This window comes from Carassius auratus, chromosome 36, assembly GCF_003368295.1.
Source record: "Carassius auratus strain Wakin chromosome 36, ASM336829v1, whole genome shotgun sequence".
In the NCBI taxonomy this organism is placed as follows: domain Eukaryota; kingdom Metazoa; phylum Chordata; class Actinopteri; order Cypriniformes; family Cyprinidae; genus Carassius; species Carassius auratus.
This window is the reverse complement of record NC_039278.1, coordinates 7,628,776-7,700,864: the sequence shown is the minus strand read 5'-3', so window position 1 is coordinate 7,700,864 and position 72,089 is coordinate 7,628,776. Positions and strand designations below refer to the sequence as shown.

The 72,089-nt window shown below is 37.6% G+C and overlaps 1 protein-coding gene across 1 annotated transcript; it reads left to right on the top strand.

The window, feature by feature from the left end:
* Positions 1-46,556: 46,556 nt before the first annotated feature.
* LOC113055119 (protein FAM107B-like) lies at positions 46,557-57,510 on the top strand. The gene is made up of 4 exons (XM_026221118.1): positions 46,557-46,763; positions 51,371-51,602; positions 55,302-55,458; positions 55,732-57,510. Exons 1-4 carry the CDS (start codon positions 46,685-46,687, stop codon positions 55,846-55,848), a joined length of 585 nt encoding a protein of 194 aa, XP_026076903.1. The 5' UTR covers positions 46,557-46,684; the 3' UTR covers positions 55,849-57,510.
* Positions 57,511-72,089: the final 14,579 nt, after the last annotated feature.

Genomic DNA, 72,089 nt, shown 5'->3' with positions numbered 1-72,089 from the left:
GCAGCTATAGGACTCTCTGACCACTGCCTGGTTCATCTTGTTCCAACTTACAGGCAATACCTTAAATCTGCTAAACCTGTAATAAAGTCTATAAAAAATGGAACAACGCCTGTTTCGACTGCACTGAGTGGAGTGTTTTTGAAGCTGCCACCAATTATCTGGACAAGCTGACAGAATCTATAACATCATACATTAGTTTCTGTGAAGACACGTGCATCCCTACCAGGACTCATTTAAGATTCAACAATGCTAAGTCATGGTTTATATAAACACTTTGTCGTCTTCGACAGGTCAAAAATTATGCCTACACAAGGGGTGACAAAATCTTGTTCAATCATCTACGCACAGATCTTCAACAGATCAATGTAGCTGTGCAAAGTCCCTGCCACCTTCAAATGCTCCACTATCATCCCCATGCCAAAGAAAACCAAGATAACAGGACTTAATGACTACAGACCTATGGATCTAACGTGTGTGGTCATAAAGACATTTGAAAGGTTGATGATGGCTTATCTGAAGAACATCACTGGACACTTACTCAACCCCCTGCAGTTTGATTACTGACCAGACAGGTACATGGATGATGCCGTCAACATGGGATTGCACTTCATCCTGAAATATCTGGACAAAGCAGGGACTTATGTGAAGATCCTGTTTGTGGACTTTAGCTCCATTTTCAACACCATCATCCCAACACTACTCCAGACCAAACTGACCGAGCTCTCTGTTTCTAACTCTATCGGTCAATGGATCACCAGCTCTCTGACAGCTATATGAGGGGTTGCATACTCACCCCACTGTTCTTCTCCCTCTACACCAATCACTGTACCTCTACACCTCTAAAGACCCCTCTGTCAAGCTCCTGAAGTTTGCAGATGACACTACAGTCATCTGTCTCATCCAGGACAGAGATGAGTCTGCTTACAGAGAGGAGGTTAAATATACTTCCATGACCAACTGAGGAAACTCAACCTGCCACAGGAGATGCTAAGTTTTACTCTGTCGTCATCCTATGCACTTTAATAACTGTCTGGTTTGGTTCAGTTACAAAATCAGACATCAGAAGACTACAGAGACTGCAAAGGATTAATGGTGGTCCCCTGCTCACCCATCAAGAACTGTATACATCATACATACAAGTGAGGAAATGGGATCAGAAAATTACTCTGAATCCCTCACATCCAAGCCATCTCCTTTTTAATCTTGTTGGCATTACAGAGCACCGAATACCCGGACAGCCAGCCATAAAAACAGTTTCTTCCCAATTTACATTTCAGTACACTGTACTACAAATCAGTTGCTTCAGTTTGAGTAATTTCATCACTTTGACGGCATTACTATTATTCTGCAATGTGGAAAATATAATAATAAACAAGTAAGTGAGTGCAAACTTTAAACAGATACAAAAAATTCCATCCATAATGCAGATAATGCCTATGCCAGTTTGCCAACAGCAGGCCTCATCCCCGTGTGTGAACCCCAGTGTAGATGGTGCTGTGTGTGCGCGCAAATCTTCATAGATGAGAGCTGAGTATAAATGAGGCAGAGAAATAAGCAGATAGAATAGAGGAATGAAGAGCATCTTTGAATAATGAGTTCATCATAATGACCGGTTTCTCTCTGTGAAGCAGAGCTCCATACTGACCTAACAAACAGCACTGATACAGTAATTAACGTCAGATTGGGAGAGAAGCACTTGAAAAGGGGCTTTTAACGAGTCTTGCTGTGCAGGCGGCAAAAGGGTCCTTTTGACAAAGAGCAAAGCTGACAGTAATTAAGTGTGCATTGCTGGCAAAGACAGGGCCACCACTCTCTAAAAATTTGCATCTTAAAACAACAGCGAACTGTCCTGTAGTGTTAAAGATGTGTATGCGTGTGTTGGTTTAAAATGCTACCTGTTCCTAAGTGGCAGACTGTCTGTTTGTAATTCTTCAGCTATACAAACAGTAGATGACTTCATGTAGCATCAGACAATGTCTACGGGAAGGACACACAGGCGGTGCTGTGACTAAAACAAAGAAATGACTCTGTCATCCAGCCAGCTGTCCTCTACAATCAGTCATTCTTTACTTCTGAAAACATGTAATCCCCACCTGATTTTTCTCTTGTGGCACTAGAGCTCGATCAGCCACATGTAATTGGCTGCTGGGTCACTTCTACCTCCTTTGTTCATGATTACAGCAGCACTGTTTTTGAATGTCTAAAATATTAATCTGTACTGCACTTTTGTAGCTGTGGACACATTTTGGCACATCGGATGTGATTACATAGATTCTTGTTATCTGTTTATATGCACAAAAGGGTTTATACATTATGTAGCAACACTATGTCTTTTTTTAAGTCCTCTCCACTGATAATGCTTTGGAATTTCCCTACAGCAAATCCAGTGGGTCGATGTTGCCTTGACTGGCTATTATTTATTTATTTACATGTATTTTCCTGACGGAAGCATGAACAAAAGCAAGATTTATTTTCACTTATCTAAGCATGTAGTTATGAAAGAATGTTTTAATTATTAATGCACACATACAGTATAGTGGCCACTTTGTAATATAAATGGATATGAAATGAAAAACCAGACAAATACATTGATGTATCTGTGCAATGAAAAGCATGGATTTTTATGTACAATAATGTATGAATATGAAACCGTAATGAGACCATGCATTGCCATGGCATAAATGGCACAGAGTCCTTTTTTATTTATTTCTCTGTACATGCTAAAACATATTGCAGTTTAGTTAATTTGCTGTTTCCTGTGCAACTGCTAAGCAGATGCTACTGTTTTACCGCTAGTTCTTTGATGGCAGTTTGGTTTATTTGGACATTCAGAAAACTAAATATGGTGGATACTGTATTGTTGCTAGAGTGTTTGCTATGTGGTTTTTTAACTTGTTGTACTAGAGGTGGTTGCTTATTAGTTCAAGTCAAACTAGACCAACTTTATATTTATATGATTCCATGACAAGATTCTAAAACTCAAATGACTGAATTTTTAGTGCTTCCAGCTAAATTTTTAAGTGAATTTGGTAAATCTTTGCAAACTAGTTCTCCTGTCATAGTGCAATAGCTATACTGCACTGCACTGCATGTCACTATCAGAGCTGATGTCATAAAATGTGTGGTCAAATGTTATTGTTTACACTTATATGTAAAATAAATTATACTTACAATGAAATGAAGCATTAGAAGCAGTTAGGGTTAGAACTGGCACCTCATTTGGTCTTGTTTGTTGAGTACTGTTTTGTTGATTGATATGTCTTTTTTATTTTTATGCCAATTATTATTATTATTATTATTTATTTATTTATTTATTTATTTATTTATTTATTTATTTATTTTTGTCACATTGAGTATAGGTGCTATTTTTAATAAATTGAACATACTGGTTTCCTTTTAAATGAAATCGATTTTTTAATTTTTTTTTATGTGTGTGTTTTATCATCAACCAGTTGAAAAACATAAATCTGAGCACAATAAGTCACTGTTTTCTAGAATCAGATTTCCAATATGTAATTAAAAGAACAAAGGGTAACATTTTATGATAACTTTCATTAATAAAATATTAAGAAACATTATATAAATCATTAGTTAATATATATTCAAAGAGTTAGAGACATGAGATAATGTGCTTCTTACTGTTTGCTAATTAACGTATTAAGCATCAGATATGATCAAGCACTTATTAAAAAATTATCTACAATGATTTTAACAGACGTTATAAAGTGATTAAAAGCTTGTTAATGCACAACACTTTTGCTGCTGTTGAGCTGTGCATGGGTATGCTATGGGAAGATTTAAGGGTTGGTTAAAGGCTCAACAGTGTACAGGGTATTTTATAAAAAAAAAAAAAAAAAAAATATATATATATATATATATATATATATATATATATATATATATATATATATATATATATATATATATATATATATATTTATTTATTTATTTATTTATTTATTTATGTTTATTTATGTTTCAAGGGGTATCCTGTTTAATTACATACTAAGGAGTAATATACTGTGAGTGTTTAAGCAAATCAATTTTTATTTTTATTTTATTTATTTTATTAAATCAGTTGTTTTTTTTTGCCATTGATAGGTAAAAGTCCAATTCTCATAAATATACTAATGATTCTTAAACATTTATAAACATTTGCAAATGATGCGTAGTTTCCGCTTAAAATGGGTCCTGAATATACTGAACCAAACTCAGTCCCTCTCAGAACCACATGAAAATTTCCAGCAGGCAATCACTCTTGTAGTCTGTAGATTTACCTGCCAGCCGCCTCAGTAAAGTTATTAGAGACTGGGTGTGTTTTGGTTATTACTGTCATGTTCTGGGTCCCAGACCTCTATGGCTTTTAAACTGCATCAGGGCTTTTATGAGTGTCTCACTAAGGACAGTCAGAATCTCATCAGTCCTGACAAAGTTCCCGAGATGGAATCCGATAATAAGTTGTATAGCTCTTCCCTGAGGATATGGCCCCAGAAATCCGACAAGAGGACGGAGGATGCGAGTGCTGGGGTGACTTAAAATAGATCTCACCCTAAAATGATTCTGTGGCGCAACAAGACTATTTGGCAAATTGTGGGGTAGTTAACATATACAATGAGATAAATTCTACTTGCAGATTGAAAGAATAGCCCCAATGGGTTCATAATTTAGGCTCAGATTGTCATATTCTATTCCTTTTGAATTTGTTTTGGGAAATGGTGAATGGAGTATTCTGGCACTGACCACTTCTTTATCTGGCATTCGGTGCATCTGAATTGAAAACAAGGACAAAAAGTGCTATGGGCATAATAGAGTGGCTAAAGCGGGTCCTGGATTTGCCAGTTTGCATTCAGTGTTTTCTATTAAGCTCGCGTTTATGGAACTATTCAATGCCATTTAACCAGGCTTTTGTATTGAAACCAAATTAAAAAAAAAAAAAAAAAGTTGTGTTTACAGTCATGGTTGGAGCTCTTAAAACTTTAGATTTTTACCATAAGAGACAGCTATAAGCCTTTACTGTAATAGGCATGTTATATTTGTTGCTGTGCACTTTGTTGCTGTGGTAACTGTGATTGTTCCATCTCAGTAGCCTTATAATAAAACACAAGGACACCTCCACGTTATCATCCTTGTTTACTTTTTTTGTATAAATTGAAAATTTCAGTATGTCTTTGTACGTATGTTCAAGATTGTTGAATTGCTTGGTCTGTATGGGCAAAATAAATAAATAAATACGTACAACAATTCTGGAAATCCAGTCCTGCTGTCTAAGACATGACAACAGTGACACCACTGGATGAGTGATGGCTATTAATTTATAACATATAACATTGAAATATAATCCAAAGGGCTCTGTTTGTAAAATTAAATACATTATGTATGCCAATATAGTGTATTAATATCTCCTCAAATGACATGCAGCGCACATGAGTAATAAATATGATATTTAAATCCATAAATATAGGGATATATTAAGGCCGTTGAAAAGCATATGGACACTTGGCCCTTGATATTGACATGCACTTTCACCGTCGGTTGTATTGATTTCAAATGAGCGTATGTAGAAAGGACTGGGGCCATATTTTGTTACAGATCTACCAGCCATCCTTTGTTATTAGAAACATTTATAGCTGTCTAATGTACCACTACTAAAAAACAACCAGAAAGACACAATTTGTATACTGAATTTAACACAAAAAACAGAGTGCCACAGGCAGAGTCAGTCGCTGAAGGCAACTGATTTTGCACATATTAATATTACAGCATAGTTTCATTTGTATGAATTATCTGTTATGAATAATGATTGAAAAAAAGAACAAATACAATATGATTTTCAGTATATCTTTTCGGAGATCTGACAGCAACAGCACATTGCTATTTACATACAGGTTTTCTTGCACATAAAAGTGTGGGATTCAGTAATATTTCAACCATATTACTATGCCCATTGTAATATAATTTAGTTATTGCATTCTAATAATTTTTTAGCATGAAATAATTTATTTTATCTTTAACCAAGCTTCATTCCTACATGTGAAAATTATGATACATTTTACATTTGTTATTAAATAGCTATGAGGGACACATGAGCAGTAGGTAGATATTTGTTTTACAACAAGTTCTGTGTAAAATCCGTTTTAAACAAATCCCATTTTGTCAGTTACAGGGTTGAGAAAAAAATGAAGACAATTAAAGGTTGTTAATGTCTGAGGTGGGAAAATATGATTTTTGTGGAGGTTTGATATGTGCCTAATGATGTGGGGTATTTAGAAATTGAATCATATGTAGTTGAAAATACATGTGTACTGTATATTCCAAGTTTAAATAATACTGAATCAGGAATGACCCAGTTGCCAAAGCCTTTGTTACTCCACTCATATTCCCTCGTAACTTCGTGACCTTGAAAATTATTGTCATTTGCCAAATAAGTAATCTACAGATGGTTACATACATTTTCATCATATGTTATTATGTGAGCTTTATGGAACACTTCATACAACAAAGGAAATGTATATTATTTTTTATATTAATCAGCCAGTCCTCAAACTCATTCTGTCCAATGGCTTGAATATGCAGAGCATTTCATAGCTTATATGTACTGAAAGTCGTAGATGCATATATACACATCCATCTTCTCTGGATACCTTTTTGTCAATATAACAGACCTGGCAATAGCGGTTCTCCATTTGTTTGGTAAAATTTGTACCATTTTAATACAATTGACTTGTTTTAGAAGAGTGCAAATGCATGTCTGATAAAAGGGTCAACCGTCTGCAGTTACAACTGTCCACTCCTACTTGCTTTCAAATGGAAGATATATTTAATACCAGCCATGATTCCTAAAATCAGTTTTTAATTTTAGTTGGGGGCATACTGACACACTTTAACATGATGTTCTCTTTTTCCACCTTGGTAAACATCTGCAAGTCCTTCATCTGCAGATAGCTTTACGTTACCGTTGTCAACTCAAACTTATTTCCTGACAGTTTCCGAAATACACATCCAAATTCAAATACAAGTAAAATAAAAAATTAAAGTTAAATAGATAAATAAAATATTAAAGGACCCGTTTTTCGCACTTTTTGGAAGGTTTGATTGTGTTTACAGTGTGCAATATAACGTGTTCATGTTTCGCGTGTAAAAAAAAAAACAGTATTTTTCACACAATTCACCTATCTGTATACCGCTGTTTTCACTGTCACAAAAACGGGCTGATTACTTCCTTGTTCTATAAATTCCCTTCTTCAGAAATACGTGACGAGTTCTGATTGGGCCAGCGGTTCCTGTGTTGTGATTCGACACCAGCTTAGAGCAGGCTGACCTCCTGTAAATGCGATTGGACTAGAACGCACGTGCTGGAGATGTACTTATAATAACAGGAGCATTTTTACTGGTGAGATGTGCATGAACATCGCATTCGCTTTTTTGCACAGCCCTAACATCTAGTTAACAAAGCTAAACAGCGTTGCCCTTTGTGTAGTAAGTTACAGAAACTTACCGGTTGTGGTCCATAAACAACGCCTTCTCCAGACAAAGAGGGAACTGCTCCATCTTTCAAGAATAATCTTTGTGCGAATCCGGCATTAAACTGATTCAGATTGAGGAAGTTGTCCTCAGCAAGCTGTCCTCAGCAAAATGTGCTGCACATAGTTTTACATGTCGAATATAATTTTCGGGAACTGAGTTAAACATAAATTGTCCAAGTACATTGTCCCTGGGAAGCCCAAACAAAGAGGATTGGACTCCGAGATGAAAATAACAGCATTTCGACTACATGCCGAACACAAAGGCAGCTCTTCCTTCTTCTCCGTCGGAGCGCAACAAGACCACGCCCCACTTTTTGTGAATTCATGTGGGTGGAGGTTAGTCAAAAAAACTGTTTTAGTGACGTCATTACTGCAGGAACTAGAGGGCTGTAGTCCAAATGGGTCGTTTTTTGTTGGCGAATTCTGTTAAATAAAATATCTCGCTTGGCATTGAACTTTGATTTATTTATTTTGAATTATTTATACTCTAACAAGAACATTACACACTAACTAAAGTTTAAAACATGGGATCACGAAGAAGGGGACCTTTAAAAGTAAAATAATTTAAAGCACTGTCTCAGACAACTGCAAAAGGTAGATTAGGTTTGTTACTTGGCTAAAGTCTGCAAGCAATCATTCTCCTTTCCCTTTCTCTCACAGACAACTAATCAGCACCTTCAATTACCCAAATAAATGAATCTGCTCCAACTCCAGACGGCTTGAATTAAAATTTACCATCCCATCTTAGAGAAATAAAGAACACTCTAATTAGCTTCTGGACTTCATTTTAATTGTCAGAGCAGTTAAAGATTACATTTTCAAGATTCAAGATAAAGTTAAAGATTCAGGTCTATCTGTTTATCTGAATAGTATGATGAAGTAATCGTGTACTCTACGGTACCTTTCTCTAAGACCTCCACTGTTGGGAACGTTACTTTAAAAAAGTAATTAGTTATAGTTACTCACTACTTTTTCCAAAAAGTAACTGAGTTAGTAACTGAATTACTCTATAATAAAAGTAACTCGTTACCAGGGAAAGTAACTATTTGCATAACTGAAAAAAAAAAAAAAAAAAAAAAAAAAAAGTTGCTATAATGTCAAAGAATTTGTATTTTTTAGCAGATTTCACAAGTCAGTTGAAATGAGTAGAACAGACAGGTGTTCGTACATAACTTTCGATATTTATTGCACGTCAACAGACAGCAAGAGTTTTATCCTGTACTTCAAGTATCATCTTTGTAAGAAAATTGTTTTTGGACACTAGCTTTGCATATGCGTGTGTCACACATTACATATAGGCTACACATTACATGCACGTTCTTGCCTCTGACCACAATAAATTTGAATTAGTGCTTATATCTCCACCTTGAAAATGCAAATTTTTCATCGGATTGCTCCTGACTCGCCATCTCTTCTGCTGTTGCGAATCTCTGTTTAGCTGTTCCGTATGTGTGTGTGTGTGTGTGTGTGTTTGGCGCTGCTGGTGCGTGTGCCGGCATGTGTGTAAAAACACTGGCTCTGATTGGCTACCATGAAACACATGACTCTGCCTTAGCCAATCATAATCGTAATGCTTGTGAGCCAGCGGTGCGTTCGGATTACGTAGTTTATTAAATCAATGCATAGTAACGCACCGCATTTAACGTCCAGTAATGTTAACTTTGTTGTAACGATGGGAAAAGTAATTAGTTAGATTACCCCGTTACTGAAAAAATAACTTTGTTACATTATTCCAAACACTGAAGACCTCGAAACAAACATGTTGGCAAAGCAGTCTGAATTTATTCTAAAATTATTCTGAATTATTTGTTCAGTTCCCTGCACACAATTAATCGTCTGAACCAGTTTCTCATTTGCAATATGAACTTTAAGAAAAAGAGAACATAAAGAGTGTTGGATGAAGTGACCATGAACCTACAGTCAGTTGAAAAGAAAATCTGCCTGCAATGCAGATCTTTATTATTTTAACACTGTGTGTGCTGTCTGTGAACGATTCCACAGTAGGTATACATTCAATTTGATGCCATATAAGAATACTTTATAGTAGTGGTAAGCAAGATCTATTACGATTAAAGTGCAATGTGAAATGAATGAAAAGTGTTGATTGCGGTATTTCATTTATAGTAGATTTGCTTTATTATGTTGCATCAGATTTCTTTTTAAGTTGGGTGTGTAGCTTTGAGCATTATAACCAATCACAAATGTTTCAGTTGAGCTTGTGAGTGCAATGTCCAATCAGAGGTGTTTTGATACGACACCACAGAGAACTTTGTTCAGTGTGCGCGATCCTTGACTGAATTTAAAATCTTCACATTCACAAATTCTCTCTTGGGCATAATCAAAAAAACTGCAGGAAAGAGACTGATTTTGCAGTGTGGACAGCTATAGTGATTATAACTGGAGTTTTTATAAAAGTGAATAACTCACATAAGACTGAAGTCATGGACCGCTCCAGTGTTCATTGCTTTTATGTATATTGGTTATATGAAGACAAAATGGTGTTGTGTATGGTGAGCTAAGTCTAATGAAAATGTGTATAAATAGTATGCCAAATAAAATTAAAACACATGGTACTGATACACAAAAATGGAATTTGTCATGCATATGATACGCATGTGTTTGGCGTGCATACTATATGAAATTTGCTGCCGTGCATGTTATACCAAGGTTTCACGTACATATGATACGCATCTACCCCACATCCCTAAACCTACTCGTTGAATTGCATATCAATACCACAAGTTTTCATTTTTATTTAGTGTACCATATATAAGCATTTTCATGAGATTGGGTTAGTATGGCAGCCACAGTGTGGAGCTCTCCCATTATTTTCGTGGTTGCACTTTATTTTACAGTACGTGTACTAACATGTACTTATAGTGTACTTACAGTGTATTTATCTAAGAAAGTTCTGGTAATACAAGGTAACTACATGGGGTAGGGTTAGGTTTAGGGGTAGGTTCAGAGTTAGTACCTAGTTATTACATAGTTATTGTAATTACTATAATAAGTACATAGAAAGTACATGAAGGAACAGGACTGTAAAATAAAGTGATTGACAAAAAAAGATTGACAAAGGAGATCAGAGTAGATAAAAACTCTAAAACGCTGAAAAAACGGTTTTCAGACAACGACCTGGCGTCAGTATGAGGAACATCTCTAAGTACAAGACACCACCCCTACAGTCTGTGTAGAATCAACAACTAGCTGGCAATCAGAATGTGTTTTACTGGCGATTTAAAAAGCCCAGTCTCACACCCCCACCCTCTCTGATCTGCTCTTCGCATACACCTACCCCCTCTGCAACCCCCCTTCATGCTTCCCCCATCATTCAACCTGCACTTAAGGTCTGTGTAGAGGATGTGAACCAGGTCTTCAAATAAACATAATATTAAGAAAGCGTCAGGCCCAGATGGTGTTTCACCTGCCTGTTTAAAAGTCTTTGCTGACCATCTTGGCCCCCATCTTTACACAGATATTCAACAGATCACTGGAGCTGTGTGAAGTTCCCTGCTGCTTCAATCCTTCTTTCAAAAAATAAACAAATTAAAATCACTGGACTTAATGATTATAGACCTGTCACTCTCATGTCTGTGGTTATAAAGTCATTTGAATTGACTGGTCCTGGTTGGACATCCTTGGACCCTTGCTGGATCCTCTTCAGTTTGTGTACAGAGCAAACAGGTCTGTGGATGATCCAGTCAACAATTGACTTCATTGCATCCTGCAACACCTTGACTGACCTACAAATTATGCAATGATCTTATTTGTGGACGTCAGTTCGGCCTTCAATACCATCATGCTTGATCTTCTCTCAGACAAACTGATCCAGCTCTCCATACTGACCTGCATCTGTCAGTGGATCACCAGCTTCCTGACAGACAGGCAGCAGCTAGTGAGGTTGAGGAAACTCACATCCAGGACCCTCACTAACAGTACTGGCACCCCCCAGGGATGCATTCTCTCCCCACTTCTCTTTTTCCTCTACACAAATGACTGCAACTCTAAATACCCCCTCTCAAGCTACTTAAGTTTGTGGTTGACACTACAGTCATCTGCCTCATCAAGGCTGGAGATGAGTCTGCATACAGACAGGAGGTTAAAGAGCTTGCTGTCTGGTGCAGTCTTAACAACCTGGAGCTCAACATGCTCAGTGAAGATGATTGTGGACTTCAAGAGAATCCCCCCAGCACTCCCCCAACAGCATCATGAACAGCACTGTGGCAGCAGTAGAGTCATTCAGGTTCCATGCACATCAGTAACCTGACAATGCGAGTAAGCTGCGTTTACATGACTTCATTAATAAATCAGGTAATTTCCATGTAGTGACATCAAAATATGATCTTTTGTGTATCTTACTCAGAGTATTCCATACATTTGTCACTTGTAATGTTAAATTAAGCTTGCAACATGTCAACTGGCAACATGTCGGAGATTTTACAGCTCATATATTATCCTCTCATGTAGTTACAGTATAAATGCATCATTGGGACTAAACCACTTTTACTTCTGCTGAACGAGATGAGAGCAAATTTTTATCATTTTATGATTCATGGAAAAACTCTGATTTTGTGATTCATTTCCTTCTTTCTTTACTGCAAGATGTTTGCTTGGTTTAGATGCACTTAAATCTGCACTAATCTGTACTGCACAAAAATAGCAAAAACTTTATTCAGCATTGTCTTCTCTTCCGTGTCTGTTGTCAGAGAGAGTTCAAAACACCGCAGTTTGTGATATTTGGTTCACGAATGAATCATTCGATGTTACCGGATCTTTTTGAACCAGTTCACCAAATTGAACTGAATAGTTTTAAACGTTTTGCGTCTCCAAAACGCATTAATCCACAAATGACTTAAGCTGACACTCCCTCTGAGTTCAAACAAACCAATATCCTGGCGTAATTCATGTACTCAAATTGTACACTGACTGAACTGTTGTGAAGAGAGAACTGAAGATGAACACCGAGGCGAGCCAGATAATGACTCGTTCTCGAGTCAAGAACCGGTTTTATCGGTTTTCGGATCACCAGTAGTTCTTTCGGACAGTTCGATTCAATAAAACGGTTGAAGAAAACGGTTCACTGGTTCTTTTGTGCTCGATGTAATGACGTCAGTGGCGATGATTGTCCTTCATTCAAGCCTTCGGTTTACCCACGTTCATAACATTAGCACAGAATCAATCACCAAAAGAATCAGTTCGGTTCAGATGCTCTGTGTGTCAGTCTGCTTCACGCTGAATAACACATGCGCAGTATCATCAGCTCCTTGGTTTTCGAGTCGGAAGCGTCTGAGACAGAAACGGTTCTTGACTCGAGAACAAGTCAGTCTGTTGTTCGCTATCTGGCTCAGCTCGGTGTTCATCTTCAGTTCTCTCTTCACAGCAGAAGTTTACATGTAGCGCGTCGATTCAGCATGGTAAGACTCTCGCTCTCTCTCTGTGCATGTGTGAGAAACAGCAAGTCATGTGCCTTCACACAGAGTTTACAGTTCGGCAAATGCAGGTGTACTGTGAACACACACCCTGGCGTGTAAAATCTAAGAATTTATTAGCCAATGGCTAATGATAGACATAATTTAGTCGCCCAGAGTAAAATTTAGTCACATATGCGTGATTTACTCGCAATGTAGAGAGTTGTGACACCGCTTGCCTACTGAGTTCATCAAAAGTTGCTTTTCTCATTGCAGTCTTGCAAGACACCAAAAACCACAAAAATGCCTAAATTTGTGGTTTACGAGCTCCTTATGGTTTAATCAATAAAATCACTTGTTTGCTTTACTGTATACAACCTAGGAATAAATAATTCTGTTCTTTCAGCATCCTCTTCATCAGACTGACTCCCTAAACTCTCTAGATCATTGTCTGAAACATTTTCAGAGCATATTCTGAACCCATAGTGGACATCTGTGTAACTTTCTTTAGCTGCCTCACTTTCACCATCTACTTCATTATTCTCTATTCCTATTTGTTCTTTTTCTAATTGTTTCATCATCTTCATTTACTTTTGGCGTGGACTTTTCCCCAACTTTTCCCCATGCTCACAGTTCTCTGCGTCTCTATTAAAATTACTTTGCTCTGTAGGCACAGTTTCAACAACAGGTACATGTTAATTGTCTTGGCCAACATCTTGTTCGGTTATTTTCTAATGAGACGGCTTGTCTGTTTGTTTATTTGGGCACATTTGCCTAACGTGTCCCTGCTCTCCACAAAAAAAGCATTGCATTTGTTCCAAACTAATAGAGATTGTATTATCTTTGCCTTCATTTGTTCGTTACACAGTCAAACTAAGCAGATCCTATTGCTCATTCAATATCATGAACGTGTATCACCGAAAAGACATGACGTGCTTGATACCTGGCTTTTTCAAACCTAACAGAATCATCTTAATAGGCGCTTTTAATTTGCCATATCTTTCAAGCACTCCCTGAATAACTTCATTCTTAATGAAGGTGGAACATTCGATAACACTATTTTCTTTGATAGACTTGATAAAGGCAGTACTGGTAAGAATGTGTCATTAACTGTAATCCCACGTTCAATCAAATTATCCACCATCTGAACATCTGACTGCAATCAACACATCTTCCCCAGATAAGGAATCATCTGACGTGCATTTAAATCCATGTCTCAGAGCATGAAAAATCTCCACTTGACCCCATCTGTTCAAGTTCGCTGACCTCTGTTAGCACATAAAATAAATTAAATATTTTGAACTAAACCTTAGAAAGAAAAATAAATATATAATATATAAAGAAAGCCAAACAAACTTTCAAAAGCGAACTTTCAATCAAAAAGTAATTGATTGAATGATTGATTGATTTTATTTCCATAAAATGATGCAGTTATAAATAAGCATGTCATTGGTACTCATTTATTGGCAGTCTGGCACTGTGGGAATGTCAGTGAAATGGGAACAAGGCAGTACACCAAATTCAGGGACTGCATGGTGTAATCTCTCTCCCCTAATGTGAAAATCCTGCCACAACTGAGGATAAGCCAAGGCTAAGAGAAAATAATGATAATAATTACAATTATTGATCTTTTGTGCCATGTGTGCAAATTGAGTAAACAACAACAACAAAAAAAAGATGAAATCTTACTCAAAGAAAGGGAGAGGAGGGGGAAAAGTCAAGGCAAGTCAAGGCACCAGTATTGGTCACCTGTACATTTTAAACACTTTATGATGTAGAGATTGTCTCAAAACCGCTCAACCTTAATAAACAAACATTTATCAAACTAAACTAAAATAAAATAAAATAAAACAGGAATTGTCTGTAGCAAGACAATAACTGTATATTGACTTCTGGTATAACTACTGACTACTGGCATAAAGTATGGTCCACACTGTAATGAATTCTGGCAAAGATCGTCCCATTTAGACAGAAAGAGACATGCAAAGTGAACAACCTGAGTTACTTTTATAATAATGTGTAATTTAGGCTTTCTCTAAATTTGGATAGACACTGAAACAACAATATGGATGTGCTGACTGTATACATATTTACAGCTTTAGAAATATGTGTAATAGTGTTTTAATTTGTTTCCCAGAGGACTGATAAAACCCTGCACACCTGAACTCCTGTGTGTTGTACTATTTGGACCAAAACAATAAATTGATTAATAACAGCAGTGCGATATTTTGTCAAGCCACCATAACAATTGTTTTAAATTAACTTTAAACCACTGTGTGAAAAAGTGATCCAGTAACAACATCATTTCACAACCTGGAGTGATGAATGACTTTGGATGTTTCAAGCCTTGAAAGAGCTTCATATTGAAGGACATGTTCATTCAGTCAGTCATGAAGAAACTCTTTGACAGACAGCAACTGTATATCCTCCTCTGTATGTCTCTTTCTTTGTCACCAGCAGCACGAAGTTACTGAAATTTAAATGTCACAGTGCTACAAACTGAAAAATTGAGTCCTGTCTGTATAAGTCTCGTCTGGTTCAATAAAGAGAAACAAACAAGTGAATAAATGAATGGATGCAGGAATAGTTGAAATGTCATGAAAAAGAAACAAATGAGTGAATGAATGGATCAAATGATAAGTAAAAAATAAATAAATAAATAATAATAAAAATACAATTGGTTACAATTAAATAACAGTATATGTGCGTGTAATGCATTAAATAAAGAGAGCAAAAGTCCTACTAAATAAAAGTCCCACTCTTACGACAATTATCAGCCAAACAGAAAATTAAAAAAATATCAGCTGATATATCTGCCTTGGTAATGTATATTGTTTTTGAAATGGGTGGTATAAATAGATCTTTATACATACAAATATCTATGTTTATATTTTATTAATGTGTCATTTTGCTATATTTGAGGGTCATATGCATAAAATAAATACATAAAAAAAAATCTAAATTAAAACCCCTTAATCTGACCAAGTTTATAATGCGCTTGTCCCTTCTTTTGCCTTTTATTAATGTTGAGATATCATTCATGCACAAACATAGATCAGTGAAATATACAACTTGGTACTTAGGTTTAGAGGTTTGTTCAAATCTCTAACTCTCTGTATTAATGGAAAGAAATATATAAATATGCATATACATAAATCTATCTATCTATCTATCTATCTATATATATATATATATATATATATATATATATATATATATATATATATATATATATATATAATTATTTAATATGTTACGAAGAACTAATAAATGAAAGACAGACAGAATCAGGAGCATTTCTTTCACATCATGTTTTTCCTTGCTCAAATGAATGTGGTTGAGGAAATCCATGCCGTCCGAATGCATCTGACCTTCCTCTGATGAGCTCGCTGCGGTAGCCCACTGTTTTCCGCCGCTTCCGTGGAGGCAAGAGGAATGTACACTGATCCATAATTTAGAGAGCAGGCCAAAATCAGACGAGAGGGACTGCTTTGAAAACAAAAAGACAGACAAACAAGAGTTTTGCCCAGAGCTGCTCAGAGCTGGAGGCATTGCCTTGCTTTCACAACAACACCATGAGGTCACAGAGTATTGAAGCTTAAAGACAGTCACTCATATCTGGAGGACACTACTCTGAACCGCAGACCTCTTCACCCTGTCTGCCTTTATCTGTTTCAGATATGAAAAACTGTCGCTTGCCTTTGGTGTTGCAATGCTAGGCAAATGTTGCATCCCAAGTGACTTTGCTCATGATATCAAGAGGTATGGTGGTAAAATCGCTTGTTTGGATTCAACTCCACCCGAGCATACATTTACTCGGCGGGAGCTGATCTACTGCGTTCCGAGCATGCGATGCTTGGTTAAACCTGCATTTGCTTCAGGCTCTCAAGAACAGCAGCCCGAAGCCATTTAATTCCCAGGAGCATCTGAACACCTGATTACTTCACCTTCTCTATCCTATGCATCCGTTTCTGTCAAAGCAGCTCTGCTGAAGTCTTGATGAATAAACTGTAGCCAACAACCTTCCCCACATCATGGCTGATCTACTATGAGTGACCTGTACTTGATTGTAAATGTACTAGCCTTTTCTGAGTAAAAAAAACATCCAAGGTTTTTTCAAGTAAATCCTACTCCACATTTTTTACAGTGCAATGCATTCAAGAATAAATAGGAAAGTTGATAAAATTTCTGATTCCATACTTGCTGATGCATAATTCAGTCGAGGATTATTCATCCAAAATGAAAATGCCTTCATATTTACTCACCCTCATGTTGTTCTAAACCTAAATGACCTGCAATGGTTGCACTTCATTTTACAGTAAGTGCACTTACAGTGTACTTACCTAAGAAAGTACTGGGCAATATAAGGTACATGGACTAAGGTTAGGTTTAGCAGTAGTAATTATTAGTAATTAGTAATCATTCGCAGGTTAGGAGAAAGATTACAAAATACTGCATTGTGAAAAAAAAAAAAAAAAAAAAAAACCTTCTTTATGATGCAAACCTTGCTTTTTAAGAAATCTCAACATTGTATATATATACAACTAAACGAAAGATCATTAAAGAGAACATTGTGATATCTGGAAGGATCCAGTGACGTTTGGAATTGCAGCTGGTTAAATGGCATACTGCATCACTGTTAACTTGCCACAAGTTCCATTAAGTAGTTTCAATTCATTTTAAACTAGGCTAACAGACTGGCTGGCAGAGGAGCAGGATAACTGTTATCTGCAAGAAAAGAAAAAAAAAACATCCAAAGAGAGAACAGACAGATACAGAAAACAGAAATGGTGTAAAAGCTGTTATAGAAAACTTGTTTTATAGACAATCAAGTGGCTGTACAAATTCAATTAGGCCTTTAAAATAATATGCATTCACAGTTTTTATGCACAGTAAATATATTTGTCACTCTTAAGAGCGCTTAATTTTGTTCTGTACACACAAAGTTTGAATATTTAAAGCAGTGACACCCCCTTTAGATTATATCCACGTAGTTTGTAAAAACTACAGTAGTTTGTCCTTCTCCATTATAGTTGCTCCCCATCGGTCCTTTAGTTTAGAGCGTAAACAGCAGAAGCATGTCTATATACCAAAGTACATTACTATGTGTATATAGCGTGTGACGCAGACTTCCCCTCAAGGTTGTTTCACAGTCAGTAAAGAACTGGAGAGAAACTATGAAAAGCACTTTATATAACAGGATTATAAAAGCCTGCCACTCGTCTAAACAAGTACTATTTTTTTACTGGTGATAACTTCTAGAGAGAAATGGTGCAGACAATGATCAAGTGTGAAACTTCTTTGTGTTTTTTTTTTTTTTTTTAAACAGGATACAGGATGTTCTTATCTCTTCTCGATCACACTGCGGAAAATCAGGACAACTAATAAAATGTGCGCTTTTTGTTCACATACTCAGAACCGCTGCTATTACAAAAAACGTGTGTGCTATTACGTAGAACAGCATCTTTTGGTGTTCACTAACCAAGTATTTTGCTAAGCAACAGTGATTAGCAGACAAAGAATTCAGAACCTTCTCTCTTGACTTATTTTCAAATTTGTAGTGATTTAATTTTCTACATATATATTTTTTTATTTTAATTAGATTTTTTCCTGAATGAACCAGGATTACAAAATATGATAATTTTCCTTCAGCCAATTCATTACTGTAAGTAAATACTAAATACTGGATGTATTATTATTTTTTATTCACAGCTATTTAAAAATCTAAAAGTATTATAACTGAATACTTTACAAAGTGCTTGCTGAGTTTCTTTTTAAATTTTTTTCATCAGAGGTCTGCAGATCTGATACCTGCCTATTTCTTTGCTTCAGAAGAGGCTTCAGAGCTTGTAAGTACCGTATTTTTTGGACAATAAGTCGCACCTGAGTATGAGTCGCATCAGTCAAAAAATACGTCATGAGGGAAAAAAATATATGTCGCACTGGACTATAAGTCGCATTTATTTAGAACCAAGAACCAAGAGAAAACATTACCATCTCCAGCCGCGAGAGGGCGCTCTATGTTTTCAGTGTAGGCTACAGGAGAACTGAGCAGCATAGAGCGCCCTCTCGCGGCTGGAGACGGTAATGTTTTCTCTTGGTTCATTTCTCTCGTATCATGTCTAATAAATTTTGATAAATAAGTCACACCTGACTATAAGTCGCAGGACCAGCCAAAATCTGAAAAAAGTGTGACTTATAGTCCGGAAAATACGGTAATATAAATACACCATTTGCAGCTTTATGAGGAGCCTGTCTCAACCTGTGTCTACAAAGAAAGAAATTGTTCTCTTTCAGCATCTGGTGTTTTCAGTTTGCCATGAACCAGAATTTGAACCCTGCATAAGGGTTCAAATGTCACAAAAATGGCAGGAACTGTGATTTCTCCTCACAATGCCTAATGCTGAGAGAAACTTTCCTGTGGAGCCACCAAAGTGTGTTGATCTGACACCTGTTTTAATGTGTAAACTTCCACTTACTCCTACCTTGTCTGATAAACTTGCAAAGAGAACGGGCCTGAAAAAAAAAAAACACAAATGCTCTGAATTTGTTTCTCTTCTTTGCTATTATTTCTTCCTCTCTTCAGTCTATTATTGTTTAACATAGTGTTTGCGCATAGGAACAGCTGTGTGGGCGTCTTCGCAAGGGCCGTCGAGTTGTGAGAGCTCTCTTTGCATCTTAATGTCTTCGCTAAATGACCGGAGAGGGCAGTACAATGGTGCGATGGAAACAAAAAGCAACATTTTGTATTGTACAGAAGTATGTCCTTGTTTCAGCTGTGCATTGAAAATTATGGCTCATTGGCTCCCCCTGCTGAATGGAGAGAGATGTGCAGGCAGAGTAGTTGTTCTTTGTTGCAACTATCCAAAGCTAAATACATCTAGAGGATATTTTAGAAATGCTGAGGCATATCAAAAGTGCCAGCACTCTCTCAGTTTAATGCACGGAACCACACTAGTTGATCTGAAATTGCATTTTTTTTTTTTTTTTTTTTTTGTATTACTTCTCCAACACTACCTTCTCGACCCATTACATTACAGAGAGAGTTGAGAAATTAGATTCTATATTTATCTTATTGGTTTTATCTTTTAAATACACATTTGATCCCAATTGCAAGACTAATCTAAGTGATTTCCATTTGGATCATTCGAATCGTTGGACCATTTCCGCATGAGTTGTAAAGCCCACAGGCATGCACATATTCAACATGTTTTCTGATGTAGAATTCAGGGACTGAAATGCATACTGAGGAGATGGAGAAAGAACCTTCACATCCAAGCAAAGAGGATATTAGTCAAGCTTTCCACACAATTTGCTTTTGAAAACTAACTAAAGGTTGACTCTTTCCGTATTTATCTAAAGGTCTATCTAAAGATTCAGCTTAGGAAAGTGAGAGACTATGTCATGTCTTCTTCCTCGTTTTTATTCTTTTCTTTGAGCATCAGCCTGCAAGAACAGTCTTTCAGCGACAACAAAGGGCCATGATTCAACAAAACAGGGAAAGAAAGAGAGTTTTTTGCACAGCATATGTTTCCATTCTGCTTTGTTATTATTTAAAATGAATTTATTTCACTCTATAGTATATACTGCCCGGATTCATCAAGTAAAGGTAGGACTAAACTTCTCCAATGTAACAGATAAAACACTTTGATAAAGTCCAGGCCAGTTCTTTTAGGCATTAACTTAATTTGATACTTTTTTTGAAAACAATACTGAATGTTTAGATATGTGTACTGTTGAAGACAAAAATACTGTTAAAAGTAGTTTCAGCAAATTGATGAAAAGTGACAGTAAAGACACATAAAATGTTATTTAAGTATTAAGAAATGTTTCTTAAGCAGCCAACCATAATGAATTCTGAAGAGGCATGTGACACTGAAGACTGGAGCAATGATGCTGGAGCTTCAGTTATGCCATCAAAGGAATAAATAACTTTTTAAAAATATATTCGATTATTTTTAAAAACAGTTCAAATCTACATTTGAAAATGTATTAAATCATTTTTAAAACAGTTAAATGAACGCTTTTTTTATAGAGTCAGATATATCGTATTTTATACGTATAAATGCAGCATTGATATCGATATATCACGATTTATTTTTTTAAACATCTGAATAAGTTATTGGCAGTCCATAAAAAATTAAAATAAATTTTAAATGTTAGGTGTTCTGCATTCATGTCAAATCAAGTGAGAGTTCATCCGTTCTCAGTTGCATTTTTTTTTTCTTTCTGACAGTCTGACCTCAAAACATATGTCAACTCGCTAAAGAAGGAAGTGGGAAAGTGATGACCTTGGGAGCCTGCTGTCCTCATATCAGTTTCCTGTCACTTTAGGTTAATATCAAGACGCTTCTGAACTTTGCCTGTTGGTGGGGAGTATTGATTCAATGAGATTTGCACAGTAAAATTGAGGACTTGTCAAAATGTTCCTGTTCTAAGAATCTTAATGCACATTTAGCAAACAATGACAATTTTATTTTTGTTGTTTTTTTTTTTGTTGTTTTTTTTCTGTGTTGGGGATGAGAGCACTAGGGGAATGGTCTAATTTACACACACTGCCTCTGTGATGAGGGTCCATCCATTAAAGCAGCACACATGCGTGTATGAGTCCTAAGAGGATCTTCATGTAATTACTGTGGGTACGCTAGATTAAACTGGGCCCGAGTCCAGCTACTGATGGCCATTTTCAGGTCAAATTTCAGTCATTTCAAGCCTGCTGATAAGTCATTCAGCACACAATGTTTGGCGGGACAGGTTAGTATGGAAGAAAAATAATGCCATAAGTCTTTGAAACAAAAAAGCATGTTGAATAGCGCTAACTTAAAAAAAACAGTGCTTGCATTTTAATGCCATGTATTTCCAGGGCTTGCATTTTTTGGTTTTGGAATTTAACATAGTTCTTTATTTAAGTGATGCATGATCTCCATTTGCTGTCAGTCGCTCACCAGCAGGTGGCACAAACAGCTACAGCGCAAAGCAACAGGTGGATTAAGTCATTCATTCACAAAAACTGATCTGCAGAAATGGATCAAGCGCTAAGTAGAAGTTTTCATTATCGGGACCAGCATAAACATGTGGAAAAGCTGTTTGTGTGTATGTTTAATCCAATATCTTCACTGTGTCCTGCATCCTACATGTAAGCAGCTTTCTCCACAAAGGAGATTATAATGCTGTTTTACCCAATGCTGAATTACAGAACTAACATCACATTCGAGGAAGACATATATTGCTTCCAGTTGCTTAGTGTCCGTAACTTTGTATCATGGCTTGTGTGATTTTGTGCTGTAATACTGGGTTTATAATATTATACAACATTTTTTAAAAACCGATTTAATATTTTGGAAGGGAATTCTGGAAGGTGGGTATGAATTAATTATGCAAAATATTTTAAACTGAAATATTCACAGCTTAAATAAACAGACCTAAAAATGCAAGTCCTGGAAATACAAGGCATTAAAATGCAAGCACTGTTAATGCATTGCATTATTATTATTTTTTTTTTCAGTTAGTCCTATTCAACATGCTTTTTTGTTTCAAACACATATGGCATTATTTTCCTTCCGTAGGTTAGTGCCCTTAATTTATCCATTTACATTTCAATTGGATTTTACATTGAAACCCTAGTAACCCCCAACTGATCTATCCTTCCTTTTGAGTCTCAGTAATGCTACAAAAGGGATATTTGAGGGAAATGTGTGGAGATCACATTGTTCTGATATGCGTCATATCTGTCTTTCACACAAGCTGTGGAAAAGGGGCTGAATTACATATCACAGTGCTTATCCTTGCTTAACTTCCTCTCTAGATTGGATGATTTCCATTACATCTGTAGAGCACCCATTAAAACCTCCATGTTTGCCAGGCTATTTATGGCTTGTTGTACTCAAAAATTCCCCTAATCAAATTTTCCTGTCAATAATCCCAATTTTTCCCTTTTACTAATCCCTTTCCTTGCAAAAAGGATTATTTGTATTTGATGGGGGTGTGTTGAGGGTCGAGAGTCTGGGGTAGTACTGAGTAAAGGGAAAAGCTAATAGGGCTGCCAGTTGAGATTGGATTTGAGTGACAACAGAGTAGGTGCAAGCTTTATTAAAAGAGTAATCAAAACAGTCAAGGTCAAATCACCAGCAAACAATAATGTCCAAGGGTAAAACAAAAGAGTAATCCAATGAACAGGTAGAGGTTCGGGAGGCAACAAACTATCAAAACGAAACAGTCCAAGATCAAAACTAAGCAAGGCAAGACAATTTTTTTTTTTTTTTTTTTCAAATAGACCACATAATGAGGAAAGGGGGTTTCCATCCAGGGCAGATGGTATTGGGAGATATAGTTCGGGGTGAGAAGGTGATAGAGACCAAAACAAAATAATGCAATATTTGTTTTAATAATTATTTTGTTTAACATAAGACTCCACTGAGACTGGAGGGAAAACAATATATATTGTTCTTTACAGCAAGACTAGGATATATAGATACTTCTAAGAACACACTGACTTGAGTTCTGACTCACTCTGTGTACTGTGATGAACCAGGAAGCAATGGCCTGGTCTGCAGTACATTGTTTTAAACTAGTTATAAAGGGGACACATAACCCTAGTGGTCTTCCAAACATACGTTTAATCAAAGTATTGTAGAGTATGTATATGTGTCACATCTATGCATGTTTTGCTTTTGTTATGTCTTTGTCATTTGACCTACAGTATATAGTTTTCCCTCTATGTTTAATTAGTTACTCAGTTCACTTATGCTCTATTATTCTTTTCATTAATCCCTCACTTGCTTTTGCATTTATAGCCCTTATGTGTCTTCGGTTCTTTGTCCGGTCTCGTCTTCAATTTGATGTGTGCTACACTCAAAACAACCAGCCGTGACAGTATGACTGAAGTATTCTATTCATCCGTGTTGCCAGCTTTGCTGTAACCTACCCTAACTCCATTCGGATAAAAATGTCTAATGTTACTAAACATTAATGTTACTCTCCATTCGTCGTGACAAAGTCTGAAATAAAACCAGAATTTGAATTGGAGATGCTTTTGAAAGATGGAGACGGCTGAAAACGGAGAAGAATTTGAACACAGACACCAACATTGCTAATTTTCTCCTGGACAGGTAAGATTCATCTATGCTTGGCTAACTTGTACTTGATGTCAATGGACTTTTCCTATATTCATGACAGTCGAACAAAGTTATGCATGTTTGTGCAAAGTAACATAACGTTAGCTCACATGGACGTATGCTAACATTAGCAATGCATTACAGGAGCCTGTTTCTCTGTCATTATGCTTAGAGACTGAGGCAACCTGGAGTCAGGGGATAGGGGGAGGGGATACACCGCTCTACAGTATTTTTATAGTGATTGCAGTACCAGTTTAGGCCACAATCCTACATACGGCTCCTTTAACATGCCACTTGGTTTTATATTGTATTATCTAATGCAATAACATAGCATTTTTAAGTGTCCACAGACATAATGTATTGCGGTATCCTGCAATAGCTAGAGTGCATGTGCTCAATTGTCTGAATGACATAAAAAAAAATAATAATACTATAGGAAACAATACAAAAGTAAGAGTTTTCTTGTATAACCATTTGTACAAGGTCGTTCTGTGTAGCCCTGAAGAAGAATTGATCTAGTGTATTACAAATACATTACAAATGCTAGCAGTACAAGGTTTAAAGATGTTCTCTAGGGCCAGGTGAGTCTGACACTGCTTGTACCACAGGAACTGATTATTTCAGTCAACATAGAAAAGCCTTTCACTACAAATATCCACAGGCAAATTCTAGAAGACACTTAGACCACAAGATTGAATTGCTAATCCATTTGGATCTTTGAGGGATAGTACCCAAAAAGTGTGTCTCAGTGTTTGATTTTTTCAGTGAAATTGGTAAGTATATGTGGGGTATATATGTAATGACTGCTGAAAAAAAAAAAAAGATAATAAACACAGATAGTTTCATGTCCTTCCGCTAGTTCAGGGACAAGGAACATCTCCTAAACTCAAAACCAGCCCCTTAATGTTGCATGTCTCCACTTAATGTTCACTTCATCAGTAAGATATTCTTTATTCACTACCTTACATTGACATACTGACAGTGTCAACCTGTTTGCACATTTGCCTCTTGTACATTCCTGTGTATCTTCATATTTAAGACTAGACTCACATTCCACTGCTGGTTATATATGTAAGTGTGTATGTGATGAATAAAAATCTTGCATCTTGAATCTTGAATCAAATACATCTCGGATCAGCTGGGTGAAGTGAGTTTATTTGTAAAGAGCAGTCCCCTTCTTTACATTTGTTCTGAAAAAAAAAAAAAACAGCTTTCAGATGAAACTGTAATGTCATGACCTTTCTGATATAGGAACTAACTTCTTTGCAAAAATAAAATATGAACTCTTTGTTAAGGTGAAATATGCCACCTAGACATTTAAATTGAAGAGACATGATGCATCCAAAAGATTCATATTTATTACAGATTGATAAATAATGTTTTATTTATTTATTATTATTATTATTTTTAATGTTCATGTTCTTACTGCATTTCACATTCTTTTTAGCTTGAAATTAAAATGAGCTTGATTTCCTTCCCAAAAGCAGCTAGCATAAATAACTGTAATATACTCCTTAGGGAGCTAAATAACATTTGTGACGTTTTCACTGGCAAAGGATCAATGCATGTACATTTGTTTAGCTTTTTTTTTTAGTTTTTAATGTTTTATTTTTAAGGACTTTGGTTAAAACAAAACTTGAGTTTGTTCTTAAATCCTTCCTCCCTAAAGAACAAAACAAAAGACTTTCTCAGTACAACAAAGCAAAGGCAAGAAAATGATTTTTATCCTCATCGGTGGAGCAAAGATGTGTTAGAGCCAATTACGGACTGCTTCTTTTGTAAATGCATCAGAGAACAAGGTTTTTAGGTCTTGCAACATGTGCAATCCGACTTAAATGATTCAGAATGCAGCAGCATGTCTTGTTTTAAATGAGCCTAAGAGAGCTCTTGTCACACCACGTTTCATCTATCTGTACTGGCTTCCAGTCGTGGCTTGCATCAAGTTCAAAACATTGGTGCTTGCCTACAGAACTGCCACAGACTCTGCACCCTCCTTCAGAAGCCTGCAGCCTGTAAATGAGCAGTGGCTCGTGGGCCCATCTCAGAGAGGAACAAAATCACTCACAAGGATGTTTTGACTGTGGAATGACCTAGCCAACTACATCCGAACAGCCAAATACCTCACAATATTCAAGAAACAACTGAAAACTCATCTCTTCCGTGCGCATCTAACTGCCTCCAATAATAATAATAATAATTAAATAAATAAATAGTAAAAAAATGTATGCATTCACTTTTTCTGTTCTCTTATTATTTAACTGTCCTAGCTTTTTACTATTTTGAACAATGACTAAAATCTTGTATAATCTCTAAATAATGTTTACTGCCATCTCGTGATACATCACGTGTTGTATTCCTCAGTTGTAAGTCGAATTAGATAAAAGAGTTAAATTAAGTTAAATTATGTCATGCAAGTTGGTTTACAGCTTTAAACTGCATATTGTTTTATTTTAAAGATGTTTTCCCTGACCTGTTTAGATGTGTTTATTTTAACAAACTGAAAACGACTAATTGCAATTAGTCTGTTAGAAAAGTGAATGTTTCCCTCATAAACATCAACAGAACAAATGGGTACTACACTGAAATTTCAAAGGGCTCTTCAGAATGAATTATTTTTAAGGGTACAATTGATATACACTTAGGTTTAATTGTTTGATGATGGTGCCTGCTTAATTGGCTCAGGAAGATGATACAGAATTGTGTTTCATGAAAGAGTCCCCCTATTCCTTTCTTCTCTTTAAAGCTCTGGAGAGTAACCCTTGGAAGGGATAAGGGCATAGGGATGAGCCTTTCAGAACGGAGCACAGCAGGAGTGAGATGCTTTCTCTACATACCTGCACACAAATTATCTTAATTAGCCAGCTTTTGTGATCTATACTTTGTGTATAGGTTGATCTCCAGAAGCAATTATGAAATTATGTGTTTTCATTGCTTACAGAATTTACTGGTGCAGAGAGAGAAGGCTAATAAATTTGATTAAGCTTCTGGAGAGTCCATGTTTCACCAGCAGATGGCAGTAATGCTCTGTTTGTTTTTGCACTGGGCAAACTCACCATTGACTTTTTGCATTACTGGGCTTAGATCAAGTGACTTCAGCCCTGCTCCTGCTGACCCACTGTCCAGCAGAGCAGTGGTGTGCACAGACCTCCGGAGGGGCAGGGGACATTCGTGATTCAAAGTCAAAAATCGCAGCCCGGGGGTACCTATATTACACTAAAAGTTGCTCTTGAACACCGGCGATTAACGGGGCAGAGGCCCGAGCACCTGAACAACAAAATATTGAACAACAAAAACTTTTTTCAGCAATGATAATAATAAGAAAACTCTGCATATTAGAATGATTTCTGAAGAAGCATGTGCCACTGAAGACTAGAGTACTCACTGCTGAAAATTCAGCTTTGCCATGAGGAATAAAGTACATTTTGAAATATATCATGCAACAAAAGTTGAGTTTATAGAATATTATTGAAATGCCAACATAACAAAACACACACACACACACATACAATCAAAGCAAATCAGTGTTTTAAATTGTATTCCAGACCATCTTAGATTAAACATACATTTCAACAGAAAATAAATATCATATTAGCTCAAATACATTTTACATAATGCCTGGGACAACAAACTGGGACAACAACACTGTTAATATCATAGTGTGAAATTACAGTATATTCCCGGTTAATAATTGTATTATTTTCGCAGTACTTTCAAAGTGGGACAAACAGCATCATGCTGTGTTTCTGCAGTGCATATGTACCATGACACCAGTCATGCAATGCAGCATGAATAGCTGTTTTTATTTTTAGTATTGTTATTATTATTACTGGTTTTATGTAAACTTGTTTTTGGTTCATGTTTGTACTGTTGGTTTATGTTGTAAGTGTTTTCATTTGTTAAGTTTTACCATTGCTGTGTTTTGGTTGTCAAGTATTGATGTCACATCTTTCAAATATGTTTCTTAGCAGTTGCTTCCCTATTATGCAAGATCCATCAACAAACAGTTATGTATATAAAATACGTTATTGATTAATCTTTATGCTTGAATAATTCTAAAATAAAATCCTAATTTTCTTTGCTAAGAAGAGTTCAGCTATCTTAAATTCAGGCAATTAGCTTAGTTCATATTCAAGCTTGTTATCATTTTGACAAATACTTTCATTGTTTTCACACTTAACAAGATCAGAAATTTGAATGTGAATATGAAAGGTCAAAGAGCCCAGACAAATGGGATCACCAGTCACCATTATAGTGACAATTACAGTAGTAAACGCCTAAATTTAGCTTAGATTTAACAGTGGGACAGTTAAAGACAACTTTATAATGCAAATTCAAAGTGAAAGAAGTGCCATAAATTACTGTGAAAGTACTGTTACATCTTACGTTGATTATTCACATTTGTAAGAAAATCACACAGCATGCACAGCAAATTTCTGACTACACTAATATATTGTAAAATAATATTCTTTAACCCTGTAGATTTCGATGGCAGGTGTCCCTTTTGTGGCCAGATTCCCTTAGTGACCACAACACTGTTCATTACTGTTTTCCTCTAATGTAAATACAAAGCAGACCACCCATGCCTTCATAATGCCAGCAGAAATCAGACCCCTTCCCTGAATCCTGACAGTTATTCTGAGGCCATCCCACCATGAGCCTTTCCCAAGACTTCCTACTCTGTCACTGACAATTAGCATAGTCTAATTACAAGTCCTGTGAGGAAAGTACAGTAACAGGTGTTACTATGACTCACATGCTCAGTTTGATTTCAGTTTGTTTAAAGCTAAACCAATGATGACAAAATCTCATGCTGACAAGCCAAACATCTCAGAGAAACCTAATTATTATAATCTAGTCACTTTCCCCAGACTACCCCGCTCCTGTCGAGGTGCCAGGGAGAGTGAGAGAGATTTTTTGTCTTAATTCACCCTACCCTGTTTCCCTCCCTGAGAGCCAAAGTGGACAGGGCTCCAGTCAAGGAGACTAGTAGCGTTTGGAATCACAAGGAAATCTCTGGAGTCTGGGCCTACTGGACAGACATCAACCCCACAGCAAAGTCTCAGCATGGGAGCGTCTTATGGCAAGAAAGTATGTACGCTTTTGCAATTTATTTTAAACAGTAACTGTGTTAGTGTAGAGTGGATGACTCAGACCATGGATTGTTTTGAACATGATGTGTCTTAAAAATGTCTAAATGCAATTGAAAAAAAATTGCTCTAGAAAGCCCATTGTTGGTGTTTTGAGTGTTTGGGTGATATGTAACCAGTGATGTATTATAGGATACAGGAGCCTCTTTTGATTACCTATGTTTGAGCCATTTGCTTGTACAATCAAGTGTCAGATTTATCAGGGAGGAGTCACAGTCAGAATGAAATAAACCTTGATCCACCTCATGGATAAGGAACAGTGTTGTATTGTACTGTTATATAGGCATGCAGCTAGATTAAAAGTTGCTCTGTAAATTAGCACTAGATTAATTTATCACAATCCAGGACCATAACTGTTTCTAGGTGTTTTGTGTCTGTGGGTTTTCTTCATCTTTGGGCTCTTTTATGTTACCAGGAGTTTATTTTATTTTATTTTTTTATTAATACTGACCAACAGTTTATGGCGTAACTTGCACATATTTTTCTTTTAACATACAGCACCTGTTTACTATAGTATGTAGACAACATTGTCACGGAGCTGAAATATGAAACTTGATGTGCAGAGGAAAACAATAATCATCACTGAATGAAAAGACATAATGTAAGATGTGGTGGACGTGACACTTGATGAAAATGTTCATAACTTTCACAAATATAATAATAATAATAATAATAATAATAATAATAGTAATAATAATAATAATAATAATAATGACTGATTGATTCAGATTAAGAAGGTTATTGTCTAAAAGTCCACAGGGTTCATAAAGAAACACATTTCTATATTTTATCCTTTGAGTCTAGCAGTTGGGCAGAGGTTATGGAGTAATACTAATTTACTTGCAAGGCACACTATCTAAAAGCAGAAGACAGTAGTCTAGCAATGAGCTTGCAAATTCCTCTCCAGGACAACAAAAGTCCCACATGCACCAGACCAATTCAGCATACTGTAATTGATCAAAATATAGACTTATTTTACATTTCACAGCCATTTTATTATGTTTATGGCGGATCACATGCTACCTAAAAAAATCTTTTTTGAAGCAATGCAAGGATGCCGACACCCCTTGAGCAGATTGTTGTTTGAAAAGTCCATTGGAATGTGAGTTCTTCAGTAATGTCTGATGTGGAGCACAAAAAGTTGTGCTCAGTAAGAGAGCTGAATATGTCAGCTTGTCAGAGCTGTAATTTCATCCTCTCTGCCAGCTTCCGGGCCACTTGGCATGAACTGAATACCTCGACTGGACCCTGCAGTTACAGACTCTCACATCACAAGACCCCTCTTTCACTTTTTTCAATAAGGCTGCTGAATTGAGTCCTAACTGTAAGAAAAGTCATGCAAACATTTGTGATTCTTAATATAAACCTAATGCAGTGAAGTGTTCTGTTTTGTTGTGTCTTGTTAACTCAACTGGTTTAATTAAAACTTTGTTCCGTGCTCATCCTGTTAGAAGCTTTATTGCACTGGAGCATGCATCTCTGCTGTGGCATTTCATGCATGGGTGAGATGATACACTCCTGTACAAAGCTTACTCAATCAGCAGTGAATATGGAACGATTGGTTTCAATCCAAGCCAATGAAATCTCTGCTAACCTTGGCAGTATTTGTAAGCACATACTACCACACTAACATTTCTGCATGTGCATATGTATGTGTATTTATGCATAGAATACTTGGTTTAATTTGACAAAATGTAAAGTATACAACAAATATGATGCATACTGCACAATCATATCTGCTCCTAAATTATAATGATTAACAACAAGGCTGGTCTTGTCAGGGATACGCAGGATTCAGTTGCAGGTAAAAAAGTTTATTTAGCCCTCACTGGGCAAACAGGAAAACCAAAAGAATGACCACTCCACAGAGCAAAAGAAACCTCTCAGCGGGGACCAGTCCAAGCGTCTTCTGTGACGCAACGTCAAATCACATCAACCAGAGCGTCATTGGGGATGCAACGTCAAAGTCACTCTGAGCTGAGAATCCTTGGCACACAACATCGAAGGCTCACCAAAATCCCTGAATGAGAGGACCGAGTGCAGAGAGGAGCTGGGGTCAGGTCTCGAGGTAATGCAGGGACCGGAGGCAGAACCAGTCTAGACTGACAAGAAGAGAGGGAACAGTTCCAGAGAGAGAAAACAAAAACACTTGGAGCCTAAAACATGACAAGGCAGGACAAGACGATCACCAGCGAAGCACTAAATAATCACAACGGTCTGACAAAAGACAGAGCATGAGAGGAACTAAAATAGAGGAGAGCTAATGAGGAAAGAGTGGCTACAGGTGTGACGGAACACAGGGAATTAAGGGTAATGAGTGGGAGGGGGAAGAAACACTGACAGCAGAACACATGAGCTGTCAAAACAAAACCCATGTGTTCTGAGACTAGACACACAGACAACAAGACAAGAATACAGCAACACAGACCTAAGTCATGACAGGTCTAGGATCAGGATTAATACAGCTACACCAGCAAACTACTGAGCAGAGCACTTGAATTTGATTGCCCTACTGCTAAATAAGATGTCAAGTTGTGCTAATGCATCCAGTGCCAGAGACCTACTGAGAAAGATTAGACCAATCAGACAAAATCCTTTCTACATGATCTAGCAGTTGAGCTTAAAATGTTTAACTCTAACTCTTTAACTCTAAAAGAACAGGGCCCATTTTGTAAAATAATCCTCTTAGAGAGCTCCTGATTTAGCTTAAAAATGTATACGTAGTAAGTTAGAATTTGTTGAAGCATCGAAAATATATTTTGGTCCAAAAATAGCAAAAACAACGACTTTATTCATCATTGTCTTCACTTCCGTGTCTCTTGTGAGAGAGAGTTCAAAACAAAGCAGTTTGTGTTATCCGGTTCGTGAACGAATCATTCGATGTAACTGGATCTTTTTGAACCAGTTCACCAAATCGAACTGAATCGTTTGAAACGGTTTGCATCTCCAATACGCATTAATCCACAAATTACTTAAACTGTTAACTTTTTTAATGTGCCTGACACTCCCTAAATGTAAAAATAATTTTAAATACATTCATTAAGTACAAATTATCAAGGATTACTACGCGTGTGTGTGTGTCCGTGTGTGTGTGTTCTACTTTGCTTTCAACACATCCATTAAACTATGTTAAATTATTGAATTTGCACAAAATAAATAAATAAATAAGCAAGGGAAAATGTTCACCACTCATTACAAACACTGAGAATTCTTCTTGGCATTCCATTAAACCAGACAAATTCACTAGGTCAGAGGAACTAATTTGACAGGAAATAAGCAGAAGGCAGAATAACATACATGGCTTCTGATCTGCCTATTTATGACCAATGAATAAGAACAAAAAAAACCTTGACCGATATAATCTTGTGTAACACTGTTGACATAAAATATGAAAAATTGCAAGATCTCTACAACAATATCTGGTTTATGAATATAATTTCTCTGAATATAACCTTGCATATGACTTTTTTGTTATTGTGGTCAGGTATTCAAGAAAAAATATATATTTTCTGAAACTATATAACCCTATAAGTCTTATGTACATGGACTTTCAGTTCCCTTATTTGGTCATCTTCCTTTTCTTGTTTGGTTAATCGATTAATCCCCACCTGTCTCCATTCACCTGATTTCTCCCTCGTGTTTAAATACCCTGCCTTTGAGTTCCTCCTTTTCCGTGATTAATGTTGTATCTTGATGTTGTATCCTGAGTTAGTTTTGTATAGTTATGTTGGATGTGCCCCTAATTTTCCGTGATCATTAAAAGAAGCCCTTTGTATATCTTCTTCCTCATGTGCCTTCATTACACACCAGCTAACCCATAACAGAATCACGGACCCAACACTTTATTTAGCGGCATTTTTCTTTCTTTTTTGTTTTGTTCGCTTGAGGACCATACCAGGGACTTTCTAGATCTGGCGTGTCTTACCCACTTCCCCGACCGTTCTCTCTCTAACTTCGATTACACCGGCCTGAGTGAGCGGTGTAAGACACGCCTGCCAGCGAACGGTCCCAGAGAAGATTTTGCTGCCTTCGTGGAGTGAATCTCCTGTTTCTCCGCTGGTTCTGTCCAGCCCTGAATTTTCTGTTTCTCCACCGTCCAGCCCTGAATTTTCTGTTTCTAAGCTGGTTCCCTCCAGCCATGATCCTCCTGTATTCCATCCCAGCCTCCCTCTCCTACCTCCTCTTATACCAGTCAGTTCCTCTGCTCCATCTCCACTGGTTCTGCCCAGCCCTGAATCTCCTGTTTCTCCACTGGCTCTGTCCAGCCCTGTTCCTCCTGTGTTTCCTCCCGGCCTCCCTCTCTCATCTCCTCCTAGACCAGCCAGTTCCTCGACCTCATCTCCACTGGTGCCAGTCAGTCCCGCAGCTCACCCTCAGTCAGCACCATCTGGGCGCGATGGTTCACTGGGGACTTTCAGTCTCCAGCTCCACCTTGGTGTGTGGATTCCCTGTCTCCGCCTCCGAGCCCTGGACCCCACCTCGGTCCTTCGACCCTACGGCTTCGCCTTGGCACCCTGCTCCCCCGTCTTCACTGTGGCCCGTCATCCCACTTGCTCCCATGTCCCTCTCTCCAACTTGGTCAGTTGTCGACCATCCGCCACCTCGGGACTCCACTCCTATGGCTTCTCCTCGTCATTCCATTCCTCCGTCACTCTGACTCCGCAGCAGGCTTCTGGAGCCCCGCCACCACCTCGGTTGCCGGTGTCTCCAGCGCTGCCTTGGACCTCCGGACCCTCTGCATCACCCCGGCTCTGCGGCTGCTCTGCTCCATCATGGGCTCCTCACCCACCAGCGCAGTCTCCGTCTGCTGGCCCCTTGGTTTCGTCGGCTCCTCCTCCAGCATGGCTCCTCCCGCCATCGACTCCCCCATGGGTCATCATCCAGGCTGGTCTCTGGAGCACCATCTGGCTCCTCCTGCTCTGGGCTCCTCCCTGGCTCCTCCCTCCATCCACTACACCCTGGTTCCAAGCTCCTTGCTCCCTCTTTGCCTACCCCTTGCCTGCCCCACGCCCGCCTCCAGAACCCCCACCCTCCCTCCACTGGTATTCCTCTTGCGGTGCGAGTACACACCGTTTTGGGAAGGGGCGAACTGTTACGTACATGGACTTTCAATTCCCTTATTTGGTCATCTTCCTTTTCTTGTTTGGTTAATTGATTAATCCCCACCTGTCTCCATTCACCTGATTTCTCCCTCACGTTTAAATACCTTTTTTTTTTTAGTTCCTCCTTTTCCCTGATTAATGTTGTATATTGATGTTGTATCCTGAGTTAATTTTGTATAGTTATGTTGGATGTGCCCTCATTCTCCTGCGATCATTATGAGAACCCTTTGTATATGTTCTTCCTCGTGTGCCTTCATTACACACCAGCTAACCCATAACAATAAGACTGTCAATAAAGATGAACTCATAAAAAAGGTAACTCCATGCTGCGTGATCTAGAGGGCACTTTTGAAACGCTGTTAGCATGACCGGTGTCTGAAGCCTGAATGAAATAACAACAATGAACTTGACATTGGCCGGCAGAAGCCTATGACATAAGCAAATGAGCAAATGTGGCTATAAAAGAGCACCTATTGAACACATTATCCTCTTATTTTGTCTTCAAGAGGCCTTGTGTACAAAGCACATATCTGTTTGACTCATGAGAGAGAAAGATGTACTCACTGTTGCATTCGCGGAACTACTCAAACTTTTTCCCAGCGTTTGCATGAACATGTTTTCCTCTCAGGGGAGTTGAACAAGCTTAATGTGATGCATTCACAGCGGTTTCTGTTCTTGCCTGATTCTTTAGGGAATTAAGTGTCTGAACAGAGCATGTATGGCTCTCAAATATGAGATAGTCACGCTGCGAGATGTGATTGCATTGAGAATTCCTGATTCTCTTTGAGAATTTAGCGCCTCTCACCCACGTTCTGGGTCTCGCGGCTGCCGAGACAGTTAATCAGGCAGATCACGGGTGTTGTAGACGGGACATGGAAGGAATCTGACGACAAATGCTTTTTCTTCCAGAATTACTTTTTGTGTATATAATGTGGGTTATCTACATTACTGATGAAGGAGAATCCTGTCTTTAAAATTTTTTTATGTTTTATGAGTTGTTAGGCTCTGGTTTGAGCCTCCTCTGAGCCTCCTCATCCTCTCAGCCCAGGTGCTTCCCTGATCAGCTTGAGCCTGGTAGCTTCCCTCTCTTGAGGGTTGCTATGCTGAAATCACAGTTCCCAGTGCTGAGTACTCTTAGCTTAGTACTCTAGCTTCTGAGTCATTGGCAGTGAGTTCTGCTTAGACAGAACTATTAGTATGTATGCTCTATTGAGTGCTTCACTTATTGTGTCTAGCGTTTAGTAGTCTGGTCTTTTCTCATTTTAGAGAGTCATTATGTTGAAACCGCCACTCTTAAGAGCTCCTCAACTAGGTTGGGTGTTGTTAGGCTTTATCTCGTTTAAGAGAGTTATTCTGCTGAAGCCCCCACTCCTTATAGCTCTGCTTAGACAGCACTTTAGGCTCCTTTTTTTGGGCCTCGCTAATTGTCTTTGGCACTGAGTGTTGTCAGGCCTCCTCTCATTCTAGAGAGTCATCATCTTGAGGCCTCCACTTTTAAGATTTTCTCCAATAGGGTTGAGTACTAGTCATCCTCTCATTTATGAGAGTCATCCTTCTGAAGCCCTCGCTCATTAGAGCTCTGTCATGGGCAGTGATATGAGTGTAGGGTCTTTCTTTGAGCCTCACTAACTGCCTCTGCCGCTGAGTGAAGCCAGGTCCCCTCTCGGTTTAGAGAGTCTTTATGCTGAGACCTCGACTCCTAAGAGCTCCCCTACCAGGGTTGAGCGTTGTTAGGTTTCCTCTCATTCTAGAGAGTCTTTCTGCTGAAGCCTCAGCTCCCCAGAGCACCGCCTAGGCAGTAAGAGAGGGGAAGTTGTGGCCTAGTGGTTGGAGAGTTTGACTCCTAACCCTAAGGTGTGGGTTCAAGTCTTGGCAATGCCTCGACTGGGTGCTTGAGCAAGGCACCGAACCCCCAACTGCTCCCCGTTAAGGGAGTGTAGGCTCTTCTATTCTGAGCCTCACTAACTGCCTTTGATGCTGAGTGTGACTAGGTCTCCTCTCATTTTAAGAGAGTCGTCATGCTGCGGCCTCCACTCTTAAGAGCTCAAACTAGGATTGAGTGTGTAGGTTTCCTTTCATTTAAGAGAGTCATTCAGCTGAAGCCTCCACTCTCCATAGCTCTGCTTGGACAGTACTATTGGTAGGTAGGCTTCTCTACTTTTTGGGAGCCTTACTAACTGTGTTTAGCGCTGAGTGAAGTCAGGTCTCCTCTCATTCTAGAGAGTCATCATGCTGAGGCCTCCACTCTTAAAGGGTTAGTTCACCCAAATATTAAAATTGTGTCATTAATAACTCACCCTCATGTCGTTCATTCAGCATTGTCTTCTCTTCTGGGTCTGTTGTGAGCGCGTTCAGTTGTACTGCTGATGTATGATGCTGCTGACGTATTATCTTTGTTACTGGGCACACCAGAAAACACGTCAGCAGCATTGTCCGTCAACAGTCACAGCAGTCGCACTCACAACAGACCTGGTAGAAAAGACAATGCTGAATGAGGTCGTAATTTTCGTTATTTTTGGACCAAAATATTTTCGATGCTTCAACAAATTCTAACTGATCCTCTCATGTCACATGAATTACTTTGAAGATGTTTTTCATACCTTTCTGGACATGGACAGTATACCGTACACACAGCTTCAATGGAGGGACTGAGAGCTCTCTGACTAAATCTAAAATATCTTTACCTGTGTTCCGAAGATGAACGGAGGTCTTTCGGGTTTGGAACGACATGACAGTGAGTCATTAATGACATAATTTTATTTTTTGTATGAACTAACCCTTTTAGTCATCATTAAAATTAAGAGGTCCTGTTCTAGAGAAAGCCATGCATGTCCATGCCATGACACCACCTCTACCAAGCTTTACAGATGAGGTTGTATGCTTAAAATAATTTGCTCACATTTGCGAAGAATCTTGCATTTCTATTTTTGGTGCTGATTAGAGATTTGCATCTTGCTGTGTAGATTCTCTAATTCTGTGTCAAATTATCCTGTGGATTGTAGATTCACAGAGCATCACCCCACCTTTCTAGAGGTTGTTGGTGATTTTACAGACATGTATTTTAGTGTTCATTTTCACAGCTTTTATGATTTGTCATAAGAGATGCTGTTTTTCTCAGCCAATCAGGTCGTCATGGTTGCTTTTGTCGCCGGTAGTTTTCAAACTCTTGATTTCTCCATGGCCTTTATTTTTCTTATAGTTCTAAGTCAGCTCGTCTTAATCCTGGTTTGTGTATGTCATCATTGAATGCAAGACTTAGAGTGCAGAAGCAATGGATATAACTGATTTGAGACAAATTCCCTGCTTTTAATATCTGAAGAATAACTGCAACAGGAAACAGCTGAACACTTAGAAAGACCTGTGAGGCAACTGTTCCAATACTTATGCTCACATCAGATAGGGAGATGAATATCTAAAAGTGGTGACCTTCTTAGCTGGTAAAACATCTTGGTATTGAATCACCCAATGTGACATTCTGTAGTTTTGTCTCATATTCATCTTATAATCATATTTACAGATTTCTTGAGGAAGAAAGAAGATTTTAGTGAATTTGAACGTGGAATGGTTGTTGGTGCCAGACGGGCTGGTCTGAGTGTTTCAAAAACTGCTGATCTACTGGGATTTTCACACACAACCATCTCTAGGGTTTACAGAGCATGGTCCGAAAAAGAGAAAATATCTAGTGAGTGGCAGCTGTGCGGACGAAAATGCAGAGGAGAATGGCAGCCTGGTTAGAGATAATAGAAAGGCAAAATTAAATCAAATAAGAGCTTGATACAACCAAGGTATGCAGAATACCATTTCTAAGAACAGGAAACAGAGGCTACAATTTGCACAGGCTCACCAAAATTGGACACACGTTGCCTGGTATAAGGAGTCTCAATTTCTGCTACGACATTCAGATGGAAGGATCAGAATTTGACGTAAAGAACATGAAAGCATGAATACATCCTGTCAAATCTGCAGCAACTGCGTGATGCTAACATGTCAATATGGACCAAAATCTCTGAGGAATGTTTCCAACACCTTGTTGAATCTATGCCACGAATAATTATGGCATTTCTGAAGGCAAGAGGGGGTCCATCCTGGTACTAGCAAGGTGTAAAGTGGCCAGCGAGTGAGTACATATACACACACACACACAATGTGTGCATAGTAGAAGCACAATGTAGAAGTTAAATATGTTGGGCATGACATTTGAGCAAATGTGGCTACAGTGTATGTTTTATTCTATGTGTAGTATTGTATTCCCCACCAGGTGGCACAATCAGCCCGAAAAGGGTAACTTGGAAAAAGTCTTTATTTCTTACTTGGAAAATTTGTTTATTTCTTAATTCTATTAAAAAAATAAATGAATAAATAAATAAATAATATATTTATATATATATATATATATATATATATATATATATATATATATATATATATATATATATATTTGTTTTAATTTATTTATATAAAATAAAAACTTGACCCTCTAACATGTGTACCCTCTATTAGTTTATCATTGTTTTCTTTTTATTTATAAAGCAACAACAACAATAATAATAATATTAAAATCTTGCAATGTGTACTGCATTGTCACACCACAACTTGTCAAGTTAATTATTTGACTGATTCCCTATTGACCTAATTTGTAAGTAATTATTGATAAAAGCATCTGCTAAACGACTAAATGTAAATGACTGTCCTTCGAAAGGGATACTTCACCCAAAAAAGAAAATTGCCTGGATTTAAGTTGTTTGAAGTTTTGAAGTTGAAGTTGTTCCAAAATGTGTAAGAATTTCTTTCAAGAAATGGTCTGGTTTCCAAACTTCTTAAAAATACATTATCTTGTACCACATAACAGTTAAAAGACCCTATAACTTGTGCATGTACATTAGCTGGACAGCCCTGCAAAACTTTAATGACCTGTTGTTTGTGATGTAGTTTTGTCAATTTTAGATTTTCCCACATTTAAGTAGTAGATCTTCACTCTGGGTGAATAAATTATGTCTAATATTAGCCAATGGCTATAAATTATCAGATTTTACTCACCAGTGTGTTTGTTGGAGGCTATCTATAAGTTAAACACAGATATATTTTCTGTGCTATTTTATAGGACAATAACAATACAGCAATCTCATTGGCTGGCGCTCATCTATTATCGTATTATTATTTTTATTTCAGCAAATCAGTTCAAGAGAACGAACAAAACCTAATTAATATTTATGAATCCAGCAGCTCATTAATCATAAGTGGTCCTTGGTGCATTTTATAGTTTTAATTAGAAGTATTCGTATCATTATTATCTTATCAGTATTTTTGTTAGTTTTTTCCCAATTATTTTTTTTACAGAAACACTGAATGACCAAAAAAAGCACCACTACCAGTCCACTTAAAAAGTAGTGTTGATGTTGGTTTGCACAAGGAAAAGTGTATTCTAATTATATGTGCACTAGTTTCGCATAGCCAGACCTTCAGAATGACAGCAGAAGATCTGGGAACCATGGCCGAGGACCACCCTTAAGGTCATATGACTGACAGGTAAAGCAACCAATCATGTTTCTTTTCTTTTCTTTTGTGCCATGTCATGTTTAGGGGTGTGGAAATTTCCCCGCAGTAATAAACCAGTGTATTAAATGTAGTCTCAAATAGTTTATGACACAAACTTTACAAATTTAACATACAAAATCCAATGTTTAGTTGATCCTGATAAGCACTGTCACAGTCAGAAAAACGACAGCTTTGCTATTCCATGATGGGGTTTAGCATTAAAGAACGCTTCACACACATCTCCTGGAAATTCTGTAGAATTCAACCAATCAGATGATGACTTCAAAACTTCTAAAGTGTTTCCATTTTTGTGTGCCATATGCATCAGATGTTTATCCAATGGTCTGTGGGTGTGACGTCTGAGGCTGTGTATATGTGCACACACAAGTACACTTTAATAGAATGGCCCCGAGCAGCTCAAAATTTATCACCATTTCCACTTACTTTCATCTCAACAGGAAACCAGAAGATGGACTCCAGTCTTGTGTAGTTTACCAGGTCTTAGTGGCAAATAAATCACATAATGACCATTAAGGGAATGGAAAATGTTTAACTGTGAAAGGTAATAATCCTTGAGGGATCCCTAAATGTCTGTTTAAATGCAACATTTAGATTCATATTCAGGCCCAGGCATGTAATAAAAAGAAAGATAAACTATTTTACTGTAAATAAAAGCATTCCTTTTCAGTCTTTGTCTGGGTGCAGCTGCAGGTCCCGGCAGAAGACTGGAGCACTGATCCGAGCCCATGTTCTCTAGCAGGATCTGTGGATAATTAGCAGACTGCTTCTCCGCTTCATGGCCTCCGCTAATTGTTTGTGTTGTCTAGGAAACCTGAGAGCCCTCAGTTTGAAACCAGAGCAGCAAAGCTAGGCCAAAATCTATTAAAAACACAGTTTTTGTTGGAGATGTATGCGTGAGGATGCAGTATCACGTTCCAGTACATGGGTACATTGGTATGTTCTGAACAGCGTAAATAAAACATGAGAGATGAAAACGGACCACACGGAAAAAAGGTCACACAATCATTCTGGCCAGTAACTGGACACTACAGGTGAGGCGCTGTGGCATCCAGCCCATCTTGGAGGACAATGGTGCATTCTAGAGGAGGTCAATCTTGGCTCGCCTCAAGGTTTAGTGATGCCAGATTGCCTTGGCTGTGGCCTATATTCTGTCCCTTGTGACAGACGAGAGGACAACTTTGATTTCAGAGAACTTGTTGTTCTTCTTTACATTGCTACATTTTACTGCACTAGATTAAACTATAGCACTATACCACAATACACTTACCAATATTATGCGTCATTATGTTATTCACTGTTAAATTATCCAATCCAATTTACTGTATAAAAAAAAATAAAAAAAATAAAGATAGATAGATAGATTCAGAGATTGGCAGAGATTCACCAGGAAGTGTCCAGTTTTACAGTTTCTGGTGTCATGGGTTGCTTATAACTTCACTGTGACACTACACTATCAATAAACGAACAAAGATTAAGAAGAAGGTTTTAGAAGTCTTTTAATCCAACACACAGGTAATCCACAAACACAGGCTAGAGATGAGGTGACCGGACCAAATGAACTGAAACAGAGAGAACTTACATGCAGGTGATGATGAAGTGATTAATAAGTGCACAGCTGAATGTAAAGAGTGCCCGCGACAACAAACAAACTAAGGCAACGGGTGATGAAACACAGTCCAAACTAACAGAAACATTCACAATCTGAATATCTAATAAAATAATAGAATGTTAAAATGTGCTAATAATCACTATATTAATATAGGTGTCACGTTCTTGTGAAGGGACAACAAGTGCCACAATAAAAAGAAAAACTAAATAATATAAACTATAACACAAAAGTTCCTAATCTGCTTTACCGATAACAAAAAAATAATAAGAAATAAGATTACTTATATGAAATTTAATCATATGTCATGTATTATGCCTTTCACGCCACAGATCAATGCTCGTTTTACAGTCTGTCATCGTAAATTGTATAGTAACTTATAATTAACATTAAAGGGGGGGTGGAATGCTGTTAATCTTGAGTACCTATAGAGTAGTACTGCATCCTTCATAACTCCAAAAAGTCTTTAGTTTTATTATATTCATAAGAGAAAGATAGTCTGTACCGATTTTTCCCGGAAAAACACGACCGACTGGAGGTGTGACGTGTGGGCGGAGCTAAGGAATCACGAGCGCCAGTAGGCTTTTGCGTTGATAGCGTTTGGAAGCTGTGACATTACCGTGAGGAAAACAACATCCAAAACAAACCATGGCTAACAGTCAGATTCAGCCGTTTATTTATGATCCAGGATCAGATCCCGAGGCTGAAACTGAACGAGAGCAGCAGCAGCAACAACTCGCTCCGAGTGGGGCTTGAACCCGGGTCTCCGGCATGGGAGGGGACGCACTAACAAGAAGGCAGAGATATTTGAAGCAGTTTTACTCACCACCTGCGGTTCCAACACACGATCGTGACCCTTTTTCGTTGGGATTGCATCATCCTTAAGAAATAAACGATGGCAAATCCGTCGTCAAACTGGGCCTTGTTTGTAAAACAAGCATCTTCGAAATGCAGGGAACAAACACAAACACTTGCACAACTCTGTTGATGCTCTGTAAAAAATAAACTCCATCCACTGGTCCCTTAATGCTGTTTTTTTTTTTTTTGGTAATCTGTGCAGGGTTGTCTTGCCCTGGCAACCAAAAACACACTTATTTTGTGGCATTTTGCGACGCTCTCGCTCTGATCAGTGAATGTCTGTGTTCTCAGTGCTCTGCTATACGGGAGCGCGCTCTTCCGGCAGACGTGCCTCAGGACCCATATAAGGAAATTCCGCTCCATCTAACGTCACACAGAGCCATACTCGAAAAAAAACTTTCCGAAACTTCTGACAAAGCGGAAGGAGTATTTTTGGAACAGAAATACTCCTTCAAACGTACAACTTAATTTTTGAAACTTTGTCCATGTTTAGCATGGGAATCCAACTCTTTAACAGTGTAAAAAACTCAGTATGCATGAAATAGCATTTCACCCCCCCACCCCCCACCCCCCCACCCCCCTTAATTGAACACTATTTGGCAATACAATTGCATTTAATATAATGTTAAACCATTTAAACATTTTTCATATATGGTAAGGTATCTTAGTAAACCAATTAACTGTTTTTTTCCTGTAGCATTTTCATATCTTTATTTTCTGTAAAAATTACAAATATTATTTTTTTACAATGTTACTATAGGTATACTATACTATGCCTTATTATACTGTTCTACTATACCATACTATACTGTGCTATTCTATACTGTAGCCTTGCTCTGTTCTGTACTGCACAATTTTGTTTTCTGTTTTTCGTTTTCTTTTTACAATGAATGTTAAATGGGTTTAGTGTTGTTTTGGACAAGACTGATTTAAAAACATCCATAGCCTCAATAATATATTATATTAATCATAAATATGCACATATACGATTAATATTAATCTCACTGTACTGTATATTATACTAGTCTGTACATTTACATAAGATCAGTTCACTGGACCAGCTAATACACACGTGCATTTTATAGTAAACTATCAGGCAGTGTTCCTGTCTAAAAGGTGATTGGTCCCTTTTATTCCTATAGCTTTCAAGTGATTCTAATCTTTCATCATTCATACTATTAAACACCACTCTACCATTCACAGAACGCTGCTCCAAAAAATGGATTGTCTCTTAGTGAGCATAAGCTTATTTCAAACTGATTCCATTGTTTCTTGATGATGCTTTGTATCTCTCAGCCTTTAAGTAAGTCTTTGTTGATTATAATACTATTTAAAACCTCTCTCTCAGTGAGATGACGTAAATTAATTACATCTCAATAAAGCTTCATTTTTTATGTCAGGCCTGAGGGCTTGTTCAGAGGAAAAACATTCATAATTTTGCAGGTGAACAATAAACCTCTGTTGATTTTGTTTGCAAAGGGTGTGTAAGGAACAGCCACACAGAAATTATTGCATACACAGGATTTTCCTTGTTGTAGATTGTAAGAAGTGTGTGTAAGGCTGAAATTAAAAAGATTGCTTCTTCCTCAGACTTCCATGTCTGTACTTTGAACAATAAGACAGTGAGGCCCTAATGAAGACACCAGGCATGAGCAGCAACTGTAGCAACAATATCCATTCACCCAGCCAGAGTATTCTAGAGCTCCGGAAAGTCAGGAGTCTTCAGGCATTCATTTGTAACTGCAGGCTGTAGAAAAACTGGGTGATGTGAGTTCCACTTAAAAGAAGAGAGGGTTTTGCTCTCACTAGTGTATTTAAAAACATTTACATTTGAGACCAAGTGGTTTCAAACACACACACACACACACACCTTTAAACTTTGTGTTTCAAATCAAAACTTAATGCTTGTGCTCATAGACATCTTTAAAACACAATGAAGATATTTTTTTAATGAAATATGCAGTATCCGTCCCTCCATAAATAACATTTATATTTATATTCACATATAAATATTGATCAACACACATAAATAGGGTGTCTCTTAAGAAGACGTGTATTAAAATGTTAAATTCATTATTTTTACTATGTCTTTATCAATTTTTTGAAGCATCAAAGTTTTGATGGAATGGACTTTTAATTAGAGGGGCTTATTAAAAATGAAAATGATGATAAAACGACTTTGGGGTTGGGTCATTTTTAGGTAAACTGTCTCTTTAAAAATGGTTTTAAAATATTTAAATCGGTTTTATGGAACGATACAACTGGAAAACCTTGCTAAGTTTAAGGAAGAACACTCAGAAACCAATATGCTGATCTAAAGAACATGGAAAGCTGTGTGCATCCCAAAAATGAAAATATGCTCAATTCATTCATCAGAATTCTTAAAAGTGTATAACATATCTTCAGTGGATCATAAAGGATTCGATGTCAGTGATGTCAATTGGTTGAATCCCTGAATTATGGTTCATTTAGTAATGACATGAAATTTAAATGAGATATGAAAATTATATGAAAATTTTCCTCACACAAATCAGTTTAAGATTAAGAGTGTGTAAGTCTTGCATACTACTCGTTGTATGGTGAATGGTTCTTATATTCTCTCCATTTTTATATGATTGATTGATTGATTGATATGGAAAGTTCAGCATGTGATCTACAGAAGAAAGTAAGTCATATAGGTTTGGAACATTCAAGAACTACCCAACTAGGAACTTTTCGAAGAACTACATACTGTAGTAAACTCAAAACCCAAGAAAAAATGGTTCGTAGAAGAAGTTTCTTTGCTGGCCCCAAGATTCTGCCTTTATTTCCTAGTGCATAGAAATGCTAGCAAGCATTGCACAGCAAGAATTGGAACAGCTGGTTTCATGTTACAATAAAAGAAACATATTTAATGCGCCTTCCACCTTTCCTGCATTAATTACCACTGAAGTCTCTCATAATATATCCTAAATCAATCAGAGAATAGTGCAAGCAGACAGAGAGTCAGTAATGCTGCGACTGAAAAGACTGAAGTGAATATTTGTAAGCTGATAAGCCTCTTCCTCCTCCCTCCCTCTCTCTCTCTCTCTCTCTCTCTCTCTCTCTCTCTCACACACACACAGCAGAAAGGATACAACATTAAGCAGCAGAGTGTGAAAAATGGGAAACACCTGAATGGAGTGGGTAAGTCTACACTTACGCATCCTTGAGAACAATGAAAGCCACCCAACAGCCTTGCAGAGGAACAATGCCACGGCTCATTCTGTTCCACGCGAATGTCTTTGACCTTGTTTCTTGACACGTCACGACTCACCACTGGGTCTAAAAGACTTGTGAAGTTTCCTGACATAAAATAACAATAATGGCTTTTAAACGTCTTATGTCCCGCTGACCTTCAAAAGATTCAAAAACTGTCATCACTTGATCTAGAAGCAAAGACAAGAAACCTCAAACTTGCTGTATTTATATGCAGTAGAACAGTGATTATGTCCAATTCTTGTATAGTGCTTTTCATAATACACATTGTTCCAAACCAGCTTTACAGAAAAGCATTGTTATTGCATAGGATAGTTGTATAGTTGAATTTAGCAATTTATAGGTGAGTGATAAAATAGTTCATTTTTAGGATTCAAACAATCAAACAGTTGAGATATGCCATATGGTACTGTATAATACATCGTTCTACACAAGTATCTATATGCAAAGAGCTGGGCGATTATATAGTAACATTTTTACCAATAAATATATAAATAAAATATAATTTATAGCAAAAATAACTATTTTGTAAAACAATTTTACACTGATAATATGAAGTCATACCATTATATACAATTTTGTCAATATCATAGTGCCATTTTTGTCTTGTATAACTAAAAATACCCACAGAAGCCCTATTTCCAGAGGGAAAAAAATAGTAATTCTGCCTATACACAAGTTTGGACGAGCCTGGCCTGATGATCATGTCTAGAGATGTTGTTTTATTGTATACAGTGTACAATCTTGAATATAGACATGAACATTGTGTGATTGTAAGACAATTTCTGTATGTGTATTTCTTTGAAATTGCTCAGTCTCAGTTTATGAAGGATGAAAGCCTCTTGGTAGACTAATGGTTAATGTGAGATTTAGGAGAAGTGAAACAGAGAGAGATTAAGCCCCCCACTAATCCTATCAGACTCCTGAGAAAGTGAGAGAGAGAGATATGTGAAAAATAAAGTTGGGAGGAGCAGGAGGGGTGTGGTTTCAAAGCTCAGTGGTCACATGACTGTTTACACTGTGAGAGAGGAGGCATGTGGGTGAAGCACGACAGAAACTCAGGAGAAACGGCCCTCACATAAACATGTAGGAAATCGTACACACATGTATATGCAAAGACGGGCAGCAGCGGGATGGACCAGAGAGTTGCACACAGTTTTTACCCCCCTGAGGGCCAGCCCAGCAGACCCAGAGATGTGCTTGTTAAGTCAGGTAAGACAGAATCAACAGACTGCAACTGAGATTATAGGATGCTGATGTAATGTGCTATGCAGTGAAACTTTGCAAGATAGAATTCAATGGTATTATTAGTAACCAAGGATAAGAACAGAAATATTAGAATGTTTTTCACACGTCTTAGAAAACATTTATTGAGTTGTCACCTAAATGAGTTTATTTCTAATATATATATATATATATATATATATATATATATATATATATGTATGTATGTATGTATGTATGTATTTAATCACCCTACCCAAAAAAACAAATGCTGCTTTGAGACAGAAGTTCTTGATTTCAGAGTTAAATGTAGTTAACTGAGTTTTTTTAGAACAAGCTTCTGTAGTAAATAAAACACAAACTAAGTAAAAAGAATGTGACAAAAGGCACTTGAACAAATCAGTTCAGTAAGAAACAGGGAGCCATGCTTGCTCTGGCATAGTGCCCAACTTGTTCCTCATGGCATTCTGCTGCACAGTGAGGCAATAGACTTCAAAAACTCTTCGGTAGCCATTAGAAAGTCACCATTTGTCAATTTTAGCATATACATTTGTCTGTTGGTAATAAAGATGTAGCAATTGTGTTAGTAACAGAGTATAAGCCAATTTCCTTGCATCTTAGGGACAATCATCTTTCACAATGTTGTTGTTAGAATGTTTTGCCAGCAGTATCTTGCTGTGTGTTTATTTTAGCTGAAAAGTGCAATGTCCACATTGTATTTCTGCCTCACTATGATTGACACCACTAAGCCCTGACTTGTGTGTTTGAACAGTTATCCTAAATCCTCCATCTCTGAATACCCAGCTTTTAAACAAACACACCTTTCACCAATATATCGCAAATTAAATCTTAAAGGTATATTCACCAAAACGGAATATTCTGTCATCCTTTACTCAGTCAAACTTTTGGTTTGTTTCTTCTATCAATCTTGCAAACCACATTAATTAATCTATTTATTCATACATTTATTAATTTCTGTCTGTCTTTGTGAGTGTTCTACAGAATAAAGAAATAAATACCACAATAAAAATGTATGACTATTCGATTCTATTCTAATATAGGTGCATTTACCAAAAAAAAAAAAAATAAATAAATAATAATAATAATTCAAGCTACACAATTGAACTTGAAAAATATTGAAAAATATTTGTGAAACACTCATGTTAGTTATAAAAAATCGGTGTTATTATGGTATTATTACTCTGTTATTGCCCATAGAGATTTCTGCAATGCTTTTTGCCGGGAAACTTTATAATGCAAATTCCCTGTTTGAGAGCTCTGCCTAAATTTTATGGCTTGCCAAGGACCAGTATTCAGTGGGGATTATGGGAAATAGCACTACACTCCACACACACACACACACACACACCCATGGAAAAAAGAGATCCCAGGGAATCCTCGGAGAATGCTGACATCGTCATGACAACTGTCAGCATTCTGTTTGTGTACAATACATTCTGAGAACAATCTTCTCATATAACAGAGGATTTTTATATAAACATAAAAATGGTCTTTTAAATGGTGAATGCCTGGGACTCAACAGGACAATGTATTCAGTGAAGCAGAGGAATTTAATCTATCCTACCTAATATGAAGTCAGCATACTTTAGTTTTCTTTTTCAAAATGGAGACAAAAGGTTTCATGATACTGGAAAATGTGCATAGATAATATGATGAAATATATATGTGAATCGGAGGGGACTTCATACTACATACTTCTTACTTCATACTTCATACTTCAATCAATCAATAAATGAATCAATCAATCAATGTCACATTCTTTGTAGGCCCGCAGTATCACTGAAACACAGTCCTGTACTTTATTGTAGGGGTTAACATATCTTGTCCCTCAAAGCTTATTAGCACACTTTCTAAATATAACAGGTCTACTTAATCACTTTTGGTTATGCTGAGTATATAAGGAAACATCTGCCGTTGTCCCACACAAACAGACACCACACAAATCGAATTGACCTCACTGTTTATCATCTGCAATTCTTGGAAATGGGCTCAGATCTGATCAGCAGAAGCCCATGACTTCCCCGTCTGTGTACCTCCTGGGTTTGTGGGGGATGTTGATAAATACATTATGCCCATAATAGAAGGATATTCGCTTTCAGAGCAGACACAGTCCACCCTCTGCTGCTCTTCACCATGTTACTGATCTCTAATCAATGAGATCAAGGACAGTCTTCAAGAGCGGCATATTATAGCAGTACAAAACGTGTGTGTATAATGTATAAGTACTTTTATCTCATATTGAATTCTATCTGTAAGCTCTGAACTACCATACAAAAATCATTTGTATTTCATAACCATGGTTCAACGGTCTCCCTTCATATAATAATAATGTTGGCCAATGGCCACACATGCTCACACAGTTTACTCAGTTAAGAGCAAGCAGACATGAAATAAACATTTTCTACTGGTTACTGGCTTTAACCCTGGTGACTATATATTACTTAACTCCCATTTTTACAGACACACTTATGATATGTAGCCTCTGTTGTTTTTAAATGAACATATTATTATTGTTATTAAAAAATAAATAGATATTTATCTTATACATATTGCATTTTATTAGTTTATAGCCTTATAAAATGTCTGACCCGCTTGTTATGACACTCTCTATGTCCAACAAATGATCATGGATTCATAATCCTTATAAACATTAAATGTCTGTTTTTTTATGGATTAGCAATATTCAGTATGAACAGAATAAGATCCATAACAGTTATGTCATGTCACAGATTTACTTGATCTTTATCTTCCTGATGAATATGGCATTTTCATGTCAATATTTTATTTATCTCTCAAACAGCCATTTTAAGAGAAATTACCAATGTTAAGTACAGTTATATTCATACCTAGATTTTTTTTACATTTTCTGAAAGAATATGTGCTGTTTGGCCCCATATAATTTACTGCCACAGTGTATTGTTGGTTACTCTGTTGAGCAGCACATTGCTCAGTAGTTTCTGGGCTTTTCTAGATGGTTAAGTTGCCTACTGGCCTGAATCAAAAAAACCTCTATGATAGTTTGGTAGAAATAATTGTCTGCTGTATTGTCTTACTTTTCCACCGTTTTATCATCTGCCAGGTCAAAAAAAAAAAAAAAAAAAAAAAAAAATATATATATATATATATATATATATATATATATATATATATATATATATATATATATATATATATATATATATATATATATATATATATTATATATATATATATATATATATATATATTTTTTTTTTTTTTTTTTTTTTTTTTTAAGTAACCTTAAGTCCAATAACACATATTTTTAACAAGCTGCATATTTTTGAGCTATCATTAATATCCATAGCATAAAATATGGGTCAAAGTATAGTACTTAGATGGTTTGCTCCCTTAACAGTGATATAATAAACCAAGAATAAAAAAATATTTAGAAATTTGGTGTGAACTTATTAACCTCTGATACTAAACCCTGGGCCACACATACTTTCACCTGCATGAATTCCCTTCACTATCCTGTCATCATCATCATCATCATCATCTTATTCCTGTCCTCTTCTCATGCACTCAGATTGAGAAGTGCTAAGAATCGGGCTCAGCTTTTTTAATATTGAATGGTGGAGACTGTCTCTGGTTCTCTGGTTCCTCCTCCAAGCGTAACATTGTTCTAAGCAAGGTTCAATGCATATGTTACCTGATCGGATGTCCCTTTTGAACGGATCACTGCACTTTTAATTTGCCCTATCCTTAGAAGTTTTTCTACCCATGATCCAGTTTGTCCTTATAGTGGTGATGAAGTTCAAACATGTCAAAACCAGTACTATTTCATAACATCTCTATGTCACAGTTTACTGTAGGACAATCAAAAAAAAAAAAAAGGTTATACTGAGAATAGTAATGTGAATTATGGAGAAATATGCATAATTGTCATACAATCATTTTAAAATACTACAACAAAAACAAATCTTAATGGTCCTAAATTAAGGATTTATTTTCAGCAAAATGGATTTAATTAATTAATTAATTTATTTATTTTGCTGAAAATGCCTGTTATTTGCCTATTATTTATTACATTTCTCTGGATTAAAAAACACAATTATATATATATATACAGTACTACATACAGTACACCAGTTGTACTGAACATATTATAAGAACTATATTAAAATTATCATTATGGTCAGAAATATGCAGTTATTGTACATCAATGCTTTGTCTGTGTGTCATGGTTAGAGGTTAGGTTTTGTAAAAAAAAATAAAAAAAACACCTTCTCTACGCTGGACGTGAGGTAAAGAATTTCTGCCCAAGGAGGAACATAAACACTCTGCATGTCCACCTGTTCCCTTCAGGAAACCTGCTTCAGCTCACATGGAACCATTTAAACTGGAGCGGAGACGAGCTGTATGTAGTCGTGTAAATGTAAATGCTGGTCCTCTGATGTGGGTTGTTTATGATGCACTATCCCACTTCCTACTGTTTATTATGTTCTCCTTTTGCGTCATTCTTTGCTTTTCTGCTCCCGGTAAAAAAGTAAAAAAGTAAAAAGGGGAAAAAAAGCTACTTCCTTCCTCTCACATTGTTTTCTCTCTGTCTTCAGCCTCAGCATATGCAGATATACAATGGGAACAGTCTCATCAGCCGAGAAACCCGGACAGGGATCCATTTGACTACCCTCATCGTGAGATCCCCCCGTTGCCCAGTTATGCTCCTGAACCTGATTACATGACAAGGGATGAAGATCTCATCAAGCCTAAAAAGCTGATGAATCCAGTGAAAGCCTCTAAAAGCCACCAGGAACTTCATAGAGAGCTGCTTATGAACCATAAACGGTATGAGGATACACAAGTATACAATACATAAACAATATGGCAAGGATGTCAAATCCAGTGCAAAGTATCCGTGATGGCTTCTGGGATCACACTTCAATCTAACAATGAGTCCAAAATAGACTGATTGGCGTTTCCTTGTTAAGTTTGAATTTATGCATTTAGCAGACGCTTTTATCCAAAGCAACTCACAGTGCATTCAGGCTATCAAATTTACATATCATGTGTTCCCGGGGGAATCGAACCCCCAACTTTGCGCTTGCTTGCTTGCGCAGTGCTCTACCAGTTGAGCTACAGGAACACTTGTGAACCTTGTTCACGTTCCTTTGAAATTCATACACTGTAAGTCCCTGTAAATCTCAGCTAAATGACAAATAATACTCATACAGAGTGAGCAACACTTTTTAAAATGTTTCTGAGGGTAGGCGATGTATACAGACCTTCAATACCAACTTCAATACCTGAGCAAGATATTTAACCCCAGGTTGCAGTCTCTGTAATAAGTGTGTTGTAAGTCCTATCAACCAATCAAGGCTTAGGAGTAAGGGTTATAGATTTAGAGACAGCATCAGAATTTGAAGAACAATTGTACATCTCACATTTCCTTCTGATTCTGAATCTCTTTAAGCTAGTTTTGCAGTGAAGGACTGTGTTTGTTTGACAGGGCAAACATGTTGATCCAGGAATCATGGTCACCCCTCTGCCGCTTAATTTCTCAGCACATCTGGACTGGTTGTGGTTGATATTTTGAACAATTATGATACTATAAACAAATCTTAATATGTCATCACAAATGTACTAAATGCCTTTTCATGTATGCAATTAATACATTTATGCCTCAAAAAGTTCCTTAGCAACAATGAATAATTGCAATAAGCGAAAGAATAATAAACTCAAGTCTCGTGAATTGGAAAGCCTTCAGTTTCCCTCAAGTCCCATGCTCTCAGTGTTACTGGTTTGATTAGATTTGTGCAGTTGCTTGGTAGCAGCACATTGCAATGCCACCCCCTACTTCTGTAATACCAGTAAATGTGGTAAAGGTGAACCCACTCTTTCTGTCTGAGCAAAGGTGTCTAAAGCCCTCAGGAGTGGGCAATAGAAGCAACTTTATTCTTACCTCTCCCTCCATTCCTTTCTTTTTAACTAGACACTTAAAGAGGTCTAGAATCTAAAGAACACAAGTCTCAGCCAATGAAGACCAATTAAAGATATAGCGTTCACATCCCACTCAGGTTCTGTCTTGTGTCACACAATGGACATGGCACTTTGGCACTTATCTAAAGTGTATATGTTTCCTATTTAAAACTTTACTCTTCTGTAGTTATGCTACGTAATATCACTGCCCTGCTGCACCCGTGGTATGGCAGAAAAGTTCCACAATTATTACGCCGGAATCCAGATATAGTTCCTAGCCATATTGGCCTAAAAACTTTTTACAACAGTCTTAGTACATGGTGTAACTATAGAAGTGTTGAGTTTTAAACAGGAAAAATATCGAAGCTCTTCAGTCATTTCTGAGCGAGATGCTAATGGTCTAATCAGATTCAATGATCTATGCTAAGCTAAAGCTAAAGTGCTACTGCCAGACCCTGAGATCAGCTGAATGGATTCAAAAATGCTAAAACTCAACTGTTTAACTCTAGGGGAGTTGGAAAATGAGCCTATTTTCAAAATATTGGAAATTTATGTATTCTTATTGTAAATGTTTACATGACCATTTAGAGTGTAAACATTTTTGCAATAAAGCTAGCTAGAAATATGTAGAATATGTAGTTGTTTATCAAAACCATTTGATGTACTTATCAAAATAACCTGAATGTCTTCTATGTCATAGTTACAATCTCAGAACTCATAAGTAGGAACTTTGCAGTTCAACTTAACTGTGGAATATCATCCTGCAGTTCTCAGTTGGGGGCCATGCACATGAACTGTACCATTTGGAACAGGGCCTATGGCTCATCTTCACCAAACGTTAGTGGGAATACTCATGTATCATTCCAAGTGGAAACTACACATTGGTAGAAGAGATGTTCTTTACCTTCTCAAGAGTAGCTCGGATGCAATTAACCTATTTTAATTAAGAGTAGCTTGTCATTCTACAGTTTCATACTTCCCCAACACATTAAACAAGGCTGGAGCTAAATTCTGTGGGAAGGTGCTGAGACTAATACGAACCAATGTAGTTGCAGACAGCATGAATGGAGGGCCTATTTATTAGATCTTTCATTACAAATTAGAAGTCATTGTTTGTGTGGGTACATTAATTAGAGTTTGCCCTCTGTACCAATATGAAACACTTTAAACCATAGAGATCTTACAAGTCAATCTGTAGAGTACATTACAAGAGACAGAAATGGTTGTGGATCTCACATGAGCACAGATAAGACTGGGCATTCAATATAGCACAGCACTCTCTGTGCCACTGTTCTCAAACTTTTACCAGTGATGTCACAGAACTCTTTATTAAAAGAGCTACACGAAACACTGACAGCATCACTCAGGAAAGTGATGCTAAAAGAAGACACCAAAGGGGAAACAAATTTGGCTCAGATATCCCTGTCATCCAAGATAGGGGAAAAAGACACCATCTATGGATCATTTCAGGAATGGGTCAATGCCAGCGGTCTGAGCAAGGTTCAGCAAGTGGCTATTCATAGCTAAGAGCTGAAATAGGACTAAAGACTGGCATGTTATTATTATGAGGGCTTTCAGGAGCTGTCCGGGGGCTGATGTCTCTCTTGTTACCTTCATTAAATGGCCCTTGTGTTTATTTGTTGTTGTCTGGCTGTCTCTTCAGTTTGAAGGACACAATATAAATTAGCAAGGACACTAATTGGACCTCCCACATGTGCTGAACTCCACTCACACACTTCATTTCCCTCCTCTCAGCACCTTGGTGCAACCTCCCTGCGGAGAGAATAAGCTCACATGTAATTTAATTATCAGTCTGTCCATATGTGTGTGTGTGTGTGTGTGTGTTTGTGTGTATGTGTGTGTGCATATGTCTATAATGGCACTGGAGTTAATAATTATCACTCATGTTAGCAGCAGCTTGGCAGATTGAGAAGAGTCATGAGAGTGTATGCAGTGTTGGTAACAGATGGAAGACTCATCAGATATATTCAGTTAAACTGCACTTAAACAAACAATGACACAATTTATATGTCAGGGCTGTCAAACTGAGTCCAGTATCAATGGGATTGGCCTCAACCATGACTAAGATGGGAAGTCAAAAAACTGGCAGCATAGGTTAGAACAACAGGAAACTAATGGGTATTCTGCATCATATAGAAGCACATTTTACAATCAACACATTCCTACATATTTTCACAGGATGTATTATAACATATTTCCGGAAATTAATTATATTTTCTTTTTCATGCATTCACACATCTTTATCTAATTTGGGGGTGGGGGTAAACAAATAAGTCAATACTGCCACCTGCTGGATTACTGATGGACTGCATCAACTAATGATGTACTGTTTGTTCTCTATTCTATTCTACTCTATTCTAATACATGCTGTTATATACATTACTTTTATGTTGTACAACAACATATTTACTTGGTTATATATATATATATATATATATATATATATATATATATATATATATATATATATATATATATATATATATATATATATATATTTTTTTTTATTTATTTTTTTTTTTTTTTTTTTTTTTTTTTTTTACTCAGAGGTTTTGGTGTGGAGAATAAGCCAGAATTGCAACGTGTGTTGGAGCAAAAGAAAAGAGAGCAGGCAACTAAACAGAGAAAGCAGGAGGAGGAGGCCAGGAGGAAAATATCTCCATTGGAACATGAACTTCTCAAGAGACACCAGAAACTAGAGGAGGTACCGTAGAAATCATGCATTCATACAGTGTATGATTACTGTAACTATCACTATAAATATTTTCCTGTTTGACACTGTAAAGCTGGCTTGGCACATCTATATTGTATAACGTGTTATATAAATAAAAGTGACGTGACTTGACAGTGTGTGATGCGGTACGGTCCAGAACTAATCCTAACATAGTAAACACTATTTGTTATGGTTAGATATACCCTGTTCATCTGCAAACCACCAACCAAATATTCATCAAATCTATCTTTCTTTCTACCTTAGCTGGAGAAGGAGCAGACAAGACTGGGAGATAGCAACTGCAGCGCTCCAGAGTTCATAAAAGTGAAGGAGAACCTGAGACGGACATCATTTACAAGTTCTGGAGAGAAGGAGGTGTAGGGGTGTAAACAAAGACTGGAACCATGTGTGTTTGTGCACAGCCGGTAACAGAGACCTGCTGCAGCTCCTAAACACCACTCACACGTCTACACTTCTCTACTTCCTGTCTCACACTCACAACACCCTCACCTCTCGCTGTAGCAGGTTCAGAGAAGGCAGAGAGAAGGACAAGACCCAAAGAGCCTCTGCTACACTTTCACATCATGAGGAGGTTGACACTTAAGAGGTTTCAAGAGACTGCAACGAGAAAAAGAGTGTTGTTGTTTGTCTTTTTCTTCTGCTATGGGTAAAAGATTAACTGCCCAGGTTGCTTATCAGTTTGTGCATCCATGAACGGACAGCTATGTTCTGGTTCTGTCACATTCAATGAAAATGTGAAAACAAGGCACAGGGCAAGGTTTCAGAGTGAACAAACAGTCTATTGCTCTATAAATGTTAAGCAGAACATTTATAAGGCAGCAATTAGAGAAACATATCAGTATTATAAACAAATTATTGCTTATCAAACCGCCAAATATTTTGATCATTGCCTACTTTTAACATTGTCTCTTATAATTAAGAATCAGCACTTGTCACTTTTAAATGAGAATATAACAAATATTATTCTTTTCAGCTTTCGTCACCGTTAATTTGCAGCATAACTCTGAGACAGTGCAAGAAAAAAAATGAATTTTACTCCTCAGAAAAAAAATGTATGTTAAAATGTAAAATTTTACTTAAAACAAAAAATAAAAAATAGAAACATTAGATTAGATTAGATTTAGAATAGATTCAACTTTATTGTCATTGTACATGTGGGTACAAGGCAATGAAATATAGTACAGGGGAAGAAAAGATACAGCATAACATTAGAAAAGAGAGGATAAAAAAACAACATCCAGACTAAGCTCCTTTGGGAGCACAGTGTGAGAAGAGGAAAACGGCGGCAAAAGTGGCGAAGGCGAGGGATAGGGGGTGGGGGTTGTATGCATATCTGTATATAAGTGCGTATGTGTGTGTGTGTGTGTGTGTGTGTGTGTGTGTGTGTGTGTGTGTGTGTGTGTGTATGTATGTATGTAATGTATTGATCATCGCCACAATGATGGCTAAAATGAACTAAAATGGCTGTTTACTTGAAATTAACCATTTGATTTGAGGATTTCAGGTTTAACCATGTGTAAAAATAAGGAAGTTTATTGTGCTTACAGTGCCTTTGTTAATGTAATACAACAGGATGGGCTGTCTGATGTGATTCAGTGTGTGTTGCACAGACCATATTTGAAAGCAAAACAAAAAACTTAACATGCACTATAGATTAAAACCAGTTTCAGAACTAAAATATATGTTAGTAGTGATTCTGAGTCTCTCACATTCAGTCATCCTCACATTATTATTTTTTTTTTATTTATTTTTTTCCTCTGGGGTCGTTTAAAGCATAATGTAACATTTAAATAATATGTATTTTTTACCTTTTCTGGCTTCTAAAGCCTTGGGATAATACAACAACCAATGATTAACTTTAGCAATGTTAATGCTATTGCAGTCAAAATAATAAAACAAATATAAGAGTAGGCTGTTTACATTTTTGTAGCTTTAGTCATTACCTTTTGATTGTTATAAACCATGAAGTTACAAAATAAAGAAAAAGTACACACGCTTCATATCAATAAAGATATTAATGGTACTTTTTATTTTGTGTCCCTTTTTTTGGTCATAGGAATTAGTTGGAATTCATTCATTCAAATTAATATAAGACATTCTGCTTTTGTAAAACAAACTTGCATAGAAAACCATTTGATTCATCTACATACTGTACACCAACAATTTAACAATAAGCTATAGCCCCTTTGCACATGAAGTCACCCTCTACTCTCCAGTACTTGTGTCTGGCAAGCCAAACGAGTACGAGTTCGTGTTCGTTTGTGTAATAAAGTGTTTTTTTTGTTTTGTTTTGTTTTTTACTTCTAAGCACAGTGCAGTGTTAATGGTCAAACTGTGTATTTGCTAGGGGTGTAACGGTTCACAAAATTCACGGTTCGGTTCAATACGATACACTGATGTCACGGTTCGGTTCGGTTCGGTACGTTTTAGATACATCAAAATGTAAAAACATCTCAACTTTTCAGAATGCCGCAAGCGCACCGTGGGTCATGTGACAAGAACTAACCAATCAGCTTCATCCTTTCCCGTAACAACATTGAAAGCTCAGCGAAGATGAAGGAACAGCTGATCATAGTTGTATATGGATTGCAATTTTGAAATAAATTTAGTAGCAGAGCTACTGCAAGCGATTTTTAGAGCTGCAAATCCATTTATCCTTCGCTGAAATTTCCGCGTCTCATGGAGAGAGCACGTCATTGTTGCTTAGCAAAGACAGACGCCTCAGGGGAGCAACTGCCCGAGCGCTTTGGAAAGGAGGAGAAAGCGGCGCGACTAGCGCTTTCCACGCATTTTTAGGCATGATATGTGAACTACCCCTAAGGCGCTCGCTCACTCAGCACGCGCTGAAGGCTCGTTGCAAAATGTCCAATGCATTTAACAGACCAGAAATAGAAGATCCTCCGATAACCAACAGGTCTGGTGTTTGGGTGCACTTTGGATTCCCTGTAAGTCTGTACCGACCGGCTGGGGGCGTGACATGTGGGCGGAGCTAAAGAATCACGAGCGCCAGTAAGCTTTTGCATTGAGAGCGTTTGGAAGCTGTGATATTACCGTGAGGAAAAAAACATCATCCGAAACAAACCATGGCTAACAGTCAGATTCAGCCCCCCCCCCCCCTTTAAGTAGATGCATTACAAGTGAAGTGGCGTGATAATACAGGAGGCCATGGCCTGGGGCAGGGGCGCAGATGGAATTTTTTAACTGGGGGGGGACCAAGCTGTCCAGCAGTCAATTTTTTTCAGTCTAGAAAAATCACCAGCTCAGTCATAGACAAGGTCTTTATTTTTTGTAACAATTCAAAAAAAAACTTTCTTATATTCTAGATTTATTGCACACAATCTGAAATATTTCAAAAAAAAAAATTTAATTCTCATGGTTACAACTTACATCTTAAGAAAATAAAACATTTTATATTCTATTTTGAGGTTGATTAGTTTGGTAAATTTTGAGTATAAATACAGGGAACCTCCTGGGCTAGTTTAGAACATGCAACCACAAATATGGGAAAGACTACTGACTTGACAGTTGTCCAGAAGAAGTTCATCAACACCCTTCACAAGGAGGGTCAGCCTCAGAAGGTCCTTGCTGAAAGGGCTGGCTGTTCACAGAGTGCTGTATCAAAATATATTAATAGAAAGTTGACTGGAAGTAAAAGGTGTGGTAGGAAAAGGTGCACAAGCAACAGGCATTACCACAGCCTTGGGAAGATTATCATGAAAAGCTGACTGAAGAACTTGGGAGTGTCACAAGGAGTGGACTGAAGCTGGAGTCGGCGCATCAAGAGTCACCACACTCAGACGTCTTCAGGAAAAGGGCTACAGCTGTCACATGCCTAGAACCAAGACAGTCCTGAACCAAAGAATAACGTCTGAAGCATTTCACCAGGTGTAAGGAGAACAAGAACTGGACTGTTGCTCAGTGGTCCACAGTCCTCTTTTCAGATGAAAGTAAATTTAGCCTATCATTTGGAAATCAAGGTCTGGAGTTTGGAGGAACACTGGAGAGGCACAGAATACAAAGTCCAGTGTGAAGTTTCTGAATTCAGAGATTATTTGGTTGCTGTGATGTTGGTGGTGTTGCTCCATTGTGTTTTATCAAGTCCAGAGTCAATGCAGCTATCTACCAGGAGATTTTGGGAGCACTTCCATCTTCCATCTGTTGACAAGCTTTATGGAGATGCTGATTTCCTCTTCGTAGGACGTAAGCACCTGCCCACAGTGAAAAAAAAACACTTCCCAGTGGTTTGCTGACCATGATATTACCGTGCTTGATTGGTCATCCAGCTCACCTGACCTGAACCTCACGGAGAATCTATGGGGTATTGTGAAGAGGAAGATAAGTAACATCTGACAAACAATAGAGAGGAGCTCAAGGCCGTTATCAAAGCAACCGCTATCAAAGCAAACTGGTCTTCAGTAATGCCTCAGCAGTGCCACAGACTGATCGCCTTCATTCCACGCCACACTGAAGCCCCAACCAAGTATTGAGTGCATAATTACCTACTTTGGATTTTAATTTTTCTTTTTCTTTAAAAGTTTCCTTATAAAATATAATATCCTTATAGAATATAAGAAAGTTTGCTTATTTGAATTAAATTACAAAAAATAAAGAACTTTTCCAAGACATTCAAATTTTTTTAGATGCACCTGTATATGATCACTATGGTAACCGCTACAGGCACAATTAAGGCAGCTACCAGCTCCTCGTAGGACCCCGGGGTCAGAAGTCATAGCAATACACACACAGAGAACGTAAACGTCAGTGGAAGCGCCATCGTCATGTGTGTTTATTGACAACAGAACAGTGTGTAGTGAGAATGTGGGTAAAGTAATGGTTAGACTATTATTGTGCTTCAGCCTGCATCTGACCCGATTCTTTAGCACCAAAACAAACACACCCATACCACAACAGGACCTGCTACGGTGGCCGAGAGAGATAAACCTGCTGCAAATGACAAAAATACCTGTAAATTATGAAAACATCTTCATCAGTTTGACAACACATGCTGCAAATACTCACAATACAAACAAATAAAGAAATGTGCTGCAAAAACACAGACCACATCGGAAATATTTAAGGGAACCGTAAAGTGACAAATGTGGCTGGGACACATTTTATAAATCTTTGCTCTGAAAAAATATATTTTGTTTATTTTAACAATCCTGGTCATACGATTCCTTAGCTTTTTTATGGATATTATTAGCCTAAATAAGCTGACTAAATACACAATTTCTGTACCTGTGAAAGGTTATGTAAGCTGGCTAACTTACTTTTACAGCTTACTTTACAAAAACTAACCATAGCCTGTGTTTTACTATTGAAATGAATTAATTAATAAATACATTTATTATATAAAAAAAGCTAACAAATCATTAACAAATTAACCATGGATTTATTACTATAACCATAGTTTAACCATGGTATTTGTACAAATATGGTCATACAAATGGTAATCAATAGTCAAAATACTCTTTTTGTTGGGGTAATTTTGTTTGTGTTGAGTATTTGCAGAGCGTTTCTGTATTTGTTTGTGTTGTGAGCATTTGTAGCTTGTTTTTGTATTTCATTGTGTTGAGTATTTGCAGCACGTGTCAAACTGATGAAGAGGTTTTCTTAAAGGGGGGGTGAAATGCTATTTCATGCATACTGAGTTGTTTACACTGTTAAAGAGTTGGATTCCCATGCTAAACATGGACAAAGTTTCAAAAATTAAGTTGTATGTTTGAAGGAGTATTTTTGTTCCAAAAAAAACTCTTCCGGTTTGTCACAAGTTTCGGAAAGTTTTTTTCGAGTATGGCTCTGTGTGACGTTAGATGGAGCGGAATTTCCTTATATGGGTCCTAAGTGCGCGCTCTTCTGCCGGAAGAGCGCGCGCTCCCGTATAGCAGAGCAGAGAGAGGCTGAGCACAGCCTGATCAGAGCGAGAGCGTCGCGAAAAGTCACAAAAGAAGTCTGTTTTTGGTTGCCAGGGCAAGACAACCCTGCACAGATTACCAAAAGAGAAACAGCATTAAGGGACCAGTGGATGGAGTTTATTTTTACAGAGCATCAACGGAGTTGTGCAAGTGTTTTTGTTTGTTCCCTGCATTTCGGATTGCACGTCGTTTATTTCTTAAGGATAATGCAGTCCCAACGGAAAAGGGTCACGATCGTGTGTTGGAACCACATGCGTTGAGTAAAACTGCTTCAAATATCTCTGTGTTGTTAACTTAGCTATCAGCGCATAAGCACATCAAGTAAACAACATGCGATGTTGTCATCAAACTGCACTTTCCACATGTACAGCTTAAAAAAAAAAAAAAAAAAACGACATAAAGTGGACCTTAGTCATTTTCCAAAACCGCTAAGCAAATATATACAGTTTCAGTACATACCACATAGCATACCGCCTTTGCTGATGCTGCTCTTGTTAAATTTCAGCCTCTGGATCTCAACGCAAAAGCCTACTGGCGCTCGTGATTCTTTAGCTCCGCCCACACGTCACACCTCTAGGCGCTCGTGTTTTTCCGGGAAAAATCGGTACAGACTATCTTTCTCTTATAAATATAATACAAATAAAGACTTTTTGGAGTTATGAAGGATGCAGTACTATTCTATAGGTACTCAAGATTAACAGGATATTGAGTGAAAACGAGCATTTCACCCCCCCCCCTTTAATTTGCTGGTGTTTTTTCTATTTGAATGTTTTTTGTGAAGTTGAGCTCTCTCTGCCACCGTGCATCGCCCCTATTTTGAAATCTTCACCCTACACCTTTCTTTTACTGTCTATGCCCTACACGTACATCCGCAACCATGGCAACAATGATCGCGGAAATAAGCGAAGATGACACACAAGCATATTCAAACGAATGCCAACAAGGATAAGTTGTATGAAACAACGCAAAATCGTTACTCACCTATCAAAAATAAACAAATAAACCTCGGCGTCCGATTCGAGCCCTTCCCAATCCTTGAGTTTCTCTCCACGCGCTGGAAAGCTGCTCCGATATTTACGCGGGTCCTACCTCTTGCTTGATTGTAAACCCTCTTTTTTTATCCGCCATCTCTCTCAATGAAAGCATCAGCTAAATGAATAAATGTAAATGTAATGTAATATGCGGCCGTCCTGTGCACTCAAATCGAGCGCTCTCTTCTCGCCATCAGGACAAGACACACCTATGAAGGTATTTTTGATTCAAATTAACTGAGCACCTGTGGCAGTGCGATTTGTAGTTGTAGAGAAAAGCCACACATGTGTATCAGTAAATTTGAAGCCACAGAGATAAATGTTTTAAGAGTTGCAAACCTGTAGCCTTTTTTTCTCTCCCACAAACACAACACAACAGTTACACCTTCTCAAATTCTTCATTGCAGGTGCACAAATCCTATTCTACAAATCACACATTTAGAAACTCGTACGCTCACATTTTTGAAACAATTGCTGCAGTGAATGTGGTGCAAAACGCATTTACACACCCGCATCATGAAATGTGCAGTCGTGGAGAAATGTTGAACATCCGCAAATCAGTACGTGAATTCATCAAATGAGAGTTGCACACTTGTAGAATATTTTCTCAGAATGTCTTGTATATTTTTCTAACACAAACACAAAGTACATAACTACAGCTTCTTGAATCTGCTGCGATGAAGCTCAAACACTGTTTTTTCGCTTTCAAGCGACAAGTTTCGCGCTCTCCCTTTTGCACCGAGATATTTGGTTCAAAAGTGATTTGTGGATCTGTAGAGGTAGTGGGCGGGACTGTTTAGAGATTACAGAATTTCAGCCAATCAGAAGAGCTTACTGAGCCGGTAGATATACGCCCCAAGCAGTTTTACGCCCCTGTTGTTCCTCATGCGTCCAGTAGGGGGAGGCAGTATATTAGTATATGAGCCCAGTCATTTATAAGAACAGCAGACCATATCTATATGTATGATAGCAGCAGACCTTCTTGAAGCAATACGGATTAGGTATGTTAAATAATCTGCTAAAGTACTTGTTGTTGATTGTATTGTGTAATGATGCAACATTTATTATTTATAAAAGATTGATCAATTAAATAAGAAAGAATAGCGATATCAATTCAAAAGAAGGATCAGTTTATTTCGAGAGGCAAAAGTACTTGATTGAGTCAAGATGTTCTGTCTGACTCAAACTTAACTAACCACAGTCTATCATCAATGGACAAAAAAAAAAAAAAAAAAAAAAAAACAATCAAAGTGACTTGACACTTTTTCCAAGTGTTCCATCAATATCGTTCATTGAAGATCAGGAGCGAATTGATGTTATCTACACTCAGATGACTTCAATTTTGGACGGCACACCTACACACACCCACAGTGACCAGATCAGATTCATTATGGATGTCCCTTTTCCAGAGGTATGGTCTTGTGTGTTAGTTGTGCTCTGCATGGTGTCATATTCACATTGTTTGTAATGTCAAATAGTTTATCCATAATGTTAGATAATTTCTATAAAATAATAGTTTTGTGCTTAATATAGAAAAGGAACTTTGGATTTTGTTGTAAAAAAAAAAAAAGCAAAATGATGCTTGGCTTATTTGGGCTGTGATAAATCTTTCTCTGGTAGTCCATCATCTGTGCTCTTGCTGTTGTGAAAGATGTGTCCATCTTGGAGGCTGAGGAGAAATTCCTTCGAGGACCTGTCATTGACGCAAGGTACTGTAAGGATCCTATAAAGGAAAAAAAAAATTGAAACATGACATCCTGCCATTATTTATAAATAACCATTGTTTTCTACCACTATGCAACTTTTGCTTTTTTATTTATTTTTATCAGTGAGTGGGATCACTTTGACCGCAGGATAAAGAAACAATTAAAGAAGAGTGGCAAACCATTGGAGAGTCATCTACAGGAGTCATGCTGTTAAGAAATAACCAAGTCATGGTGTTAATAAATTTTTTTTTGTGAACAACAATATTGTCTTTCTTTTAAATGACCCTTGGAACTTTAGAAAATTGTTAAATTTTGTTGGTCTTCATAAAATGCTATGTAGAACATGTTCTGTTGCTGTATAACGAGCAATTGTGAATTGTAAAGCAAATATTTCATTTAGGATCCATATGATTACACAGTACTGTATGTCTAATGGCCTGAATATGGTTAATATCTAAATATAACTTAATATAAATTCACAACATCATATATCAGTCAATCTCTGTATATAAAAACAGTTTATAAATATATATAAATAATACATTTTACAGTAGGTCATAGGTCTGCAGCCTCCCCCTACTGGACGCATGAGGAACAACAGGGGCGTAAAACTGCTTGGGGCGTATATCTACCGGCTCAGTAAGCTCTTCTGATTGGCTGAAATTCTGTAATCTCTAAACAGTCCCGCCCACTACCTCTACAGATGCACAAATCACTTTTGAACCAAATATCTCGGTGCAAAAGGGAGAGCGCGAAACTTGTCGCTTGAAAGCGAAAAAACAGTGTTTGAGCTTCATCGCAGCAGATTCAAGAAGCTGTAGTTATGTACTTTGTGTTTGTGTTAGAAAAATATACAAGACATTCTGAGAAAATATTCTACAAGTGTGCAACTCTCATTTGATGAATTCACGTACTGATTTGCGGATGTTCAACATTTCTCCACGACTGCACATTTCTTGATGCGGGCGTGTAAATGCGTTTTGCACCACATTCACTGCAGCAATTGTTTCAAAAATGTGAGCGTACGAGTTTCTAAATGTGTGATTTGTAGAATAGGATTTGTGCACCTGCAATGAAGAATTTGAGAAGGTGTAACTGTTGTGTTGTGTTTGTGGGAGAGAAAAAAAGGCTACAGGTTTGCAACTCTTAAAACATTTCACTCTGTGACTTCAAATTTATTGATACACATGTGTGGCTTTTCTCTACAACTACAAATCGCACTGCCACAGGTGCTCAGTTAATTTGAATCAAAAATACCTTCATACACACCCCCTTACCGCTGATTGGCTACAAGTGTGTTTTGGGACTCGGTCAGACACAGCGGTCAAAAGCGTGTTTAAAAAAATAATTTAGTGCACGTTTAAAGGAACGGCGGGCCGGGTCGCTTCTACTTAGATTAGTGTACATCGCGGAAACTCAGATTAATCCTCTGTTTACCAATAGAACCTTTCATTGAGAAAGTGAGGGGGACGGATCTGGTTACTATGAATCTGGGGGGGTCATGTCCCCCCCGTCCCCAGTGCCATCTGCGCGCCTGGCCTGGGGTTTTGGGTTATTATGCTGGGTTTCACTTTAATGGGTCCTCAGTAGATTTTTTTTTTTTTTTTCCACCAATGGAAAGTCTCCATGTTGCCCTTCATCCAGCTTCCCAATAGCTTCTTAATTAGACAGGTAATGCTATACCTTGATTCATAAGATGCTTTGTCCACGAAAACACAATATCCACCTCATATATATATATATATATAATATATATATATATATATATATATATATATATATATATATATATATATATATATATATATATATATATATAGGCAGTTCCTTTGACCTCATGATTCTCATCTGCTCTGACATGCACTGTGAGCTGTAAGGTCTTATATAGACAGGTGTGTGGCTTTCCTAATCAAGTCCAATCAGTATAATCAAACACAGCTGGACTCACATGAAGGTGTAGAACCATCTCAAGGATGATCAGAAGAAATGGACAGCACCTGAGTTAAATATATGAGTGTCACAGCAAAGGGTCTGAATACTTAGGAGGACCATGTGATATTTCAGTTTTTCTTTTTTAATGTGCAAAAAAAAGTCAACAATTGTGTGTTTTTCTGTCAATATGGGGTGCTGTGTGTACATTGAGGGAAAAAATACTTAGATTATTTTAGCAAATGGCTGCAATATAACAAATTGAAAAATTTAAGGGTGTCTGAATACTTTTCGTACCCACTGTATGTATAGAAAGTCACAGTGAAAATTATGAATCAGTCCATGATGGATAAGTTTCTCAGGTATTTCTAACATAGATGTGGTGATGCCAACTTTGGTGCTTTTTAAAGAATGCTGCTGAAAGCCTTTACTTGTTGTACAACCTGTTATGACACAAATTGTGGTGCTAAATTGTTTGTAATGCCATAAAAATACAGTATGTCATGAAAAATACCTTCTTTTTTTATATACTACCGTGAAAGCAAAATCCACCATATGAATATGCTAATTATTTAGTACCATAGAATGTTGAACTTCCAAGGTATTCCCATCTAATTGACTGTTTAGGTCTGTGTTGCTGATTATGTCAGCATGACAAAACATATAAAACACAACCTGTAGTATAGTCATACTGGATTTATTATAGTGTAGAGAATAAAATCATGAATGCTGACAACTTTTACCAGATGTAGTTTCTTAAAACTGCTTCCTACTAATTTCTCAAAATTATGTATGATGACCTATTGTTATGAAAATAAAGATTAACTGATTGGAAATATTTGATTTTAAAATCTTCATAGGCTCTATACAAAATTTTGCTCACATGCTAAAACAAGAAAAGAGCTCATGTTCATGCAGAAAATGTTATTTTTAATTTTATTTGACCATCGGTTTTGCTAATAAAATATTTGCTAGGTTTCAGTTGTCTTCACCTGGTTTTTAAAGTGTTTTGTCTGCCACCTGCTGGCTGTAATTCATATGGCACCACCGCAGGGCCAACTGAATTCCACAGTTTGTGCAACATTCAGAGAAAAAAGGCAAAAATGTGTTGAGGAAAGAAATACTTACAGTTTTTATATCTATACCTGCTTTAAGTGACAACCTAGGATGCTTTCTTCTCCTACCCAAGTAGGGATTTTTAAGGATGTTGACAGGTAAAGCTTTTCATTCACAGGAACACCTTCGAGAAACTCGGCACACCTGACACCACGTCCAGTGACTCTGTGTGAAGTCCCTGGTGTCAAGATGTTAGGCTATGCGATGCCAAGCATGTAATCATAGTGGGGTGTCAGCTACCATGGGAGACAGAATGCTTCAGTGATTTGAGGAACCAGCAGGCAGGAGGGCAAGCTTAGGCCATATGAAGAAATTTCAGGAGGAAATGGAACACCCTGGAGCACCACAATAAAAGAGCAATACAAACTCAAGAGGTTTCTGTATACCAACCTTATGCCAAATTACACAGATGCTAGAATATGAAAGGCCAGAAGTGAAAACTGAGTACTATAACAGATGTGGGTTATGATAGTCTATGTGAAGAAACAGGAACATAAAAAAGTTTGAAAGAATAGTTTTATGAGACAAAGCAATATTCTGACATTTTAAAGTGAATTGTGAAATAAGAAACGATGCAAAACCTTAGTTCTATTCTAGTCTGTTTTTAAACTAACAACACTGTACAATTTCTTTTCTAATGTAGTTTGTTGATATTATAAATATAATAAAACATTTTACATGCAGTAAAATTTTAGACATTAAAAGGAAGTTTAGAGAAATTTATATCACAAATGTAAAAAAAAACACGTTTCTGAAATGATCATTTAAAACATAACTCTTTAAATTAAACATGCAATGTCATGAGAAAGAAGTTGCATTGGACTTAAACATAGCAATTTTTTTAATAAATAAAAATAATAACAACAATATAAACTGTCCCCAAAATGACCAGTAGTAAGTAGTAAGTTCATAAATCAGTTTAAAGAAGAGTCTTGTTCTTTCAGGAGTCCGGGTTTAGGAGGACACGGAGACAAGGAAACACAGGAGGTGAGTAAGCAGGTAAGTACATCCAATAGAAGTAGTAGCTGATTCAGAGAGTCCTCTATGTGTGTATGAGATCGGACAATGAGGGTGTCAGGCCAGTAATGAAGTGCTGATTGCAGGTGCTCAGAACTCAGGTGATTGGAATCGTTGTGATTGTGTGTTACAGGACCCCCTTCTCCACAGCAGGTTTGATAGCCATACGTTTTGACCTGGTTGGTAGGTGGGGGTTTTCACACATTGAAGGTCTGCAGCTGTCTTTTGCCTGCACACCTTTGGAGATGGTGGTGAGCAGCGCCCCAGACCCTCTCGCTTTCCTGGAACCAGTAGTCAACACCCAAAATATCAGAAGGTTCCCCTGACCAGGAGAACAATGGAGGCCGGAGTCAGAGCACACACCGGAAGTGAGTGAGGCCAGTAGGCTGTCACAGGAAATTCTGCGCATATTCGGCCCAGCCCAGGAACTGGTTCCAGGAATCCTGGTGGCCATGGCAGAAGGTTCGCAGGAATCACCCTACCTCCTGAATCTTTCTTTCCGTCTGGCCATTAGGTTGCTGGTGATAGCCAGATGAGAGGCTTACGGTCACACCTAGGAGCTTGAAGGAATTCCATACTCCGGAGATAAATTGAGGTCCTCGAACCAAGACGATGTCTTCGGGAATGCCATAATATCTAAAGACATGGTTAAAGAGTAGTTTGACAGTTTTTAATTTGGTGAAGAGACCTCTGAAGGGCAAAAGACGGCATGATTCAGAGAACCAATCCACTATCACCAGGATGCAAGTGTTACCTTCAGAGGGTGGCAGGTTGGTGACAAAGTCCACTCCTGCACAAACCTTCTCACGTCCCTTGGGTGGCCAGTACCCCAAAAAGAGTAAGTGGAGTAAATAAGTGGGGTGTGTTGTATTCGTGGCACGTACTAGTATCCTGGAGGACAGCCCGGCGGATTGTTGGGAGAATTGGAAGCTGCTGGAGAGGAGTTTCATTTTTTGGGACTGATGATCATTTTACGTGGGATGATACTCCCTGGTTCTTCAGTACCTTCCACGTGACTGTAGACACAGAACAGGGTGTCTGCCTTGACATTTCTAGGACCAGAACGATAAGTAATGGAGAAATTGAATCTGGTAAAGAATAACCCCCATCGTACTTGGTAGGGATTTAGACGTTTAGCCTCACGAAGATACTGAAGGTTCTTAAGATCAGTTAGCATGGTGAAAGGATAAGCTGCCCCCTCCAGCCAATGCCTCCATTCTTCCAAAGCGACTTGGTCAGTAGCTCTCTGTTGCTGATATCATAGTTGGAGAAGGTGGCACATGGATGGAGTCGGGCCGGATTTCCCTTACTGCTGGGAAAGCACTGCCGGTAGTGAAGGTGTCGACTTCTACGACAAATGGGAGGTCATGATCAGGATGGACCAGGAGTGGGGCACTAGTGAAGGATTTCTTGAGGGTGGAGAAATCTTCTGATGCTGCAGGCATCCAAGACAGGGACTTGAGCTTTCCAAGCAGCATGCTTGTGAGTGAACTGATAATACTACTGCAATTCTGTATGAAGCGACAGTAGATGAATGGTGATCGTTGTCTTGTTCTTTTTAGGAGTTTGGGAAATGCACAGGAGGAGCACACACCTCAACAGTCAGGGGTTAGGAGGACACAGAGACACAGGAAGACAAGGAGACACTAGGAGGAACAAAGGAGGTAAGTACATCCAATAAAAGTAGTAGCTGATTCAGAGAGTCCTCTACGTGTGTACGAGATCAGACAATAAGTGTGTCTGAGGTGTGTGCTTATATACAGGCCAGTGATGAATTGCTCAAAACTCAGGTGATTGGGATTGTTGTGATTGGGTGGTGGTGGAGCCTGGCCGAGCTGTTATAGTTAGAAAGATACTGATATTTATTTATCTTGTTTACATTTTTATATGTCGGGCATTATGGTGGCATAATGGTGAGACAGTTGGCAGTAAAGCTTAGGATAAACACTGACATAATTGCATACTTTTCTAAATTAGATCTATTTTTAAATTAAAACGAACGTGATGAAATTTTGTACAGAGAATCTGAGATGATGTTGGGTGCTTCAGCCTGGGGTTAGACTGCACCTCCAGCCAGAATGAAAGCATCACAGCGCTGTGTATATCTGCAGCTACTTCCAACGAATTAGATTTTTTTTTTCATAAAACTTTATGCTCTTTTATTTAAATTTTTCAAGATTTATTTAAAGTGAAATGCATTTTCATCCAAATAGACAAGTCAGTCGAAACACTGAAGGTCATCTTGGTCAACATTTTTATTATTATCGCAATTATTATAAGGTGCATTATAAACCAATTAATTAATTACAATTACTGCATTGTATTTCAGACAGTGCAGATTGGTGGCGTATTGTGTGGTAAACTGTAAACAATGAGTTACACACAAAGAAGCATGCGCACCCTCAGATCACTTGGACGTGGTTGTGTACAAGAGGTAAAAACAGTATAAATATTCTTGGTTTTCTTACACAAACCGCTCCATTCGTGTCTTAGGTCATCAATGTGTACTTACGATGGGGAATTGTTTAATTTGGACTTCTCTGTGCATGCTCTTTGAGGTGGTGACCATAGACCTTCATTATGTTAGTCACAGACAAGAACGGTTTGACTTAAAAATATCAAAATGGAAACTACTGCGGAAACAAGGACACCTACATCTTGGGGAAAAAAAAGAATGGAATGGTAGATGAGGGGTTTTGACTGAAGAGGATGTACCACAAACATGCACAATGAAGACTGGGAGCTTCTGGAGATCGCCGGGTAGAGGTAAGTAGAGACAGAGTTAGTCCTTAGAGTTAACATACAGGTAAGACCTTGTTGCAAACGAGACCGGACGCTGACTGAGTGCGTGTGTGGTATTTGTAGTTCTACAGGTGATTGCTGGTGGATGAGGATCAGGTGGGAGTGATTAGTATTCAGGTGAGGGAGTGCGCTGTGATTGGTAGGAGGTGGAACCTGGCGTGTCTGTAACCCTTAACATATTAAATTAAGATAATTTATACATTAAGATGGGCATTTAGCAATAATAAAATTAGGATAAAGGCTCTGTGGTTTTTTGCATTTCACATAACCCGGTGGGTCATTATTGTGCACATGGTCAAAACTTTTCCACACCTCAGACTTTGCTTTAGTTGCTGGTCCAACAAAACGTTATCGCCAGAGGCAAGCATCCGTTTCACCTCCTCCGCATTCCATTTTAAATAAAAAAAGCAGAGGTTAATGAAAAGTGTGGTACGACAACAGGAAAGCTCAGAAAGTTTCATTTAAAGAAACACTGAATTAAATAAGCAAGCATTAGAAGAAATTTGCTAATAAAAGATGGCAGCCATCATAATTACCAGAGGAAAAGAACAACAAGAGAACAGAAGAAGGAAAGTGACCTAGCATGCCAGATTTTCTACAGCTTGAAACAATGTCAAAGGCTTATGAATGAAAGTGGGCCTATGAATGGAATTAAAATTTGGGGTGGACCTGACATGAAGAGGGAGACTCTTTCAAAATGCAGGGTGAACACCTGCAACAGCCAGATGTCCCTTTGAGTGTGGGAAACAGAGAGGAGAGGTTGGCAGCTTTGCCTGAGTAATCCACAGGTAGTGTATGTAATACAGGAGTCCACACATATACTGGGGAGAAAGACCAGGAAGGGCATAAAAACAAAAGTACAATCCTTCAGTTAATTATACTACTAAGTGGTGGAAAGATGCAAAGATGTCAGCAAAAAGGAGATATGGCCCCTTTTCTTTGAGCCCATTGGAACATCCTGCTATAGCACCTGCACGCACAATAGCGAACTCCCCTCCATGGAGTCTTTTGAAGCGATGGACATATATCCCAGCCTTCTTGGCCAGTACATCTGTAAAGCACACAGCTTCATACAAATGGCCTTA

Excerpts from the sequence above, each read along its gene's own strand:
- LOC113055119 (XM_026221118.1), top strand. The coding sequence starts at position 46,685 with ATGGACCAGAGAGTTGCACACAGTTTTTACCCCCCTGAGGGCCAGCCC. Across the intron at positions 51,603-55,301 it reads CTGCTTATGAACCATAAACG|AGGTTTTGGTGTGGAGAATA; the intron begins GTATGAGGATAC and ends TTTTTTACTCAG. Across the intron at positions 55,459-55,731 it reads GACACCAGAAACTAGAGGAG|CTGGAGAAGGAGCAGACAAG; the intron begins GTACCGTAGAAA and ends TTTCTACCTTAG.